Raw genomic sequence first — 72,089 nt, forward strand, 5'->3', positions numbered from 1 at the left:
AACTGTAAGCAAAAACAACCCCATTTTCCCTCAAAGCAAGGGTTTAATTTATCATCGTTATCTCCATCTTTTATATTAAAAATTACTTAAAAAGAAGCAGTTGCTCAGGTGCCTAAGTGAAACAGAACATGCAAATGAGATAATAGGACATGGCGAGAAAAAGCTGGTTAATAGAGAAAAACAAAACAAGGTAGAGAAAAGTAAAGGGGGAATTCAACAGCCGTTGAACTTGGAGAATAAGTGGAATCAGTAGTCTCTGAGAGCCTTGCAGTCAGACCTGTAGCTAGGTGATCTTGCACCCCTGACAGAACCGTCCAGATTGCCCCCCCCTCCCAGCCACAGACAAATTAGTTCTTCTTTCTGCCTCTCCTCCACCCCCACCCTCCAATTCAATTCATCCTCTATTTTAAACCATTTCTTATGAGGCAACAATCAATATTTATATTTATAGACTTGTTTTTTAGCAGATTTTGGGACCCCCAAATGCCTGCGCCTCTGGCGGGGGCCCACCACCCCCTAGCTACAGCCCTGCTTGCAGTATTCCAGTAAAGGTGTCAGGGATATCCTGCAAATAAGTGCCTCCCTGCTCCCTGCAAAGACGCAGCATATAGCTAACTTGAGGCTCTACTAAGGTGAGGAACATGAGACTTCTTGAGAGCCAGTGTGGTGTAGTGGTTAAGAGCGGTAGCCTCGTAATCTGGGGAACCGGGTTCGCGTCTCCGCTCCTCCACATGCAGCTGCTGGGTGACCTTGGGCTAGTCACACTTCTCTGAAGTCTCTCAGCCCCACTCATCTCACAGAGTGTTTGTTGTGGGGGATGAAGAGAAAGGAGAATGTTAGCCGCTTTGAGACTCCTTCGGGTAGTGATAAAGCGGGATATCAAATCCAAACTCTTCTTCTTCTTCTTCTATGGCTGCCAAAGCAGCTCTGAATCCATATGACATATTTAGGGAATGGCCAAGGAACTGATTTGACTATTCCAGAGTTTAAAGTACTGGTTCAGTAGAGAAGTCAAGATGAATCCTAGCTCCCACGTCTCACCCAAATCATCTTATTGTGCATCATCCCCAAAATATCACGGGCCAAATTGGCATTGGGTTCACAGCAGTGTCAACAGGTGGTCTTGCTTCCAAGACTGAATAATCCAGGCTTCCAAACCTTATAGTAAACTTAGAAATGGACAAAAATGCAGTGCCTGAGCAAATTAATACTGAACGAAGAACACAATGGTTATAAATTAAACCTGCACTTTACACCTTTCCTGTCTTACCTGAGCAAGGTGGCTTACAAAGATACCAACGTAACACAACAATTCACGGTGAAGACTGGCTAACTGCTTTAAACAGCAGCAGAATACATTAGAAAAATCACTTGAGCCAATGTAGTAGAATGTCTGACTTAGACCAGGAAGAGCCAGATGTAAATCCAAGTTTAGCCATGATGCACACTGGGTGAACTTGGGCCAACCCTCCTGTGAGGATAGACATGGGTGGCAGAACCTTATGTGCACTCCTTGGAGAAACAGAATGTAATTAGTAAAAAAAATTCAATAAGAATAAAATGTATCAACAGCAGGAATGTATCTTGGACAAGCTTGATTGAAAGGGGAAAAAAATAATCCATAGAGCAAGAACAACAAGCAGCGTACGAAACACTATTGTGGGCTGCACTATAGTTGGCGGAGCATACCTAGAAAACAGATGACGTCATGCGTGCCTGGAAGTGTTAATGACTTGTTTCTGTCAAGCATCCTTTTTTTGCTCTGCTTGCTTAGAAATCACCCGCATTTTTCTTTGCATAGGATGCACCAGACATACAACCTTGAAGCTTCCAGTCAAGAAGCCTGATCTAACACTTTTTGCAGCCCTAAAGAAAGAATACAATATATAGCAAAACAAGTCTTGCATTGTGATCTGTAGGAAGGGTTGCATCAGGAAGAGTTTAGTGCACCATGGGATATTTTCAGGATGGTTCATGAGAGATTTCCCTGAGAAAACGCACCGGAAAAGGAAGGCCGGTACTCCAGAGTGCTCCCTTGTAACACAGGTCAATGGTCCAGCCCTCGGGGGGGAAAGGACATTACCATTTATTCCTGTTTCTTCAAGAATAAGTGGGTTCTTGCTGCCCAGTTACCAACAGCCGAAAAGAGAAATACTCCAAAGCAACATGCTTTCTACAACTTTTTAATAAAAACATAATCATTTCGTAATCAAGTGATTCCAATGAAGATAAAAAATAAGGTAGTAAAAAGGCCAGGCTACAATAGAGAAGGTAAAAAAGTTGACATAGCATACAGTTTACAGTAAGAATCTATACAGTAACAGTTTAGGCAAGAGTTGGTTTGTCATTACACATTTCCAAAGTGAAGACAATGCTATAATTCACAGTTCAAAATCACCCAAACCTGTTTCACGAAGCATATGCTGTTAGAAAAGTTTGCGCCTAGCCTACATTTTAAAGCTCCATTATAAATAATTTCTCAAAACCGCTGAGTGTCTTCCCATCTTCACAGTGGGCCATTCTTCAAAGCGTTTCCTGTATGGAATGCAGGTGATTTATACAGGAGCTGAGATCCAAAGAACAGCACCCTTCTGTGTGCCCATTCACCATTAAGCTTATCCAAACAGTGGCTCTCCATGTCATGTGGGAAACCACTTCCAAAACTAAGGGGACTTTCTGACTTCTGGGAGAATGGGGATCTGCTGTACGAAACAGGGAAAGTTAAAAAAAAAATCCCACCGAGTGTGGGATTTGCCACAAGTAGTTGTTTCGATCTTGGACTGTGCCCCTTCTACTCAAGGACACTGCAGACACAATGGGTTGGATCCAAACAGTCAGCCTTCCTTTAGGCAAGGGGCAGCTGACATTTTTGGGGGGCTGACGGCTGCATTGAGCCAAGATTAATTAAATGTTTTGGAGGGGTCTAGAGGCCACAAAAAAACCTTTTGATGTCATGGCGTTATAGAGGTGGGTCCATAAAGGTAAAGGTACCCCTGCCCGTACGGGCCAGTCTTGCCAGATTCTGGGGTTGTGCGCCCATCTCACTCTAGAGGCCGGGGGCCAGCGCTGTCCGGAGACACTTCCGGGTCACGTGGCCAGCGTGAAAACGCTGCTCTGGCGAGCCAGAGCCGCACACGGAAACGCCGTTTACCTTCCCGCTAGAAAGCGGTCCCTATTTATCTACTTGCACCCGGGGGTGCTTTTGAACTGCTAGGTTGGCAGGCGCTGGGACCGAGCAACGGGAGCGCACCCCGCCGTGGGGATTTGAACCGCCGACCTTTCGATCGGCAAGTCCTAGGCACTGAGGCTTTTACCCACAGCGCCACCGAGTCCCCCAATAGAGGTGGGTCCATAGGAGAAGTCAATTTTTAATTTTTTTTAAAAAAAATTAATTTAAAAGGGTTAATTTGGTGGATCCTAGGGGACCACAAAAGACAGCTTGGGAGGCTGGAAACAGCCCATGAGTTAGCTCCCCCTGATTTAGTCCTATGTAAATCTATGCAACAAGTTACTCACTACTTAACAAGTCATTTGATTTAAATGGGACTAAAGTGCGGCAAGCAGTCTGGATCAAACACAGTGTGTTCAAAGGCTTTGGGTCTTATGGCGCTGAACTATTGGTATAAAAAGGAGATCACTGAATGGGGGGAGTGATTGTTCTGAGCCACCAAGGAGTGTGTTTGTGTGCACATGCACATTAAGGACGGAAACTTAGAAGGCCGCATGATCAAAATCTGCATAAGATTTTGAAGCAGAAAGTGCAATAATAATAAAAAAAAAACCTGGCAATTCCAATTTAATCCCAAAACAGCTTTACGCACACTGGAAATAAGCTAGTGTATTTTCAGAGACACCACAGTAAGTTGCTTAGTGGTGCAACCTTGAACAGATTTACTTGAAATTAAGACCCACTGGATCCATTCACATGAGCAAGATTTCAGCAAGTCTAATATAGTATCTGGATTCTTTAAACAGCAACAAAATTAAGAATGATAAAACGTTCTAAACTTGGAATGAATATGATATGGGGGCAATGGTATGAAGGGAGGGGACGGGAACACAGAGGGGGTTTTTTTGGGGGGGGGAGAGCCCAGGTCTTTACCATTTGTGCTGAAGGAAGTAAGAACAGCCATGTAAATATCTCATTAGTTCACCTCTTAATAGTCCATCTGTCCACAGATATTTTAAAGTTCTAACACTCACAACTTGAAGCCAGGGGGGGATGACACTAGCTAGCTTCCTGTCTACAAGAGCTTTCCTGCCGGATCACTTTGAGGCTATCATTACTCTCCATGGAAAAGCAGGCAAGTGACTATTTCCAAACCTACATTGTTAAGCAATAACTGCTGTGTACCTTTTCTTCTATGCGAACTCAGCCTGAACAAGCAAGAGGCTCTAAGCTGTCGCATTTTCTGGCATTGCCCAGCTATGTGGAAAGATTACCAGTCTAGCTTGCTTGAGGTGGTGCCAATTAGGCCATCTCATATTTCACTGTTTTGCAGAAACTTCCTATGACAGCAAACAGAAATTTACAGCACAGCCCTATGCAAATTTACTCAGAGGCAGGCTCCACTGCATTCAGTAGGGTTTACTCCCAGGTAATTGGGTACAGAATTGCAGCCCTAGTTTCCCTTTATTTGCTTAGTAGAAACAAGCTGCCTCCTAACAGCTTTCACAATTCTTCCCCCCCAAAACCCATAGTTTGGGGCACCCGGGAACTATACAAAGGAAACGGCATAATTGCATCCCAGCCCCTCAAGATAACTCCCAACAACACAAACATCGGAAAGGGAATATTTGACAAATGAAGCTTGAGGTCAGTTGCCTGTAACTCTTTGCTCAAAGACAAATCCATGAGAGATTGTGCAGGAGAGAGCTATCAGTGGCTGACAGTTATATTCTCCCTCCACTGTCAGAGGCATTAGGCATCGTTATACCAGTTGCTGGAAACAGCAGAAGAAGAGAGAGCTGTTATTGTGGGCTTCTCATTGGTAAAAAGGTAAAGGAACCCTAGACAGTTAAGTCAAATGTGACTATGGGGTGCAGCGCTCATCTCGCTTTCAGGCCGAGGGAGCCGGCGTTTGTCCACAGACAGTTTTTTGGGTCATGTGGCCAACAGGACTAAGCCGTTACTAGCGCACAGAGGACCGTGACGAGTGCCAGAGTGCACAGAAACGCCATTCACCTTCCTGCCGCAGCCATACCTATTTATCTACTTGCACTGGCGTGCTTTCGAACTGCTAGGTTGGCAGGAGCTGGGACAGAGCAACGGGAGCTCGCTCCGTCATGGGGATTCGAACTGCCGACCTTCCGACTGGCAAGCCCAAGAGGCTCAGTGGTTTAGACCACAGGGCCACTTGTATCTAGCTGCTACTGTGAGAACAGGATGCTGGACTAGATGGGTTACTGGTCTGATCCAGAAGGTGGTTCTTATATGTTCCTATTTCACTCTACAACCCAAATACTCTTCCTTTAAAAACAAGAAGTCCTATTCTATCCAAAAATACCACAAATATGTCACAACGGCATCCCTTTTCTACTTTCAAGGCTACATCAATGTGCAAAACATGCAGGCTCTGTCCCGGCAGAGTAGGTTGTGTGGGGGTGGGGAGAGGAGTTGTATTAGCATTTCACACCGGGAAGATGTGGAAACCTCACGAGAGGTTACAGTCATACCTTGGAAGTCAAACGGAATCCGTTCCGGAAGTCCGTTAGACTTCCAAAACATTTGAAAACCAAAGCGTGGCTTCTGATTGGCTGCAGGAAGCTCCTGCAGCCAGTCAGAAGCTGCGGAAGCCCCGTTGGAAGTTCGGCTTCCAAAAGAAAGTTTGAAAACCAGAACAGTCACTTCCAGCTTTTGATCGTTTGGGAGCCAAAACGTTCGAGAACTAGGCTATTCGACTTCCAAGGTACGGCTGCATTGCCTCACTAGCTGTCACATGTAGGCTGATTGTTATTATTATTATTACTTGCAAAACAAACAAAAGCCAGGACGCCTCAGAACATTTCACTGCATTCTTATCGCTATATGGGCATTATGCGTGGCCTGCTCGGCGACTCCCCAAATGAAGTTACATTTCTGGGCTTTGATCATCATGCACCACCTTGACTATGAGTCCTTCTACACATCAGTGAAACTCTTGGGAGTCAATGTGGGCTGCAACACCTTGAGCAGCAGCTATTGGTTAACTTCCTGTCACCAACAGCACACCCACCCCTGCCCTAAAGTCTTCCGCGGTCTGCAATATTTCATTCATAAACAGGAGAAGCTGCACATGCAATTGACTACACAAAATAAATAGCCCGAAAGCATCACACTATTAAATGTTTTATGAGTAAGATTGGAGGCGGCAAGTGTTGCTCTTTATACTTCCTCAACACATGAACCAAGCCCTTTTTATATGAATACAATCTCCTTTTAAAATTTCAGGCAGCTTGTTACAGTTTTAAAGTTGTTTCCTCTTGGCTGACTGCTTCTTTGTGTCTACTTAAAATTGTAACAGCTCTTTCAGAGTCCTGAACATACAGCGAATGCATATGCCTACATACTGCATTGTACATAATTTAAACCTGGACTTAAGAGACACACAAACACACAGAAATAAAATAAGCTGTATGTACTGCTATGTTACAAAATGGTATAAGACCATATGGACAGTATCGATTATTACTAGCATGAAAAATCATATACATCAATAGCAACATGAATTAGGCAGTCAGAGAAAAAAAACCACCCACACATGCCAGGGAATCCCAAGATTTTCACATGTATAAAAAAAATATTTAGAAGGGAAAAAACCTTCAGTAGAGAATGCCACTCCCCAATGGGGTCAGAGTGCTGATTAACTATTGGGGTGGGAATCAAATCAAACAACTGTGATCCTGAATAGAGGACACTCTATGCTGCAACACTATGTTGGAGGCCCCTGGCTACATTATAAAAACCTTATTCTCAAAATGCCAGCAGTAAAAAGCCAAAGTTTATGGGCAGGGAGATGAACATGATTTTAAGAGGGGAAAACAATGACCCCCTAGGTAAAGAACTGGGACCACATCCTGGTGTGTGTGTGTGTGTGTGTATAAGAGAGAAAGAGAGAGCCTACTGATTTTCACACGAGGATACTCCATAGGCCACACAATATCTAATTTCCTGTCTTTGTTTTTATTTCTCAATTTCCTAGTTTTTCCTATATAAAAACATGAAATGTATCCCTTCTGTAATTAATATGGGCAGAAACCTCCCACTGTCCCTTTCTCTTCAGCTATTATCCCATCCCCTTCATTACTGGGGCCTTTTCCGTACCAAACTAATTTTATTCTGAACTTGAACCATTTTTCACCTGTCGAAAATTTTCTTCTGGAAGAAGCAAAACCCGATTATTTCACGATCCTATCGCAAGTTTCCCTTGCCTACTGGTGATGTACAGTCACCTACAAATGAGTGTGCAATTGCACAAAACCGAGTGCTTACTGGAGTGTGTGTGGAGAAAAGAAGCCCACAATTCTTGAACTATTTATGTGTGGGAACTGTGCAAAGACGCAGCTCTAGGACGGCGAGTTGAAAACTGAAACGAAATTTAACTATCTGGGCCATTCTTTAAAAGGCAGAATCATTCCAGCTTCACTCGGCATCTGATAATAACAATAAGGGACGGTTTAGACCTCAGACTTGCTAGTTATTCAGTGGCTGATTCTCTGTTGGATTCAGTGTATTGGCTGGGTTCTCTGTCTTTCTCTCTTCTTTCGCCTTACGTCTCTTCAGATACATCAGAACAGCGTCCACAGAAAACGTTATCGTTGCGAGAAAGCCAAATACCTGTTAAAGTGTGAGAAGAGTCTATATAAATAAACTTCAACTGAGATTCAAAAGTATACAAGAATAGTCTGATTATCTCCAGGTACATTTTCCTGTTGGTCTCTATAAAAAGGGGTGGGATTCTGGCCCTGATGACTCTTCCCCTACTCAGCCACACCCCTCCCTGGCCCTCCTTTGCACCCTCCTTAAGTGCTTTTGCCTGGCTGGACTGTGCCCTTCAACTCTGATAACGCTTGCCTAGATGAAGGATAGAGAGGGATGTGTGAGTTTCTACCAGTCTCCTGTGCAAAACATAAAAGCATTCATTGCTCCATCCACTTTGCCTCTGGCTCCACCCACCACGGATACATGGGCCACCAAAACGTCACCCAGAAAAGGATATAGCCCTTTCCCCATCCCTGCTATAAAACTTGCCAATGACGAATGCTGAAAGGCACTTTGCGGCTTTTGAAAAACGGAAGTGTTTGGAACTACTGCCAATAGGCAGTGCAAACTAAGAGAATGAGATGAGAGTAGGAGGCCCGGTAAGACATCCAGGAACAAAACGAGAGGAAACCGGCTGGTCCACTCCCTAATAAAAGGATCATAGATGTAGCTGGTGCCATTTTAATGGGATTTTTTTTTTTTTTTTTTTTTTACAAGACCACCTGCAATGAAGGTAGATCTCCCACACAGTGAGCCCCAAGTACAGTACAGGTTTTTCCCCTTAGATTCAGAGACTACATGCTTGCCCCATCTCACTGAAATTTATTAGGCCTACTAAGTCACAGTTTTGTGGCAGCCCCAGCTTTGGCAATCCCTACACAGCCATGTGTTGCACCATCTGATGAAGTGTGAGCTGCAGAAAAGTGTGTGGCTCTACTCTGCTGTAAAGATGTTGTGCGATTTGGAAGCTCTTTATCAAATGCAAACACTAGAAAGGTAAAGGGACCCCTGACCATTAGGTCCAGTCGTGACCGACGGGGGTTGCTGCGCTCATCTCGCTTTATTGGCCGAGGGAGCCGGCGTACAGCTTCCGGGTCATGTGGCCAGCATGACTAAACCGCTCCTGCTGAACCAGAGCAACACACGGAAACGCCGTTTACCTTCCCGCCGGAGCGGTACCTATTTATCTACTTGCACTTTGACGTGATTTCGAACTGCTAGGTTAGCAGGAGCAGGGACTGAGCAACGGGAGCTCACTCCGTCACGAGGATTTGAACTGCTGACCTTCTGATCGGCAAGCCCTAGGCTCTGTGGTTTAACCCACAGCGCCACCCGTGTCCCTAATGCAAACACTACTAACTTCCTAAAGCAGGGTACCAACCCTCCAACTCACCAGCACAGTGCATCTGCCGTATGTTGAGCTAGTCTGAAAACATTTGGGTTTGGGGTTTTTTGCTACTGCAGTGCTGCATTTCCACTTGTATTTATTTCCTCAAGTGCATTCTGTGCTTCTGCCAGTGTACCTCCCTTCAACACATTGTTTCATTTGGTTTATTTCCTGGCTTTTCACAGTGCAGCACCTGTGAAAAGTTTCGTGCATCCTGTCTGCATTATCATCTTCTCATGAATACTTGGCTATGATAATGATATGCACTTTGGGGGCAAGCTTAGACTTAAAAGCGTGGTGCAGCAGTCTGGCACCCAGCCAGATGGGTGTGCACCGGTTGTGGGCTGTGGGAAATTATTAAGAAGAAGAAAGGGGAGGAACCATTAAAAGGAAAGTGCATAAGAACATCAAGGCTAAACATTTTATTTAAATGGCAAGAGGAACTAGGAGGGAATGACCTAGTAGAAAATTTATAACTAGCACAACCTTTGTTCAAATGGGAACCATCAGTAGCACTGAAGGGAAATCATGGCAAATGTAATAACTATTCTCAGAGGTCCTCGTTTTAGCACAAGAAAACAACTGGGATCAGACATGATGTTGTGGTGCAGGCTGTACAAAACAACTAGTGGTATTCATCATTTCACACACAAAACAAGAAGGGGTGAATTTTTCTCTAGCATCAACAAGCCCCAATCTAGACTGTAGGATTTCTGAAGAAATCCCTGCCCAAATCTTAAGTTGTCAGCCCTGGATAACATAACTCATAAAATGACCTGAGGCACTGATATTTTCCTTTTGTTACTAGATCCCCTGTAGAAAGAAAGGGTGCAGAGAGCAATAATAACTGGTCTTTATCAAAAGGCAAGTATGCAGTGAACACCAAATTTAAAAATAACACCAAGACTACCCAGATGGACAAGATGCACAAGAGTTTTTCTTCCCAAATGGGCCAATAATCAGAGGCTTCGGGCAGAGGGGAAGCCACATGCGAGGAAGGAAGCAATTTTCAATTGACTCTTAAAGTTATTCCACAGCAACTTTTTCACTAGATCTTAACAGCCCCAGTTGCAGCAGCATCCTACTGCGTTCTTTTTGCATCGCCTGTGCCACATCTTCCTGTACATACAGAAGGGAAGGCCTGAAAATGCAAAACTGATTCCACACATGAGATATTGAACACAAATAACGAGGAGAAAAGTACTTACAATAGCAGCGGTTTCAGGGGGTGTGTTATCGTTGGTTGCAGCAAACACAATTGAAGCTAGCAGGAAAAAGACCGCCACTATTGAAACAATCAAGAAATCCTACAAAAGAAAAAAAAGTGAAAGGTAGCTTCAGCATTATTATTCTTTGTTTTTTTGCTCCTCTTTCCTAGCACACAATAAAAATTATAATGCATATAAATATTTCTATAGTACTACTGCACTTCTGATGCACGAAATGCCTCATCCTTTACCTTGCTGTCCCTCAAAGAAACCTGCCAAGGGAGATCACTAATATTCCCATTTTACAGATGGAAAGTGAAGTCAGGAGCTAATGACTTGCTCCGGGCAACTCAGTACATTTGTGGCTGAGTGCAATTTGAAACTGCATTCACCCAGCTCAAAGTGTGCCACTGGTATCAGTTCACCATACTTGCTTTCAAAGTAAAGCCCCTCTTGCCCTCCAACTATTTTAACTATAAATGCTCAACAGAATCTCTTCCACCAACTGCAAAGATAAGTACTATATAGACACCAAAACCAAGCTGAGAAAATTAGGAAGCAAAAACTTCAGTGCTGATGGTATTCATTGGAAAAATGTCAAAAGGAAGCTAGGATGTGAAAAATGTGTACTAATGATGCATGGTAGTAAAGCATACTACTAAAGCATACTAAGATGCTTTAAATGCATCTTGAACTGGTAACTTCTGGAGATATAAAAGGCTTTTGTAAACCCATGCAAACAAAGGAACATGACACATGCTTGGCTTGTAAAGCAGAGAGTGGAGAACCTTAGGTACGGGTCATGAAATGAAACACCTGCTTCCCAGACCATACCCCCCACCCTCTCTAGTTTTCCTGCCCGCCTTTGGGGATTTAGCCTGGTTGGAATGTGTCTTTGAACTGTAACAATAATGCTTCTTGCTTGCAGGAATGAAGGGTGGCGGTGTGTGCATTTAGAAGCCCCTGGAATGTCGCCAACTGTGCAAAGGCCACATTGGTTGCTCCACCCACAGTTGTCTCTAGCCACGCCATCCGCTAATATGTAACCCCTGGAAGATTAACCAAGAAAGCGAACTGGTCCTTGATTTGAAAAAGGAACCCCACCCTTAATATAGGCACTGCTACACAACTTGCCTGGGACGCGGGTGGCGCTGTGGTCTAAACAACTGAGCCTAGGGCTTGCCAATCAGAAGGTTGGCAGTTCAAATCCCCGTGATGGGGTGAGCTCCCGTTGCTCAGTCCCAGCTCCTGCCAACCTAGCAGTTCGAAAGCACACCAATAAGTGCAAGTAGATAAATAGGTACCGCCCCGGCTGGAAAGTAAATGGGGTTTCTGTGCACTGCTCTGGTTTCGCCAGAAGTGGCGTAGTCATGCTAGCCACATGACCCGGAAAAACTGTCTGCGGACAAATGTCGGCTCCCTCGGCCAGTAAAGTGAGATGAGCGCTGCAACCCCAGAGTCGTTCTTGACTGGACTTAATTGTCAGGGGTCCTTTACCTTTACCTATCTCGCCTAGTCGTGGGACGTCATTGTTCCACAGGCAACCCCCTGGGGTGGTGGCAATAGACCCTGTAAACATAAGCTGCCATCACTGTTCCTTGCCGGACAGGTTCTATGCCCTGCCCACCAGCTGACATTCTCAGTAAATTAGCATGACATGTTTAAGTTGCCAATACAAGTTTGGATTTTCCTAACTGCAACTTTTCCAGGCTCCTCCAAGCGCTGAAGCAAGGCCCTGTTGACTAATCCTGAGCATGCCTATGGCTGTTAAAAATGATGATATTCATAACATATATAAAAAGCGGCTCCCTTTACCACAGTTGCTACTTTCTCCTTCCCTGTCCTCTCGTACAAAGAAGTGCAATATGTAACCAGGATCGGGATATTCAAGAGGAAGGCACTGCAGCTGACAAATTCAAAGAAGTAAAGGCCACCGCAACTGCTGCAATGTTGCACGATTTCTTCACACAAGAAGGCTAGGAAGGACAGGACCTGTTGGAGGAGAAGAAGAAGAAAACCACTGGCTGTTAGAACATCCCTTCGGCAGGAGAACAGTTAGCAGATTGCACGGTGTTACCACAACTCAAGCACTATGTTTATGAAAGCACTTTTAAGATCTAGAATGCTTTACAATCTTATCTCCTGCAACCTTGTGAGAAATGTTCTTTAAAAGTTCCCATTTCACAGGACTTAAGCTGAACCAGAGACATTTGAGCCACACACGCTAGCATGCTTCTCGTTTGCATTAAACCGTCCATTTCCCCGGCAACTGTAGGGGCAAACTGCAAAGTACCTCAAAGGTGCAGAAAACTAACTATGATGGCATGCGATTGCCAGCCAGTTTTGCAATGCGTGTTCTTGGGAATAAGAAGCTCCACTGCAGGCAATTCTTGATCTGAAGACTATTTTGACAATATTTATAAGTCACGGGAGAATTTCTAAAATTCCCTGCTTTATCTGAAAACAAAGCAAAATGATGTTCATGTGTCTTTCCAAGAACACTTGGGTAAAGCCACACTGCTCCAGATTCTCATCATTTCCAGAAGTCAGCTGCATATGAAGTCTTCCACTTATTGTCTATCTCACTGCAGTCCATTTCCTGACTGCCTCTTGCCTTCGTCTCTCGATTGCTAAGGGAACAGGGGACAATATGACTCCTGCTTTGTTTTCAGTTTCAGTTTTTGCACTCTTTGTTTAAATACCAGCAATCACTGCTGCACAACAACAAAAAGAAGCACGTATAAATTGTCCAACAGCTCTGCCTCAAAACAGATTTACTGTAGGTGATTAAATCCAAGCCTACACAGAAATAACATCAATTGGTCTTGCACAATAAATGTGCAAAGTAATCTGGAATCTGGTGAAATTCTAGAATGGATCAATTCCTTCTACTTGACATGTATTTCAATGGCACAGAAGAGGGCATGAAAATGTCCATATCCAATTACTACTAAGCATCAAGCTTGTAGTATCAAAGTAAGATACTCCAGCATAGAACTGAAATTTTCCCAGCCTTGATTAGTGATGCTACGACTGAAGCAACAGCAGATATTCTCAAGAAATCCATGCACATGGATGATTGCTCTCAACTGTTCTTCCTAGAATGCAAGCTTCCAATTTCTTGCTCGTTAATGTGGCTTAAAATTAGCAGCAGCAGTGACATAATTAATACACCTTTGTCCATGTAGATAGAAATGGAACTGATGAAGAAGTCTTGTGCACACGACCAATTTTATTGGTTCCAACTCTTGACAAGTTATCAGAGCTCTCTGAGTATGCATCAGTACAGATCCTTCCTCCAGCAGTATACTTGGAGGCTGCCAAAACTACCTGCCAACTGTAAGCTCAATTAAGCTTGTGAAAGGCACAGATGCTCACTACTAGGCTTTTCCAGCTAAAAACTCAGCTGTCATGTGTATTATCCACCTACCAGCTGAGCACTGCCTCACAAAGAGCCAGGGCTCGGTTGCAAAGTACAAGCTTGAAATGCAAAAGGTCAAAGCTTCAATTCCTGGTATGCCCATGTAGGGCTGGGAGAGATGCTGGTCGTACCCTGGTGAGCTGTTGTCAGTGCATGTGAACGATACGATGCAAGATAGACCAGTGGCTTGACCTCATATGGCACAGCTTCCTATATTCCTCTCCAGTGTGCCAAGCCCATGCTTGATGTACAGTTCTCTGTAGTCAAGTTTTGGCTTTGGAAGGGCTAGAGAAGTACAATACCTACCAATTCCTGCTAGGAAGCACTGATACGGTCACACATGTGTATGGTGCAGTAAATTTACTTCCTGGTGATATGCAAACAGTATTGGTTACGGGAAATGCATTTGCATGTACCACGGCTATGCTGTGTGCAAAACCAGTAACACTTTCATACCACCAGATAAGAAGTGATTACACCATATACAGTGTCAATGGCTTTTCCTTCCTGGTAGTATTCAATCTTGCAATTTAGAACAGAATTTCTGCTTGTAAAAGCAAAGCAGAAACCCAAGAAGTCATCAACAACCGAAGATTGTTGAGAGACAGTCCTGTTGACAGGTAGTGTCACCCAATGTAGAGTCAATATAGAATCACAGAATTGTAGAGTTGGAAAGGACCCCGAGGGTCGTCTTGTCCAGCCCCCTGCAATGCAGGAATCTCAGCTAAAGCATCCATGGCTTAAAAACCTCGAAGCAGCATCCATACTTAGGAAGTTTGCACCTAGGAGCCTTGAGTGACAAACTGTCCAGTGTAACTAATTGGCCAAGTTGCTGCTAGTTAGGAAGGTGTTCTTAACACCTTTAGGAGTCAGGAGATTAGGCTGGTTAGGTGTTAATTTTTAAAAAATTGCTTGGTCTATTACTGCTAGCTGGAGTTTGGTCTGCTCAGAGCATTGTGAACTGTGGGGCAGTTCTGTAGTTTGGCTGCTTGGAAGTAAGGGCAACCAGAGAGGCTGTAAGTTTTAAAGGGACATACCCTGGAAGGTGGGGACGCGGGTGGCGCTGTGGGTTAAACCACAAAGCCTAGGACTTGCTGATCAGAAGGTAGGGGCAACCTAGCAGTTTGAAAGCACGTCAAAGTGAAAGTAGATAAATAGGTATTGCTCCGGCGGGAAGGTAAATGGCGTTTCCGTGTGCTGCTCTGGTTCGCCAGAAGCGACTTAGTCATGCTGGCCACATGACCCGGAAGCTGTACGCCGGCTCCCTCGGTCAATAAAACGAGATGAGCACCGCAACCCCAGAGTTGGCCACGACTGGACCTAATGGTCAGGGGTCCCTTTACCTTTACCATGGAAGGTAGACATTTCAAAAGAAATGTCACTGCTTTATACAGTGTATATGTCATGGAAAACAAAGAAGATTTTTCCTTACAGTCTTTGTCCAAAGGTAGCAAATACTTTGCATTTTATGGTGAAATGACCGTGGCTTTCCTTCTAGCACTAAATAAAAAAATCAAAGTGAACACAAAGTTTAAATCTGAAACCATCACAGTATTGTGGGATTATTGGTTTCTTAAGTCATTTTGATTCTGGTATCTTACTGTAATGGGAAATATTCCATTCTCTCAAATGTGATTTAAAAAACACACAAAATCTAACAGGTGGGTTTCCCCTTTCAAAGTGGACTGTTGGCTTTCATTTATTTACCTTGTAAGTCCTCACACTTGGGAAATGACCACCATCTACCAATTTCCTCAAAAAGGCAGCTATATTGAGACCATGCAAGCTTATTTAATATTGAAGTCACAGAAAGAGGGACATGCAGAAACACCACGGCTGTGTGGCGCCAAATGCACTAAGCAAGACCAGGAAGCAGGGGTGTGGGGTGGGAGGAAAAAGAGATGCATTGTGTAAGCCGATTAGTTAGAAAACACCAGAATGAGCTGGTCTCTTAAATTGCCTAATAACCACATTGCAAAATGAACCACATGCCAACACTATTTATCTCCAAACAATTGCTGGTGGACAAAACAGGGCAGCAAAGAGTCACCAGCAACCAATTGTTCAGAAGCCAACAAACCAAATTCAAGTTATGAACGCTGCACAGAGCTGAAGAAGCAGTTCAGAATTTTAGGCACCAGGACCACATTTTTAGGAGGCAAGTAGGTCAGGCACTTAGCATATTTCTACACTGGGGGACAAGGGTGGGCTGCATTTGCCCTGTACATAAAAGGGTTTAAATTAATATATTTAGGGTGGGGAACCTCAACAGAAAAGGGTCATAGCTTTCGTCAGAGCTCCTGAAATGTTAACGTATGGTATTAAGTTGCTTCACACAGGTAAAACGACTAGCTTCTTCATCACAAAAGCGGAACAAGTCACTTGGAGGAATATTCCTGGAATATGTGGGGTTGGATTTGCCTTTTGATTTGCCTAGCTTTGGGATGCATGGGAGCTTGGTGTTTTGAAGTTTAAAAGAAGTGTCCTTGGAGACACACCTGAAATCCCCAGAGCTGGAAACTCTGTCATTTGTACCGCACTGTGTAGCCTAGTGCTTCATGACAACTGCGAATTTCCCAGATGATATCCAATCCCTACCCTCCCAGCTGTGGTCTCGAGGGTGGGGTCTTGCTGCACAGGAACATAATCATGTGGTAGAGTAATAGCCTTCCTATTATTTCCAATATTCACTTATGGAAGCCTTCTAATCTAGCCTGGTTTCAGAACTGGATCAGTCTTGGTTGACCTGCCAGATTACCCTTATTATAGAAGGCAACTGATGGGGAAGGGAGTGCAACACTTCTTTATCCTCCAGTGGCTTTTTATACCATTGACCCTGGTATCTTACTGAACCAGCTTCTAGATCAGACATAGGCAAACTCCAGAAGTTTGGGACTATAATTCCCATAATCCCTAACCACTGGTCCTGTTAGCTAGAGATGATGGGAGCTGTAGTCCCAAACATCTGGAGGGCCAGAGTTTGCCTATGCCTGTTCTAGATCTATCACTGTGACAAGAGGCCCAAGTGGCCATGATGACTAAAAGCGTCTTCCATCAGCTTCAGCTGGTGGGATAACCTGGCACCAGTGGCCCAAGCATTGGTTACCAGTTGTGATTGCTCAGTCAGCAGAGCATGCGTCTCTTAATCCTGCATTGCACAGGGTTGGACCAGATTACCCTTGTGGTCCCTTCCAACACTACAATTCTATGAAGACTAGATTACTGTAACATACTCTGTGTGGAGCTGCCCTTAAAAGTAGGTTTGGAAGCTGCAGGAACCGCAAAACGCAGTAGATGAGGAGGGCAATCTTAATGCAAACATGTGTTATCACTTCTGAAAGAACTGCACCAGCTGCCAATTTATCACCAAGCCAAAGTATGAAGTTCTTTTGTTTAAAGCCGTAAACAATTTGGGAGCTGGATATTTGAAAGAGCAACTTCTCCTATACAGACCTGTCCTTATTGAGTTATAAAACATACTTAACATATCACAATTTCGGGGTGGGGAGAATATTAGAGCAGTTCACAACAATTATATATACAATAAAAGCCACATAAAACTATTGTTACAGATTACCAGCTAGCTATTACATGATTATTATTTTTTCCTTAACTGATGGTGGTATTAAAAAGTTTTCATCAAATATTTAAAGATGAATACAGAAGACGTGTACTTAATCTCTCCTGGAACAGCATTCCACACAATTATGCTAAGATCTCTGCATGAGGCCCCCTTGGTTGTGCCTCAGTCTGCTGGCATTTGTATTGAAAACCCTAGGGAGGAGCTGTTCCATTTTGGTGCGCCCAGACTTTGTTGGATCACCTCCCCTCTAAAATAAAAGCATTTTGATGTGCTTTTGATGATTGCTAAAGACCCTTCTGTTCACCCACTTATTTGCAAGCTGTGTTAGTAATCAGTCTGTATAGTATCTGGGTGGTCTGCTGTAGATTGTAGTGGTTCAATTAAGGCTGGTATCGAAATGTTTTAAATTCGCAGAATCTTAGAACCTTCTAGCTGTTTCCTCACTGCAAGAAGCCAAGTTACAGGGAACCAGGCAGAAGGCCTTCTCAGTAGTGGCACCTGCCCTGTGGAACGCCCTCCCACAGATGTCAAAGAGAAAAACAGCTACCAGACTTTTAGAAGACATCTGAAGGCAGCCCTGTTTAGGGAAACTTTTAATGCTTGATGGACTATTGTATTTTAATATTTTGTTGGAAGCCACCCAGAGTGGCTGGGGAAACCCAGCCAGATGGGCGGGGAATGAATAAATAAATATTATTTATTATTATTTATTATTATTATTATTATTATTGAATTCGAGGGTCATCTAGTTCAATGTCCTGAAATGCAGTAATCTTTTGCCCAACATGGGGCTCGTAGCCATGACCCAGTGATTAATAGTCTCATGCTGTACTGACCAAGCTATATCTGTATAAAATACAGAAATTACTGTGCTGGCCTGGAGTTGAAGCAGAATGCATTTCCCCTGTGACAAAAGGTGTATCAAGTGATGAGGAAATCTGCTTTACTTGCAACAGAAGTGCTGCCTTGAAAAGAAACATCACTCCCAACTTAGATACTAATTTTAATAAAGACAAAAACTGTACTAAGTAGCAACTTCCAAAGGGTGTAGCCATATTAGTCAGTAGCCATGAAAACAATGTAGAGATTTGTGGCAATTTAAAGGCTAATGGATTCATTATAGAATAAAAGTCTGTGGAACAGAGAGGACTTCATTAGATACAAGAGGTGTTATCTTTAGTTGGCAGGTGTATTAGGCATGCTTGTGTGCACATATAATGTAATATAATATATATATAGGGGTGGGAACAATGTACAGTCGTACCTTGGTTGTCGAACGCCCCATAACTCATACATTTCAGTTCCCGAACGATCGAAAACCGGAAGTGAGTGTTTTGAACGATTTTTGGAAGCCGAACGTCTGGCGTGGCTTCCCATTGGCTGCAGGATGCTCCTGCAGTCAATGGGAAGCCGTGTCTTGGTTTTCAAACAGCTCCGGAAGTTGAACGGACTCCCAAAATGCATTCTATTCGAGAACCAAGGTACAACTGTATATAATTAATAATAATAATAATAATAATTTTTATTTATACCCCGCCCTCCCCAGCCAAGGCCGGGCTCAGGGCGGCTAACAAGCAATAATAAAAACAAGTTGAATGAATACAACTTAAAAACAAAATTAAAATACAACATTAAAATATTGAAACATTAAAATATTAAAATGTAGCCTCATCGCAGGAGGAGAAAGGAAAAGAAAAAAGAAAGAGGGGGAGGGAATCAATTTGGCTTCAAGCCAAAGGCCAGGCGGAACAACTCTGTCTTACAGGCCCTGCGGAAAGAAATCAGATCCTGCAGGGCCCTGGTCTCATGAGACAGAGCAATCCACCAGGCCGGAGCCAGTGTTGAGAAGGCCCTGGCTCTGGTTGAGGCTAATCTAACTTCTTTAGGGCCCGGGACCTCTAGGGTGTTGCTATTTATGGACCTTGAGGCTCTCCGTGGGGCATACCGGGAGAGGTGGTCCCGTAGGTACGAGGGTATGTGTGTGTTATACCTGCCATCTGATGAAAACAGTTCCTGCATCTGATGAAGTGGATGGACTCACTCTAGTCCACAGAAGCTTATGCTATCATAAATGAGCCTTCAAGGTGCGACAAGGCTATGCTGCACATAGGAAGAGTAGCAATTAAGAAGCCAAGCACTACAGCAGAAACAAATAATTGTTTTATTGTGGCTTTCATACAAACCATGCTACATGTCTACCAGACATTTCAGGTGGGAAAATGCATGCTAGTGGGGAGGGCTGTAAAGATCTCCCAGGTTTCCACACTGTGCTTTGAACAGCATACCACTCTCTGAGATTCAGCTAGGGACGGAGCAAGCAATCCTAAGCAGGCAAATATGTCAAGGGGCTGCTTTGCCCCCGTATCTCCTGTGTAAATAACCGTATTTTTCGCTCTATAACACGCACCCGACCATAACACGCACATAGTTTTTAGAGGAGGAAAATCCGTAGGCATGCCACCCGTAGGCATTTCCTCCATAACACGCACAGAAATTTCCCCTTACTTTCTAGGAGGAAAAAAGTGAGTGTTATGGTGCAAAAAATACGGTAAGCTGCAGCCTAAGTGCTTCTGGGGAGGGTGTATTCATTGGGGAGGGGGCAGTGTAAACCTTCATTTCCTGCCCTTCCACTGACTCCTATGGGGCGAATATAGTTATACCTGCATTCCTGAGCTCTGTCTGTAATGGGTTAGGATACAGCGGAACTTTGCTTATCCCTCTCCCTGCTCACAATATGCCAATTCCCTGGCTCTTGATATACACCTTATTGCTCTCTACACACAACATAACTTCCACTGGTTTAACTTCCATCAGGAGGGTTTCCTCTCACCCAGTGTAAGAAGATACACCATGGTAAGTCATTTATTATTGAGGTCAGCTCGGCCAGGGCAGGGGGGAACGGACGGGCACCATATCCTAACCTCTCCAGCCACCATATATGGTGGTTACAATTCCTCTGCAAGGCTGCAGCCCCGCATAAGCTTATGTAAGAGTACAGGTGAAACTCGGAAAATTAGAATATTGTGGAAAAGGTCATTTATTTCAGTAATTCAACTTAAAAGGTGAAACTAATATATGAGATAGACTCATGACATGCAAAACGAGATATGTCAAGCCTTTATTTGTTATCATTGTGATGATCATGGCGTACAGCTGCTGAAAACCCCAAATTAACAATCTCAGAAAATTAGAATATTAAATGAAATCAGCAAAACAAGGACTGCAAATAGAGCAATATTGGACCTCTGAGAAGTAGAAGCATGCATATGTACTCAATACTTGGTTTGGGCCCCTTTTGCATCAATTACTGCCTCAATGCGGCGTGGCATGGATGCTATCAGCCTGTGGCACTGCTGAGGTATTACGGAAGACATGGCTCCCCAAATCTCATATGTTAGTTTCACCTTTTAAGTTGAATTACTGAAATAAATGAACTTTTCCACGATATTCTAATTTTCCGAGTTTCACCTCTAAGTCCCATTCAGCTCAACGGGACCTACCTCTGGTTAGCCAATTAGAGTTGTGCTCTGTAATACTATTGTTTGATATGTAAGCCAGGCATAGGCAAACTCCGGCCCTCCAGATGTTTGGGATTACAATTCCCATCATACCTAGCTAACAAGACCAGTGGTTAGGGATGATGGGAATTGTAGTCCCAAACACTTGGAGGGCCGGAGTTTGCCTATGCCTGATGTAAGCTATTTCTAGAATCACTTTATTATAGAAGTACCATGAAAAATGTAAAAGACACACACAATGGACATAATACTCCCATATTTGGGGGAGTTTTTTTTTGCTGTGATCCTACTGTATGTGCATTCAGTTACAAATGCAGTGCAAACAAAGGGAATTTAAGTCAAAATGCAATTTTGAATCCACCTGCCTAGAAGGATATAAGCCTCAGTTCCCACACATTTTAAACTGTGTTATAGATATTCACACTTGCACACCAACGAGCATGAGAACTAAGGGTTTCTGGTAAGGAAAGAACACACTGTATGTTAGAAGACCTGCTTTGCGTGCAGAAAGACCCCAGGTTCAGTCCCTGGTATTTCCATGTGGGGCTAGACAAAACACTTCTTCTGAATCCCTTCAGAGCCACTATCGATCAGTAAAGAACAATGAGAGACATACCAAGCAATGGGTCCAAGGCAGTTTCTTCTGCTCTTAAAAAGCCCCAAATTAAGCCACCTGCGTTTAGATGACAAATATAACATCTGCTCATACGGCCGTGTTTCCCTCATTATCAAATCAACAACACACGTACAAGGGAACCCTATATGAAAGGTGCCCCGGCTAACTCAGTTGGTTAGACTGCATGGTGCTGATAAAGCCAAGGTTGCAGGTTTGATTCCTGTATGGAACAGCTGCATATTCCTGCATTGCAGGCAGTTGGACTAGATGATCCGCAGGGTTCCTTCCAACCCTACAATTCTATGACTCTGTGATTCTACTGCTGCTGAAGTTGGTAGAGCATGAGACTCTTAACCTAACAGATGCGAGTTCAAGCCCCACGTTGGGCAAAGGATTCCTGCATTGAAGGGGGTTGGGTTAGATAGCCCTTGGCGATTCTATGACCCTATAGATGTGTGTTTGTATGAAAGGTGCCACACTCTTCCCCGGGCATAGTCGGGGGGCAGCTGCCCTCCCCAAATCAATAAATAAAAATACTTAACTGACCAATCACATCACAGCTCTGTTCTGTTCCCCCTAACATAAATCCAGGCTGTGCCCATGCATCCCATTCCCCAGCCCCGTGCCCCAATAGGAGAGTTTGCCCAGTGTTTCTCAAACCTGGGTGTTGTTGGACTACAATTCCCATCATCCCTAGCTAGCAGGTCCAGCAGCCCGATGTGATGTGAGTTGTAGTCCAACGATGCTGGGAGGACACCCCCCCCCCAGTTTGAAAAACACTAGGCAAACTTGTTGTTGGACTACAACTCCCATCATCCCTAGCTAGCGGGCCCAGCGGCCAGGGATGATGGGAGTTTTAGTCCTACGACAGCGGGAGGACTCCCCCTTTAAGAAACACCGGGCAAACATGTTGCACTACAACTCCCATCATCCCTAGCTAGCAGGTCCAGCGTTAAGGGATGATGGGAGTTGTAGTCCAACAACGACAGAAGACCCCCCCCTTTGAGAAACCCTTCTTGTTGCACTACAACGCCCATCATCCCTAGCTAGCGGGCCCAGCGGCCGGGGATGATGGGAGTTGTAGTCCAACGACAGCCAGCGCCCCGAGCTGAGCAACAATGGCCTGAGCGTTTGCTGGTTCCCCTTCCAAGCACGCCCCGAGGACCCTAAAACTCCGGAAGCGAGCGAGCCGAGGACGCCAAGCGCCAGGGCCGCTCTCCCTTCCTCGTCCGAGGCGAAGAAAGCGGCACCTGCTGCTGCTGCAGCGCCGCCATGAGGCCAGGCGGACTCTCCTCTCGGCTCCGCCGCAAGACCCGAGCTTAGGAGGCGGGCTGAGAGGCCGGCTAGTAGTCCCGAAGCCCCTCACGGAGGCTGCTGTGGGCCTGGCCGTGCTCGGCTCCCTCCCTTTCCCCAGCGTGTTGTGTGTGTTTAATCCCCGCCCTCCGTCCCTCAGCCTCGGCTAGGCGGGAAAGAAGCCCTGGCTGAGGGGAAAGGGAAGAGGAGGGCCGCCATCCCGCCCTCCCTCCCTCCGACTCACCAGCTGCGAGGCCTTCAGCGCCAGCCGCCGCGCTCCCAAGTTGTCGGCGGTGCAGCCGGTGCAGCGGGGGCCCTTCCCCGGCGGCTGCTCGGCGGGGACGGTGGTGTCGGCGTAGACCGGCGCCCCGTTCTCCATGGCCGCGAAGGGAGTAGGCCCTGCGAGGAAAACGAAAGGGAAAGGCGGCCTCCGCTTCAGCTTCAGGGGGAGTTGTCCCCAGACAGGGCCGGGCGCCAAGGCCTCGAGGAAGGAGGAGGGCCGTCGAAGTTTCCCCGCCTTTTTTCTTCTCCTCCCGCGGAAGGAGGTGAATCGGTTGCCTATCAGGAGAAACGGGGCCTTTGCCTCAAGACCCGGCGGCCAAATTCACCTCACGCCGTTTCACCTTGTTCATTTATTGCCCAGAAGCATTGAGGAACAGGCTCCAAGCGCCGCCCTCTTGCCGTTGGCAAGCCCTCCCTGCATGCCGAATAAATAGGCTTCCCCCCAACCCCTAAGAAACGAACCCGCCAAATAAGTTGAATTATTAACATAAAACTGCAAAGCCCAGCTGCAACATAATAGGGAGCACGGGTTGTTTTTGTAGTTCCTCTGAACTCTTCATCAGGCTGGATGTTAAGCAAAGGGGGGGGGGGAGAGAGAGAGAAAGGCTGGATTTTGGTATTGAGGCCATTATAGCTGTTTTGGTCAAAAAATCATTTTTGTTGCTTAGTCTTAGAAGGGGTGTGGCTTGTGTTCAAGAAGCCCCACACTTAAGAATTCTCCCACTACATTTATTGCTTGTAATTCACAGTTTCCAGCCCACACTGACCCCCAGAGCAAAGGTATTTTTAAAATGGATAGAGCAGGTTATGTAAGTAATGACAAAGTGTGTTTCATGCACCGCTAAAAAAACAGGGTGCTATTAATAATAATAATAATTTATACCCCGCCCATCTGGCTGGGTTTCCCCAGCCACTCTGGGTGGCTCCCAGCCGAAAATTAAAAGCACAGTAAAAGGTCGAACATTAAAAACGTCTGAAGAGGTTTGAGCCCCTGCATTTGGCAAAATTGAGCTCTATCCCCACAGTACCCACACACAAAAAGTTAAGCAGCAAATGTCTCCAATGAAACTGCAACAATTCTATATTTCTAGCCTCTATCATAACTTATGCCTGATACTGACATTGCAGTTTAACATGACTCTTCCTCTTTCCATTTCATAGAAACGTTGAATCTGAAGGGATCCCGAGGGCCATCTAGTCCAACCCCCCTGCAGTGCAGGAATCTTTATGCCCAATGTGTGGCTCGAACCCAAGACCCTGAGATTAGGAGTCTCTTTAAGGGACCCCCTCAGCAATGGCTATTTCTGCCAGTATAGCTAAGCCTCAAGCACAGAAAACCTGGGTGGGAAGCCTGGGCTCTCCATATGTTGTGATCTCCAACTCCCATAATCATCCTGGAACATTGACCATGCTAGTTGAGGCTGACAGGGTGAGAAAGTCCAATAACCAGAGTTTCCCCCTCCTTTAAGAGGTGGCACAGATGTTAAAGAGGGTAAGGGCTCCAAATGGCCTGTTTATTGTGTGTACTTCTGTGCAATAGAGTGTTGAATTCTTGGAGCTGGCAGACTCGGATTTTAGTTTTACTGGTTCACCTTGGGCAAAGTGCTCTTGCACTTACTCAAACCAAAAGCCTCATTAATTTTAATGTGATTAACTTCCAGGTAAATATGTGCAGAACTGTAGCACTAGAAGATTAGTGTCATGCATCACAAAGCTATGGGGATCAATGCATCCTTCCAACTCTCACAATCATGTTTGAATCCTGAAAACATGTTACAGGAAACCTAATCTACATTATTTGACCTTTACTATTTTTTTCTTTAAGCCTACTCAAAAGTGTGCTACCTCCCCCTTGTGGACATCCATATGAAGTACCAACACATTTTCTTTCCATATTTTAATGGATGGGACGCGGGTGGTGCTGTGGGTAAAACCTCAGTGCCTAGGACTTGCCGATCGTATGGTTGACGGTTCGAATCCCCGTGGCGGGGTGAGCTCCCGCCGTTCGGTCCCAGCTCCTGCCCGCCTAGCAGTTCGAAAGCACCCTTAAGTGCAAGTAGATAAATAGGGACCGCTTTATAGCGGGAAGGTAAACAGCATTTCCGTGTGCTGTGCTGGTGCTGGCTCGTCAGAGCAGCTTCGTCACGCTGGCCACGTGACCCGGAAGTGTCTTTGGACAGCGCTGGCTCCTGGCCTCTTAAGTGAGATGAGCACGCAACCCCAGAGTCGGTCACGACTGGCTCGTACTGGCAGGGGTACCTTTACCTTTACCTTTATGTCAATTGATACCCTAGGGCAGGGGTTGTCAACCTGGTCCCTACCACCCGCTAGTGGGTGTTTCAGGATTCTAGGTGGGCGGTAGGGGGTTCTACGGCACAAGCTGAATCCTTCCATCAAGCACTGGTGGGTGGTAAGGAAATTTTACCATCAAGAAAAATGCATTAGTGGGCAGTAGCTATAAAAAGGTTGAGTACCCCTGCCCTAAGGGGTATGGGGCACCAGGCCAAAATGTACAAGCGAAGACTGAACTTGTACATAAAGACAGTAAAGCAAGTGGTAACACCTTCCTCATAGTTATCTCTCATACTATCTGACCAGCTCATTTTTGTGTGGAAGTTGTTGCAACATTGGGTCAAAATGGAAATCTGCAGGATGTTTAAGAAATAAATGCAGAAACTTGCTGCAAACAGAGGAAACGTTTGTTTACCTCCCCCCCATGAGTGGGGGATGTGTGTGCATGAGTTTTCTCCAGCCTCAATACTAGGTGAGAAACTCTTGTTTAGCATTATTTTAAATTTACATTTAAATAATAAAGCTTCCCTTTCTTGATAGGGTGTAGTGTAAACAAGGAGATGACAAGTGTGTGAGAGAAGAATAAAATATTAAGTCATTATATCTGCCAGAGAGCTCAAATTAATTTTAGAATCATTACATGATTTAGGAATATACATGACTAAGGCTGTAATCTTATAGCTTAGCAGTGGGCCTCCAGCCCATGGGTCTAATTAAGTCTGCCAGCCCATTTCCACCAAACCACACTAGCTGCCTTACATTTAATGCTATATATGATGAAAGCAATGAGACAGGGAAAGATGCAGCTGGACCAAAATTTCAGGCACAGATGATCCGCAGTGGCTACAAAGCCCTGTGCAAAGCATATTGTCAGGTCTTGTGGAGCTCCATGCACAGTGCTTTGTGAGACTCAACAATTTGCAGGCTGTACCTTTGCCTGCATGGCTTGGTTTCAAACCATGAACAGTAATTGGGCACTGCAGGTAATTCTAAGAAAACATCATTCTGAGTACAGGAATATGCTTTGGGGAAATTCCAGTAGTTAAAGAAATACTAATTTAGATGTTATTTGTCAAGTGCATTTTCTGTTACTAAGTAGTATGTCACACTGTTTCTGAATTTATGTATATATTTATGCAAAAACTATGGTTTAATGCAAATTATTAGTGTGCCAGTTCATGGTGCTCAGTAACTCCCAGGGTAATATTCCCCACTCCTCCTCCTGCTGTGCTATAGACAAAACAAGCCAAGTCTGGCTCATCATGTCATCCAAACCCAGGCTAGTTTGTTTTCCCCAAATAAATCATGAGCAGCAAGCTAATAACAAACCTTGTTTACTTCTCATGACTTCTTGGGGAGAAACAGAACTCAAGCCCAAGATCAGACAAGTCAGACACCTGCTTGTTTCGTCCACAGTGCAGCAGGAGAAAAGGACGAGTTGTGGGAATTTCTGAGCAGTGTGGACGTTAAGCTATGGTTTAATGTTATGTACAAAAACTTGGAAGGGAGTTTCGTGTCAGTCCATCAATCGGGGTGGGGGGCACTTGTCTGTTTTTCACCTTGTAAAATATGGACCTAAATTTTCCTGTACTTTTTCTACAATGCAAGACGCTAATGATAACGAGTAAAAAAACACTGAATGCAACAGTTAGACTCCAGCCTACCTGAAAAGATGCTTCTGCCATTATATCTCACTGTGATCTTTGATTCTGAACTATTTGACACAAACCATGTGCAAAATTCAAATGAAGAGGGAATGGATAATGACATTTTCAGTGATGGTTCCACAATTATATTTTCCCCTGGTAACTCCACAATCATCTCTTCCCCTGGTAGCTCCACAATCATCTCTTTCTCTGGAAGGCAGATAGAGCACATTCTAAAACTATGCTAGGCTTGACCAGCACTTACTGTAGACAATTAAGCTTAATATATTTTACATTTGTATGCTACCCATTCTTTTACTCATTTCATGATGTTGCTATCTGCGTCATGCTCCCTCATATTTCCTCCCCTCCAGCTTCTTGTGTAGGATTGGTAGCTGACAAAGTAAAAGTGCTTCTGGCACCTTTTTGTCCTTTCAAAGCTTTTATTGCTATTAAAAAGCACTTTACACCAGCAGAGAGAAATTTATCTGCCTATACTTTTGTTTGCAAGAGGGATACTTTCTTATGAACTCCACAGTGTGTAATATATATCTTAAATCATTTGTTTAGTGTCTTTAGATAAGCCATTTCATATATTATTATGTGAACAGTAAATATACCTTCTACAACGCGTAAGAATTACAAATATATTAAACAAACAATTCAACTCTAGGATACAAAGTAACTGAAATGAAAATACGTTACTTACCGCATCAGTAGTATATACTCATGCACATCTTAAATACACTCAAATACAGTGGTACCTCGCAAGACGAATGCCTCGCAAGACGAATGCCTCGCAAGACGAAAGGGTTTTTGGTTTTTTGAGTTGCTTCGCAAGACGAATTTCCCTATGGGCTTGCTTCGCAAGACGAAAACATCTTGCAAGTTTGTTTCCTTTTTCTTAAAACCGTTAATACAGTTGCGACTTGACTTCGAGGAGCAACTCATAGCACGCGGTGTGGTAGCCTTTTTTGAGGTTTTTGAAGACTTTGGTGATTTTTGAAGCTTTTCCAAAACTTTTCCGAAACCGTGTTTCGCAAGACGAAAAAATCGCAAGATGAAAAAACTCACGGAACGAATTAATTTCGTCTTGTGAGGCACCACTGTAGTTCGCTGTGTTACATAGTAGTAATCTGTTCAAAAGTACAATTTGTGCCCACATGCATGTGATTGGAAATGAAAAGCTTTGTAGAGTTGCTCCTTTCATACAGTTGCTCCTCGTCATGTTAAGCATTCAGTCAAGAAAGTTAGATCTAAATGATGTAAAATACTACAACCATCAAGTAGTTGTGGAATTCCTTAAGGTCTCTCAGAAAGGAACTTTTTTTGAGGGGGGCAGAATTTCAACCCAGAGAGCTTTACATTGATAAAACTATTCTTTAAAAAGATAACAATAATATGGGAAATGCAAAGAAGAATGCCCCAAAGTAGACTACTATCTTTTCAAGCAACGTTGGCCCAAGAATGTAGACGTTCTACACTAGAGAAGTTTCCTATTTTCTGGAAGTTTTAAAAGCAGCACTTTCAAGTTTGCTATACTGTTCACATATTCATGTTTATTTTCTTCCATGTTTATTTTCTGTTCAAAGAAACAAGCTCAAAGTATTCATAAACACATGGATCTACTTACAGGTCATTGCCAGTCTATGTGCAAGAGTGTTTTGGACTTGTTTCTTTGTTCAGCATCCTTACATGCTACATGGCTTTTGAAAGTGAGGGGCATTGCAAAAGCTGTTGAATATGCCATCATGGCTGAGAGTTTGAAGGAGGGTGTGGAATCTACTGAGGACACACAAGACTGTGGACAATTCTAAAGTAGCTGTATGGCTCCCAACCCGTGTATATCTTAATGAAAACTACCAGTTAACTTCTCGTTGTCATAAAGTGTAGGGTCTGGTGGCAAAGGTTCTGCTCTGAAAGCAAACAGAATCTAACCTTTACGAATTACAGCATTTCATTTGCAATTACATCTATGCATTTGACAGGCGTTTGTTAGAAATTCTGGTTTGGAGTCCAGTGAATGGCCTGGAAGCGTCAAAGGCTACAGAATCATTAAGGATAAGCAGGTACTAACCTAATCAGTTTCTTGGTGTGAGACAATTGGGAGTCCTATAAGAGAACAGTTTTGTTTTGTTAAAGGAAGAAATATTACTTTGAGCAAGAAACAGTGAATACAACACTGTCTTCCAGAAGTAGTAACACTTATTTAACAGATCCGGAAGTCAGCTTATTTAAGAGGTATGTGTGAAACAGATGTAGGCTTTATCAAAGGCAAAAATCAGCATACAGTGGTGCCCCGCAAGACGGAAAACCCGCTAGACGAAAGGGTTTTCCGTTTTGGAGGCGCTTCGCAAAACGAATTTCCCTATGGGGTTGCTTCGCAAGACGAAAAAATCTTGCGCGTCCCCGCGGGTTTTTTTCGCTCCCCCCCCCCTTTTCCTAAGCCGCCTATCAGCTGTTCCGCTGATAACCCGCTTAACAGCTGATCACGAAAAGCCGCTAGACCGCTGTAGCGCTAATCCGCTAAGCTGTCAATGGGCTTGCTTCGCAAGACGAAAAAACCGCTAGACGAAGAGAATCACGGAACGGATTCTTTTCGTCTTGCGAGGCACCACTGTAGTCTTTTGTTAAATGTATTGAGAAACAACTTAGATCTTTGTAACCCACTTTGAGGGTTGGTTTTTTTACAATCAAGTGGTGTATAAATTTTATGAAATAAATAAAAATATATGTTGAGAAGAAATTGCTTGATTATGGATAACTAATATACCCTTAAAAATGAAAAGTATGGTAGGTCTATTGTACATATATATCTGCAGGTGATTATACTGTTTAATTTGAGAGCAACCTTTGCTATTTTCAACATACATCCATGCTCCAAAGTTTTCCAGCAAATTTAGTTTTAGGACCTTCTCCAGTTAGACTGGAAACATTTATTATTAAATTCCAAAATTTATTCAGCTTTAAGCCTAGTAATATACAGACCACACTGAGCTTGGTAGGAAATCCTCAATAGAACAATATGTTCTTGTTTAAGAGTTCAAGTTTGTTCAATACAGTTTAGATTTCAAATGAGACCAGCACAGTCTGAAGTCATATTCCAAATGAAGTGTTAAATTTTATTTGAGTTAGTTTATTGATGATGCACAAAAGAACAACAGTTGATCCATCTCTTTCCAACAAAAACTAGTAAATCCTCTCGAGGTTAATTTGCAAAATTGCATTAAACTAAAAAGTTTGGGTGATCAATATAAATTAAGTGCCCATGTTGAGTATCACCATTCCAACTCTTCAAGCAGCCTTTTGCATTACAAATGATTAAGTGGACACTTTCAATTTTACAGAATTACACTGACTTTTAAACAAAATTCAGAATTCGATATTTCTGAATGCCACATTGTACTGTGAACAGCAGTCTTACATTGTGTGATAATTTTCCATCTGTACAGTTCCCTTTTACAAAGTTGGGCAACACAAAAGACATCAACTGCTTGTCCTTCTCTGAACGTGTTCAGCTCCCTAGTCCCAGTCACAGAAGGAAGAGGCAGAGGCAAGTTTAAATTATCCCAGAAAATCGAATAAATGGCTATATTTGGTGTCTTCAAGATGTTTCACCTTCTGTGGGGGATGTAGGTGTTGTTGGAGAGGCCAGGTCTGGTTTTCGTGACATTCTGTCCAGTTCAGCTTGAACATCTGTTAAGACAGGCTTCTGGCCTATACATAAAGGAGGGCACATAACACAAGATTTTAAGCTAAATGTTTTTCACAAGTAGCACACACAAAGGCAGGCTAAAACTAAGGTGAAACACAACACACAACAGGTTCAGTCCCACTGCAGGAGATCATGTAATTCCAACATTAATGACTACAGTACTCTGCATTCAAGGCTCTTACTACCATTAGCTAAATTGTCTTAGGGTAAGTTTGATAGGAAAGTATATTTGCTTACAAGTCTGCAAAAAGAGTGTCACAATCAAATGGATCTACACCAACACATGGGAAAAGAGCGGTTCTGGGGAGTATAACCCCCCACATTTAGCCACCATGTATGCAGACACAGTGTACCTACAATATATGTGAACAGCCATATGTTCTCTGTGTATGTTGTCTGCTCATACAGGTAGAATGCCATGAATGCAGGCCAGAATCTGAGCTGAACAATGATGTGACATCCATGGCTTTCACCTCTGGATCTGCTTCAACTTCCTTACTTAAAGGTCCCTAGCTTGTTCCTCATAGCATACAGAAAGGACAGTAAGGAAGACCAATATATCCCATATACAGTGGTACCTCGGGTTAAGTACTTGATTCGTTCCGGAGGTCCGTACTTAACCTGAAACTGTTCTTAACCTGAAGCACCACTTTAGCTAATGGGACCTCCTGCTGCCGCCGGAGCCCGATTTCTGTTCTCATCCTGAAGCAAAGTTCTTAACCTGAAGCACTATTTCTGGGTTAGCGGAGTCTGTAACCTGAAGCGCTTGTAACCTGAAGTATATGTAACCCGAGGTACCACTGTATATGATATGCAAGTAAAACTTTAGAGTTTGTGAAAGGTCCAGGTTTTTACACTGGTAAACCTAATGTTTTTCCTGGCTACCCATTATGTGCCTTGTGCATACCTCAGTGCCATAACTCTATCCGGGGGTTACATGATGCTCAGGTTGTGTATTCCAAACCCTGATGCAATACGAGACAGTTTCACCCCAAGTTCTCTAGCAACCACAGAGGACTCAAGAAAGGTGCGGGTTCAGAGATTGCTAAGGCAAACATTTGTGAATGCTTTCCCTTAGGCATATAATCAACTTGCTCCTTGATCAAACAAGGGCTATCTGCACACAGATATCATTACAAAGGGGCCACACATGCAAAGGAAGGATAATGTATTTCGTACGAAGGACTGCTCACATAGTGATCCTTCTTTATCAGGTTCAGACACACACATCCAAAATGGTTTTGACAGGATCCATCATTTGTTTTGGGAAAATGACAAAACTCAATCCAGTCCTGTGCACCCACCCACTCCCCCATAGCTGAGTGAGACTGTCAAAGGGGAACAGCACCATCTATCTTGGGAATTCAGAGACAGTTAGTACACGGAATACCACACAATCCAATATGCACAGGAATGTATGGATCCTGGATCCTACCCAGCACCCAACATTATAAGGTGAGATCAGATAAATAACAGTAAGTAATATTTTAAATGATTTTTTTATGTCATACATTTGGCACTACTGTATAAAGACTCGCTTCAGCAAAAAACCGCATCTAGCTTGGAGTGTCCATTCTATGTAATACCAAAATGTTTTATATACTGTTTATACTGTTCTTACCTGACTTTTTTGCAGACGGTGGCAAGTTGCTGCCACCTCCACCTCCAGGACTCCCTACTCCTCCGGGACTACCAACACTACCAGGTCCACCAGGTGAGCCAGTTTTCTTACTCAGCAAACTGTTGAAAAAGTTAGCCAGCACTCCTTCGCTTGTGGCTCCAGCTGAAAAGAAGTTACACCCCAGATATTTTGATAATGCATATTAATTGTATTTGAGCTCTTAAAACATGAAATGGCAATACTAAACACACAGGGCTGGATTCAGATGTAAATCACCTTCTGTTCTTATTCTCTTACAGTTGTTTTAACTGCGTGTCTTTGTTGGTTTTTAGCTCTTATCTGTTTTAATTATTAGTTTTTTATCCATCCATTATCTGTGTTTAATCTTGTATTTTATTCAGATGTTTTATGTCTGTTTCCCTGTCCTCATTTGCCCTAACAATTATCGGTCAAAAAATCCTAACTGCTATTTTATCTATATGCTTTTTTTTAATCCTGGTCTGTGACCGTAATAAAGTTCATTCACCTTCTGTTACATTGATTTCAGTGCGATCCAAAGAAGAAGAAGAAAAGTTTGGACTTCATAGTCCGCCTTTCACTCCCATTAAGGAGCTACCAATCTCCTTTCCCTTCCTCCCCCACAACAAACACTCTGTGAGGTGAGTGAGGCTGAGAGACTTCAGAGAAGTGTGACTAGCCCAAGGTCACCCATAAATAAAACTCTGACTATCTTGTCTCACGTTTTTAGGGGACTCCAGTTCAATTAACTTAGTCTGGATCTAACCCACTGACGAAACCAACCATATCAAAGTGATTACCTTGCATGCTGAACATAAATGTCAACACCCTGGAGTACATTAGAAACAGTGAGTCACTGCTTAACTACCAGAACAGTTTTTCTTCAACGGACCACATTTCTAAAGGTAAAGGTAAAGGTACCCCTGCCCGTACGGGCCAGTCTTGCCAGACTCTAGGGTTGTGCGCTCATCTCACTCTAGAGGCCAGGAGCCAGCGCTGTCCGCAGACACTTCCGGGTCACGTGGCCAGCGTGACAAGCTGCATCTGGCGAGCCAGCGCAGCACACAGAACGCCGTTTACCTTCCCGCTGGTAAGCGGTCCCTATTTATCTACTTGCACCCGGGGGTGCTTTCGAACTGCTAGGTTGACAGGCGCTGGGACCGAGCGACAGGAGCGCACCCCGCCGTGGGGATTCGAACCGCCGACCATGCGATCGGCAAGTCCTAGGTGCTGAGGTTTTACCCACAGCACCACCCGCTACCACATTTCTAGTGTTTACTTAATAGATCAAGCTATTTCTTGCAAAGTCTTAAATAGGGGAAATACGCAATGAACTAGAACTTCTATTTCATTCAATTCACAAGAACACTTCCTATTTTTAAAAAGAAATCCTCATCTCAAAATTTCAGCAAATTTAATCCGATTAAAGTATAAGTAATTGCCTCCCTTAGTTTGAAGCTTAAAAGTTATCAATACTCCATAGAGTAAAATTGTTTTAGAAAGGGGGAAGTATGCAACATTTTGCTATTAGGATGTCAATGTTTAGAATAATTAGGTTGCAAAACTATTATTATGTCTTACCTTTCATACTAGGGTCTATTTTTTTGGATCCAGCAGGGATGGTTGTAACACTGGAAACATTGGAAGTAACCGACCTGTTTGGTGTCCTAGGGGATCCTCCAGGGACTCTTGGTGAGGTATCCTACATAGAATTAGAAAATACAATGAAGTACTTCGACTGAAATGCTGAGCTGTCAGTTCCATTTTGAGAGGGACATTTCTAAGTTATGAGATATTCATAGCAAAAAAAAAAAATTAATTAATTAGCTTTAGATTAAGAAGTATCTGGTAAAAAGAAAGCAGTTATAGACTACTTAGTCTATAAAAGCAACTACAAAAATACTTATTTAAAAGATTATGGAAAAATGCGATGCCACTGCCCCAAACACCCCAGTTTTATCAGATGAAGGGCATTACAGAAAAGTCAGGCACAGCCTATGGCAGGCTTTTAAGAAATATTTTCTAGGCTAGGAAAATATGTAATCATTTCTATTGGGAAAGAAACAATCCCCAAATTTACTTCATGGCATTCACATTTAGAAATTGGCAAAGTTTTGAAATGCACACTTAACAAACAAAACAATGTTGACTAGCACTGTATTCCATGTCCCCAGAGAGTAACTTGAAAAATCTGCACATTATAATATATGTTTTGGGAATTTTTTCTGCAAAACACTCTTAATACAAAAAGCTGATAAAGGCACTGAACTGTACCCGACAAAGTTGTGCAAACAGGATGACTTCGTTGGATACAACCCATTATCAGCCCAACCTTGTAGATATCTGAGAATAAGTCCCATTTTGTTCAGTGGGGCTTGTTGCCAGGTAAGTAGGTACAGGACCAAAGCCTAATAGCAGCAAGCAAGCTTTCAGCTACAGATATCAAAGTTACCAGAGTATTAAATACTTCACCAAAATGAGCACCAAAATTGGATCCAAATAAATGTACTGCTAAGTTATTAGTATTTAAGTATTTACTACTAACCACTGGTCTTCCAGCTGCAGTAGGTGGCTGTTTTGCTAACAGAGACTGAAAAACAAAATGAAAGAGAAATTTTGGAACAAAAAGTTGTTGGCAAATTCCAACACAAATTTAATCTTAGTTTAAATGAAATGTAGATTAAATGAGTATGTACCTGTTGCTTCATAAGAAATACTTGGTCATCTTCTGCTACTATCTCTTTCTCATGTACAAACTGCAATAAAGGGGGGAAAGCCATTAAGAGATGTCCAACTATTTTTTTTTCTCAAAATAACACAATCACATTTACTGGAACAAGTGGATGAAAAGCTCATGAAGATGGCTCAAATGTTGCAGCTAGTGCACAATGAAGCAGCCCATTCATTTGGCTACAAAGAACACATTAGTTGGCTCACCTGGGCTGGCTGCCTATGCGCTACCAATCCCAGTTTCCAGGTATTGATTATGACCTTCAAAGCTTTGTACAGCTTGGACCCAGTCTATCTCTGGAAGTGTCTCTACCCACCTGAGTAATACAATTTTCTTGAGATGTGCTAGGGAAGCCTTGCTCTTATCCTTTATTGGGACATTAAAATATGCTGTGGAGTCAGGATACGTCTCCACCTCACAATGGTGATTTACAGCTTTGTTAGAGCTGTTGAGATGCTTATCAAGCTCTGCCATTCGGCTTGATTACTAAAGAGATCTCCTATGTTCAAGATATTACGTCTGAATATGCAACACCACCACAAATAGGGTTCACGGGGCATATGCACTGTCCCTGCCTCCAATATTGCTGCCCCATATTGAGTGGGAGGTCTGAAGGGGATTTCAAAACACATTCAGCAGAATGCACTTAGAGACCTCTATGATCAAGAAACCTGTGTTTTCATGATTCCTGATCACAGGGAGGCTTTTAAGCATGTTCAACAAAATGCACTTAGAAGCTCCTTTCAGACCTCCTTATTCAAGGCAGTAAAGTCAGGGATTGGTCAGGTGGAGCTGGCACATGCAGCCTCACACACCCCTACTTGTTTTATTTTCAAACACAATGTCTGAATGTGGACAGTAACACTGAATACCAGCTGCTGGAGACAAATGAGGGTGAACTATTGCTTTTATTCCTGCTGAGCTTCCCTGGAAAATGGCTGGCTATTGTATAAAAAAAGATGGAACACCTGGACTGCTGATCTGATCAGCAGGACTGTTCTTATGTCTGTAATTCAAGATCGTTGCACTGAGGCTCATTATAATATATTATTAGGCAATGGCATTTTGCCTGCTTTATTGTGTGCAGATTTTTTTTTAGCTGGCACAGCTCCTTAAAAACTGCATCTTTGTTGTCATGTAGTATGAAGGCACATAATAAACGACACTAATTTATTTGACAAACCTTATTACACATTTAGATCAGCTATGTAGACTAAATTAATATAGAGATGGCCAGTTTATAGTTAGTAGTTACGATGCTGTTATCAGTGATAAGCTTCCTTGAGTTGTTGTCACTGCACTGAGCAATCAGTGTTACAAATTCCCGCCACCCCACCGATCACTAACAAGGCAATGTGTTAAATTAAAGGCATTTCTTCTAAACACAGGAAACAGTTACCTTTCTGACCGGAGGCTTTGTTATTATATCCTCAAAATTGTCACCCACTTTTAAAGTCTGAAAGTTCTCATGTAATATTCCTATCTTCTTTTCATTGTCCCATCCTGCAGGACTGAAAGCAAATACAGTGTCACATCTTGAATTTCAGTTGTTCAAGGTTTGGTTCACCTTCTGTCCAATCCCATCCTATACAAAGAACCCTGTTTCTTAAGGCAGAGCAGGAATTTTATTTTTCAATTTAAGTCCAAGATGGATGCTCACCATGAGCTTAAAAAAATCCCCCCTGAAACATGGGAAGAGGTTTCGTTTCTTTTTGCAACCCCCACCCAAAATATAATAATAAAGCACTTTAGTTTGGAATTGAAAGTCCTTAGCACTAAATATAGCACAGAAGGGAGGAAAAAGATAAAACAGTAGTCATTTTTCCTCTTCCACCTCCTGAAATTTTACCATACCATTGAACTACAAACATTGTTACAATACTCTTATTTCAGACAGGCTTGGTTCCTGAACAAGAGCACTCTTATTAGGGGTTAGGGATACAATGAAACACTTATATTTTTTATAATGCAAGACACCCAATAACTAAGTAACTTACATAAATACTGCATCTTTTTCCACAACAGAAGCAGATGTATTGAAGGGGAATCCATATAATTTCTGGACAATAAATTTATACACGTAATCAATATTCTTATTTTCCTTTACTGAAGTGTAAATAAGTGCTGCACCATCTGAGTTATTTGTTAAAGAAAACGCGGATGTATTTTTCTGCTCGGCAGTGGCAAGAAACTATTCGTGATACTTTAATACTTCTGTAACATTCATCCAGCGGCAAAGTGTTATAACATTAAGTGTGTGATGACTTACTTAAAAATATCTGTGTATATTACCTCCTCTTGTAAAGCATGCACCAGAGTATAGAAGCCAAACATTGACACATAAACTGTTAGGGGAAAGCAGGTTTGCCCAAACTCTCAAGCGGAAGAGCAATTTCATTTCATCAACAATTTCTGTTAAAAGACAAATTGGGTGTCTTCCTAACTTCTGCACTGTTTTCCTACACTAGCCACACTTCCATGTAGGTATGAAGGCTTCACACCTACACAACAACTACTTTGTTGACATCACTGGTTTTGTGATGTTCTGATACTTAAGAGTCTTCTTCCCCGCCCTGTAGCTCCATGTTGATTTTTCTCCTTGGGAGGAGCAAAGGACAAGGAAAGCCAGTTCTCTTAAGGGTTTTCAGGTGGTTCTTAACAGACTTTTGGGATGGAGGGGAGGGCAGAATTGGTTGTTTGCATTTATTTGCGTCTGATAGCTCTACCTACCTAAATGCAAGGGGTTAGTCATAAGCTGAAAAATGTTCAATCACCCCTGTGATGGACAAACTTGCTGCTATCTACACGGGATATAGCTTTTCCTTCACTGAAATGATATCCTTTGCATAAAGCACCCATCTTAACTTTCAAATAAGTAGGTGCTATCCAGCTTCCCATCTCGACTTATAAGGCACATGCCTAGCTGTGTTTATTTCCCTGAGAGTCTTGGAAGCAGAACAGGATACCAGTAATTATTGCTGTGCTTAATACTGTAATCACCATGTTTCAGTTCTGGTGTGAATGCCAATTACTGAAGAACAGCATTTATATGTGCTTTGTCAAAACTAACTTTGAACAATATAATTGCTATGAAACGGTAGTAACAGGGTCAGACGCCAAAGAACAACAAAGCTTATTCTGCATGCCCAGGGGAATGCTTTTGCATTGTATTCCTCAAACAGCAGCTCTTCATCCCACACAGATAACCACTTTGGAAATAGATTATTTAAAATGCAGTTTCTGATATAGATTACCATTTGAAGTAAAAAAAAATTCCCCTAGGCATGGCCAGGTCCTTAGGCATCCCTGAAATAATTCTGGGCCATGGCACATAAGTGCACCACCAAATATGCTTTGCTTATCAACTCTCACAGAGCCATTGGTTCAGACAACATTATATCCAGGCTTTGTGAGCTGAGATAGGAAGCTTTTGCCTGTATATTAAACTCCTACACTACTCTAACAAACAAACAAACAAACAAACAAACAAACAAACAAACAAACCAGGAAGCCTTTAACTAACCAGTTTGCAAAATGGGATATTATGGTTTCAAGAACAAACCAAGCTATTAAACCAATTCAAACTATACTTTAACCTAGTTTCCTGGTTTGGATGAAATTGGAAACTATGGTTGATTATAGATGTTTATGTTGTATTTGCAGAGTCTTGTACACAGCAGAAGGATGAGCAGTACGTGCCACATGCTTAACTTTACTTTATTTTCACTTCAATGCTGAGAGATTACAAACATGCATCTTGCCTCTGCGAGAGCAGAGAAGCAACAAGCCTTCTCCTCGGAGCACCGAGAGAAACGGAGAGAAACAGGAAACCAGTGTACATCACATCCAGTCTCCCATTCCCGTGGGAAACCCAACAGTACTCTGACTGTGGAATGCAAAACATTGTCCCGTGACAAGCACTTCGCTGCACAGTGAAGAGAGCAGAAACCAACAGTTTATTGGTACAATTACAGAGGGTCTGTAAAGGCCGTTCATATCTTAGCTTAGTAAACAGAGGGATGATCATCTAAACTCAGCACTTATCACTATCATTCAGATTACATGAGAGTCCAAGGCTTGCAGTGACTTGATAAAAGATGAACCAGCAAATCATGGGGCTTCTCAGATTATCTTAATCCAGTTGTAATTTTAATAATAAATCTGCATTTTAAAGGATACATTGTAAACAAAACCGTCGGATGTGCGACTGAATGAAGTCAAAGTGCTCATCTCTGTAATCGTGCTCTTTTTCCAGCAGGCTAATGGCATCACACTGTGGAGCAATAATAATAGTAATAATAATGCAATTTCAATCATGATTGCACCTGTAACTTACCATCATTGCAATTATAGAAATTCCCACTGTTCATATTAGCTATGAAATATATAATCCTTGCATTTTACTACATCCAATGTGAAAAGCTTCTATAGAGATATCTTAATATTTCTCTTTTTCTGGAATCTATTCCTGAAGGCCAGGATCCAAAGAGCTACTTCAGCACATTCCAGGGCTACAATGCACTCAGCAGCATTTTTCATTCTTTCTTTTTAATGGCAATCTCTCACACACTGTTGCCTTGATGCTACATTAGAAACTGAAAGTCTCCTCAGGATGGCTTTAGGAATTCAGGCTTCTTGGGGCATGTGGAACTAATTTATGGTTCTTGGGAACTTAGCCCATTAAGATTTAGAACATAAAAATTTGAAATACAAGAGATATAAATAAAAACCTGAACCAATATTTGGCATTTGGTAAAACTTGTTAAAATATTTATAGGATAAAATATATTCCAAAGAATTTGTCTAGTATGCATTTTCTTACTGCATGGGAAGATTGATCACCCTTCTCTGATATAGAGAAGACAGGTGATAAAATATAGAGAATAAACAACAGAATATTTAGGGAATATAGAGAAAATATAGAGAATAAACAACAGAATATTCCTCCCGAAAAATTCCAATGACGTTTTTAGTTTAAATAATAACTTAGCTGCACTCCTTGACCCACTTACTAGAGACTAATGGTTCTTCCAGACAACTTTACTCAAACCTCTATCACAGCTTAAAACTGCCATTTTCCTCCCAGTGCCTCTCCATAACTGCTTTACTTCAACCTCTGGCACTGTTTAAAATTATAGCTAATTTTAACTTTTCAATGTCCCTCCCTCCTTGCAGAACTCAAACTTCTCCCTCCTTCGTTCTTCAGCTGCCTCATGTGAGGGGGATAAATGATGTGGAGCCCTCAAGTATTCCAGTTTACTCAAACCTCCACCGTTTGCCTCAGTTCCTTCTATCCCTGCTTCACTCAAACTTCTGCCATTATCTTAAACCGTGAGTTTTCCCCTCTCAATGGTCCTCCCTTCTCACTTCCATGCCATGGCCCTACTATTGTGCAACCTGCCTTCACTTTTGTTCCCCTACCCCACCCTGACTGCATGAAAATCCAGGATTATGATGTGGTACTACAACTCCTCCAATGGGTGCTACGCAATGACATTGTTATATTTTTGTTATACGGCAAAAAATGGTTAAAATAACTTTCTAATTTTTTATATCAAGGCTGCCATCCATTATACAGTCTTGTGGAATTCAGGCTATTAATTAAAATCTATACCGGCAGTACAAAGCATCTTTGTTCAGTTGCTCAATGTGTTAAATATTACACTTGAGAAAGTGAAGAATACTTAAGCTGGTGGAAAACCAATGTGCAGTATTGAAAATGGTTTTATTTAATAGAAGTATTCCCACCCCATTTGAAAAATGGAAGCTCTGTTTTCCTTGTATAGATATGTCTTGTTATTTGAAATTAAAAATCATTTTAAAAAATTCTGATGTACAAACATAATCTGAAACATGAAACAAACCTTTGTACAAACTACTACTACAGGAATGCCTAAGTTGCATGTTAGTGTATCGGCACCCAGCGGTAAAATGACACTGTCATCTTTGTCCTCCTGTAATGAAGTATTTCTCCTCTGTGGAGAAGCTGGAAAGTCTTCCCCTGGTTCTGTGTATTCCTGAAAATCTCTTACAACTGAAAATAAGAAAGAAAAAAATGAATCAAGCAAGTACTTTGTTCCTGGGAGTCTGTTTTTGTACCAAATACTTTTTATTCTACTTAGCTTTGCCAGTTTTAAAATGTCAATTTATGTTTTCCTAAGTACTCAAAGAAGTATTATTATTATCATCATCATCATCATCATCTGTATACCACCCTCCATCCAAAGACGACATGGCGGTTCACAACATAAAAATACAAAATGAGTACACAAAATACATAATAAAATCAAAAACAAACCAATAACCCCCTCCCACAAGCACAATTAAAAGGACATAGGGATAGATAGACAGACAAGCAAACAAACAATCAGGGATCTAAGGAAGCTGCAAAATTTAAACACCAGTCTTTCAAAAGAACAATGTTAATTCAATTAATAGTTCTAAACATTTTGAAATATACTCTACTTGTAACTAAGTTCTTCGTCACAAGTTTATACTGCACAATAGACAGCAAAAGTTAATAACCAAGGCAAGCTAGTTAATAGATAAAACATATATAAGTAGATATAAAGTGACAAACCCAAACATTTTAGGGTTTTGTTTTGTTTTTTAACCATGAGGGCAGCAGTAGTTATTTTATTTAACCCAAATTCTGTAAGGTTTATGTCAAATACAGGATGTAATAGGTTATCGAATTTACATTCTAAATGTTTCAGTGAAGACTGGTAAATCTAGAGTCTGGCATTTTAAAAAGATGCTAAGTTACCCGAAAAACAAAACTTTCAACAATACTGGAATTAACTTACTTCTGGACCCCAAACTCAAGATACATACAGCAAAAAAATCCTCCTATGCAGATCTTTTAGGCACCTTAAACTCCCTAAATGCCAGCTTTATTACTAATTTGTTTGGCTTTAAGCCAATATTATTTTGTGCTAGAAATTCCAGAATTTAGATTGTATCCAAGAAAGAAGTGACGAAAGCTGTTGTTTTGTTGTTGCTGATTTGTACCCCCTTTGTCAACAACACCTATTAGTTTCAGTGGATGGTATATTGATTGGTAAGTGAAAAGTAGATGGTAAAAAGACAATAAAAGCATAAGGCAGGGAAGACAATGGGAGCATTTTGCAGCAAAGATGCAATGCTTATAAGACTTCTTAGAAGGCCTCTTTTGTAGGATGGAGAAGACAATCAGATTCCACTATCATACCACCACAATCTTCTTTTGGGATTAATCTAAGAAGGATTTGTTTGTTTTTTAACTTTAGAGAGCCAACTTCTTCTCAGCAGCTGGAATCTTAAAAATATTTGTATTACAGTTTCATACAAAATATCAAAACAGTTTGCAACAATTAAAATACAGGAAGAACACAAAAATTAAAAGAGATCATATTTATGAAATGTGTACAGATAGTACGGCCATATAGTAGAGCCCATATAGTAATTACAAGGAACTGACATTAAGAGGTTCAGTACATGTTATGGGCCAAAGGTACATGTCAAAGCACAAACATTATTTTATGAACCACTTCAGAAAGGTGTGATTTGGGAAAAGGAGCTGGTAGGGGACAAAGCACCTCTTCCTTCCTAGTATTTATCCAAGTCTGAGTAATCTTCTTTTGGAGCTGCTTTGCTTTAAAATTAAAACAGAGGGGTGAAAAGACAAGAAACTCTGTTTTGGTGCTCTTATATGCATATTTGTATGTAACATTTATTTAAACCCCATATTTATTTCAAAGATCACTCCTTTCACTAGCTTGCAATGAGGGTTTTGCTAATGCAATGTGTACTTCAGATAAAAGGTAAAGGTAAAGGTACCCCTGCCCGTACGGGCCAGTCTTGCCAGACTCTAGGGTTGTGCGCTCATCTCACTCTATAGGCCGGGAGCCAGCGCTGTCCGCAGACACTTCCGGGTCACGTGTACTTCAGATACCTGCTACATAATGCAGAATATGTACAGCAGGGGCAAGGAACCTGCTGTATTCAGCTGGCCCTCTAAATATCCTCCTAACCATCAGCTGTTAGGTAGGGAAGTAAAGGGGCTGTGTTGTGATGGTGTGTAAAGCATACAAACAGCTCCTTCCTCTACAAGAACATCAGCTGCAGAAGGGAAAACGTATTGAGAGAGAGAGTGGTATGCTTCCTGCAAATATACAAAAGGTGCCCAAGTAATTTGCAATTGGATGCAATTTTTGTGATGCAAGAGCATATTGAAGTTGGTGACTCTGAACAGTTCACAGTTCAACTGCACTTTGATGTTATTTTAATTCTTGTGTTGCGACTGTGCCTTAGGTAAAGTCGGAACAGAAAAAAGCTTGCCAACACACTTTAGCAAATGTTATAAAAACAAAAGTCTATGGAGAACATTGAAAATGAAACCCGAGTAAATACTAAAAATTAAATATATACTTCCATCTCCAAAAAGAAAGACTTTTGTGTGTTAATGTTATGGTGTGTTAACAATGTGTAGGTCTCATTAAAAACACTATTGAGGCTGGAATGCAGTTCCTGTCAGCTTTCCACTAGAGTAATGTGGTCCTTGGCCTGAATTTAGTTCTTCACCCCTGCGTGTACAGGGTACACTGAATTTAGAAGGCAAAGCATTTCTATTTTCTTTTATACAGGAAATTTCTATCCTAGGAAACTGCTTAGAAGAGTATGAAAAAGGTATAAAAGCAGAACCTTCCGAAAAGTCAAAGCAAAGGTGACAGTGGTAAGACCTCTGCTAAATAAAACTGCTCTTCTTACTAATGCACAGAACTTGCTCTTCTCCTTCACCATTTTCTACAAAAATAAACAAATACCCTGAACTATATGAGAAATAACTATATGAGAAATAAAAATATTGCACTCAAAATGATTAAATTGAGTTACTATAAAATTTGTTGAGCACAGGTTTTGATCTTCTGGGTGAAGAATTTGCATTCCACAGAACAGAGAACACCCCCCCCCCCAATGCATCCCTTCCAAGCCCGCTAAACTTAAGCATTACATCTTCACTGTTCATTTTTCCAGCTGTTGTTTATCATTTTAAGAATTGTTTATCAATTTAAGATTTGTTGTTAAACACAATTGACGTGCATTGCACTTTATATCTCCGGGTATAGGGCAGTGTATATGTGTGTATGTATGTATGTATGTATGTATGTATGTATAAATAAATAAATAAATAATAATAATAATACACAATATGGCAGGGCCCTGTCTCAAGGAGCTTACAATCTAAAGGTTGGCACAGGAGACTAGACTACAAAAGAAGAAAGAAAAAAATGGGATCAATTTCCATAGATATAGCAAGCCAATGTTCATGATTCTGCGTGAGTAAGGACTTCTCTTTTATTTGCATATCAAAAACTATATAGAGAAGCTCTCAGCAGCTCCATGCATGCACAAAATGAGCTGCTGTAGCAGAACAGATTTTAGTAATATTTGCTTTCAGAAGTTTTGAGCCTACTGAATCACCCTTTCCACATGACTAACATTTTAGTGCACCCAAGTCCAGATAACATTTCAGCCTTATTAAAGCTAAAAGCTAAAAATTAGCAGAATTAAAAAGATGTAACTAACTTTTTTGCTCTGGCGCTGAATTTCATATAACAAAGTTTTACAACGGATTTAAATGTTGACAACAAATATTCAACTGAATCTGTTATCATGTGCTAAACCATGACATTCCCAAGACGGGTTGCAAAGATAATGCTACATACATTAGATACTATATATTATAATGAGAATTCGCATGGTCAAGAGAAACCCCTTATAAAACTGTTATAAAGCATAAGAGTGAATATAGTTAAATCAGCTGACAAACATGTTGGCATTGCATTTCCTGTAATAGACAAACATATCACAAAAGCGTACATTTACACAAAGATGAATTCAATAAATATTTTTCTAGCATCTATAAAGTGTATGTACTCACTTTTTTGCTCCATTTCTTTCATTTCTTCAGGAGGGATTTTTAGCTTGTCAATATGCTCCCTTACAACACTTGCCCATTTTTGTAAAGAGTCTAAAGCAGCCCATGGCTTAGACATGTCCACCACCAACATAATCAAAGTGTCCTTTAGAGAGATAGATTCCAATGCAAATTTAAGTAGACCTTTATGATAGAGGTCACCATCCAGTATCCATACATTACATCGTGTCTGATCTGTAAAAAAGCATAAATAAGGTGTTCTTAACATGTACCATAGTTTATTATCAGTGGACAATATCCAAATGAGTTATTTTCACTCATTAAAAACAATGAACTGATTTAAATGGCTCTTTCTGAAATATGACTACCATTGGTACTCACTGCTAGTATTTATAAATATACTATTAGAATGATAATGGTTAAAGGTTAAAACTCTTGGATGAATTTGGATAGCAGATAGTTCTCAAGCACGGTTTTTAAATCTTTTGACTAGCAATATGCCTGGTGAGACAATCTTGATGTTGATCAGGTTTCTAAAGCTTGCAGTATTCTAAGCTACACAATATGGATTCTTATGTGTATTTCAGAGCACACAAAAAGAAATTTTAGAGAGTGGAGAAAGGAGGGAGAGGAGGAGAAATATAAAAGGAAAAGGCAGGAAGACTAAAGGAAAAATAGGTTGGGAAGATTTAGGATAAAAGGGGAGAAGGGAAACGGGAAGTAGAAGGTGAGAGACCAGAGGCAAAATTAAGGAAATATTACAAATTGAGGGCTTTTTTAATTTAGAAAAGGCAAGTAAGGAAAGGATATACAGTGGTACCTTGGGTTACATACACTTCAGGTTACATTCGCTTCAGGTTACAGACTCCGCTAACCCAGAAATACTACCTCGGGTTAAGAACTTTGCTTCAGGATGAGAACAGAAATCGTGCTCCGGCGGCGCGGCGGCAGCAGGAGGCCCCATTAGCTAAAGTGGTGCTTCAGGTTAAGAACAGTTTCAGGTTACTAATGGACCTCCGGAACGAATTAAGTACTTAACCCGAGGTACCACTGTAATAGAAGTGTACAAGTGTGGAGAAAGTCAAGAGACAGTTTTCCTTCCCTATCTCATAGCACTAGAGCTAGGGATCATCAAATTAAATTGAAGAACTTCACACAATGTGTAGTTAAACGATGGAATTCGCTCCTAGAAGATGCTCTGATGGACCGCTTTAAGGGAAGGTTATACAAATTCATGGCTATCTAGTCCTGATGACTATGCTACTTCCTATATCAAAAGCAACATGCCTCCAAGTGATAGTTGCTGGGTTTCACAAGCAGGTGAATGTTATGCTGTTTGTGATCTTACCACAGACATCTGGCTGGCCACTGTGAGAACAGAATGATGGACTAGGTAGGCTTTTGGTCTGATCTAGCAGGGTCCTCTTTCAGTTCTTATTCCACTCTGGTATTGTTAACATCACTCACCACCACCACGCAAAAAAACCCCACTCATTCTCCCTGAAGTCACCCTCCCCATACCGTTCATCCTCCTTTGCCTGCAAACTCCCTTCCCTGAACAGAAAACAAGGAAATGCAGTGATAATAAGTTGGAGATAGAATCTGGAAGTTGCTAACTTGTGAAAATGCCATACATTTTTAAAATCTGGAATATTCCCAAGCAATGAATACTTACTCACTGTTGTTGTTATCAGAACTGGTACTTACCATCTCTGTCTTCATCATGTACATTTAAGTACAAATATTCCATTCCTCTTCCTTTCTTGTATTCAGCAATTCCCTGAAGTTTTCCAATTAAACTTGTTTTACCTGCACCATCTTCCCCTAGAAAAAAAGTTTAAAAGTGGACTTTATTAATAACATATATGAAATATATTTCTTGTAATATTTCCATTTCAATCTGTGAAACTTACCGGTATTTTGCTTTAGGACACTTGGCCCAAATAGTAGTCTGTAGCAAACATTGCCATGTAGACATGACTTCTGTCATGTGTACTGCATTATTAGCAAGAAAAGCACATGAACAAGTCCTGCTGCTGCTATCTTATTTGTACAGTGGTACCTTGGGTTACATACGCTTCAGGTTACAGACTCCACTAACCCAGAAATAGTGCTTCAGGTTAAGAACTTTGCTTCAGGATGAGAACAGAAATCGTGCTCCGGCAGTGCGGCAGCAGTAGGAGGCCCCATTAGCTAAAGTGGTGCTTCAGGTTAAGAACAGTTTCAGGTTAAGTAAGTACGGACCTCCGGAACGAATTAAGTACTTAACCCAAGGTACCACTGTAGTTTTAATAATTCATATGGGGAGGTATAGTGGGCCCCTCTGCCGCCATGGGGAGGTACAGCAAGGCCCTCTGCTGCTTCGGGGAAGTGCAGTGCACCCTCCACCACCACGGGGAGGTATGGCAGGACCCCCTGCGGCTTCAGGAAGGCATGTCAAAGCCCGCTGCTGCTACAGGGAAGCGCAGCGCACTGTCACTGTGGGGATGCACGGCGGGACCCTCTGCTGCCATGGGGAGGCATGGCACACCCTCCACCGCTGCAGGGAGGTATGGCTAAACCCTCTGCCCCCGCAGGTAGGCCCAGCAAGGCCTTCCGCCCCCGCAGATATATATCATGATATATTGAGATATTGTGATATTTTGGTGGTAATATGTCTAAGAATTGTGGGTTTTTGGCAGGCAAGTAGTCAGTTTCTGAGTGGTCAGAGAAGTCTGGCAAAGTTCCCAGAAGCTTCACTGTCATCCCCACATTTCAGATCTTTTACACATTATATATGCAAATCTTCCGTTTTCTAGGTGCTTTTCTGCATATATTTTCTATAACATTAGTAGGAACATACAACCCTTAGAAGACACTGACTTTAACCTTTCCCTACCCCCAAAAAAATCTCTATCAAGTTAGTCTGTATTGCCCAATTGGAGGTGTCACTAACCTAGAAGCAGAGCAACAGACACTTTTGAATATATTTTATAAAGTATTCTACACAAAATAGGCAATTCCTAGTGTTTTTAAAACAAATTTGCACTAGTAAATTTCAGATAATAAAGTTTTAGTATCACAAATATTGATACAATGTTTTGGATACATAACATTTAAATAAAAACAGCTACAAAGAATCATTTTTAAAGTTAGCTGCAAGGCATATCTGCTCAGCTGAGATGTAAGAAATTTAGGCTGCTAAACCACCATTTATTGGCCCAAGAACACATACATTCCTGCATGTTCCCTTCTAACCCCTTGCCTTACCATGTTAGGAAGCAGGGAATAAAATCACAGTTTCTCAGTTAAGATGTAATGGGAAACAGTGGCTTAAATAAACCAAAATGTCAGCACTGAATCTTGGAACACAAAGAACATGCAGCCATATAATTAATTCTTGGGCAGATAAAACCATGGTTGATCAGTTTGAGATTGTTACATCTGTGCTAGCCATGAACAGATAAGTTTATTTCCAGTCTGTGCCAATTTTGCATGTGTTTATTTATGAGTCTGATCTGTCCCATATCATCTTTGACCTGCATTTTTTAAAGTCTGTGCAAAAGATTGTATTTAAATTGTACTTAAATACATAATTTATCTCAATGTACATATTTCATGCTAAAATATGCATTTAGGTACTTTTCTGAGCTGAGAACTAGAGAAAAGCAAACTCTGAAGGATAACTATGGTCTAATCTATTTATTAGGGAAGCAGATGGCGCTGTGGGTAAAACCACAGTGCCTAGGACTTGCCGATCGTATGGTCGGTGGTTCGAATCCCCGCGGCGGGGTGAGCTCCTGTCTTCGGTCCCAGCTCCTGCCTACCTAGCAGTTTGAAAGCACCCTTAAAAGTGCAAGTAGATAAATAGGTACCGCTTTATAGCGGGAAGGTAAACAGTGTTCCGTGTGCTGCGCTGGTGCAGGCTCGCTAGAGCAGCGATGTCATGCTGGCCACGTGACCCGGAAGTATCTGCGGACGGTGCCAGCTCCCGGCCTCTAGAGTGAGATGAGCGCACAACCCTAGAGTCTGTCAAGACTGGCCCGTACGGGCAGGGGTACCTTTACCTTTAATCTATTTATTAATCCAGGATGTGTGAATTGGGTCAATTCATTTAAAAATGCAAACCCAATGAAAATCTCCTCCATCCCTACTCTGCCCTAGGCCTTAGTGTGTAAAAGAAACTTAAATATAAATGGCTATCAATGGCTACTAGCTGTGCTCTGCCTCCACAGTTGGAGGCAGCATTTTTCTGAATATCAGTTGCTGGACATCAAAGGGGGGAGAGTGCTCTTGTGCTCAGCTCCCACCTGTGGGTTTCCGACAGGCATCTGTATAAACACTGGGAGAACAGGATGTTGGACTAGGTGGATCATTGGCCCAATTCAGCAGGCTCTTCTTATGTTTTTATGTCATAAGAGTAGCAGAAGATATGCCTGCTGGTATTATGTAGTGCTTATAACAACCTAACCTATCCTCGTGTAAATAAAAATTTCAGTATAATCAGATGCAATGGGGGGAAAGAAGTCAAGATAAAATGCCTTTTAACAAAACAGGTTCAATTCTGAGGCACATACACTTCAAAAATAAACTTTGTGCTCTCCTATAATACATCATCTTATTAAAAAAAACCCCCAATACTATTTGATGAGCATGAATCAAAAGAAAGAACAATCATAAGCGCCAGTATAGACATGCTTTTCAACTTCATAAGCACAGTTAAGTGGTTGGGAATGAGCCATGAAATTGCATACTCCACTACCAGATTCCTCTCTATCACTTCATTCCACTTCTCTTTATTATGGTGAAGCTTTGCGCAGGCACCAAAACTAAGCACAAGGATAGCTAGAGTTCCCTGTTAATTAATACAACTAGGGTAAAGTGGGAGCCCTGACAAGCCCCGCAAAGTGGCTTGCTTGGTGGGGTGGCGGTGCAGCAATAGCCTCCTGTGTCAGCAGAGTTGCTGCCCCTTACCAGGCCAGAGAAGGGAAGGGGCAAGATGGCAGCAGGGTTGGACCACACTGGCCAACCTTATCCAGTACTGCCTCCAGTGCATCCACACAGCCCGAACAACACCTTTCCTTCTGGTAACGGCAGTGACATCGCTGCTGGGAGGCTACTGCTCTGGTTGCAACTGACAAGCTCCATAGTTATTATTGGTGCCAATAAAATTCTTAACTGAGGGGTATGGATAGAGAAAGAAATTTCTCCCGATACAAGAGGAGCCTTGGCTGACCAGTTTTTAAGCATGCTTGCAATAGTGAACATTTTGACTACACCAGACCTTGGTTAACTAAAACAGGCAATGCTGCCATCACACTGCATTTTACAACTTCACTGGCAATCCCATAGTCATGCATATCTAACAGGGATCTATAATGATAAAAATAATTAGTACCTTTCTCATAGAAAAGATCTTAATTTAAAATTTAAGACAACATAATGGTCAAGTAAATGGTTTAATAAAGTTAAAGGTAAGGTAAAGGTAAAGGACCCCTGGATAGTTAAGTCCAGTCAAAGGCAACTATGGGGTACGGCGCTCATCTTGCTTTTCAGGCTGAGGGAGCTGGTGTTTGTCCACAGACAGCTTTCTGGCTCATGTGTTCAGCATGACTAAACTGCTTCTGGTGCAACGGGACACCGTGACGAGTACCAGAGTGCATGGAAATGTTATTTACCTTACTGCCACAGCGGTACCTATTTATCTACTCGCGGTGGTATGCTTTCAAACTGCTACGTTGGCAGTAGCTGGGGCAGAGCAACAGAAACTCATCACCATCATGTGGATTCAAACTGCTGACCTTATAATCGGCAAGCCCAAGAGACTCAGTGGTTTAGACCACAGCGCCACCCACCTCGCATAAGTTATAAATAAACATTAAATGGCTTAATAAAGTTATAAATTACTGAGAGTATAAATATAAAACTTAGGATGCTCAGAACTAAATTTCCAATGAACTGACAACCCTGCTTGACCAGACCTATTTAGTCCAGCTTCCTGTTTCTCATAGTGGTCAATCACATGCCTTTAAGAAGCCCACAGGCAAGACACGAGTGTGATAGCACTCTACTGCTATTGTTTATCAGTGACGTATTCAGCGGCATATTGCCCCTGGTAGCTATATACCATCTCCTCAATCAAACCAGTACCCATTGATAGTCTTATCCCCAATGAATTTGTTTAATCCCCTTTTAAATTATGCAAGCTGGTGGACATCACTACATCTTGTGGTAGCAAATTCCATAGTCAACCACGCTCACTTTTTTCCTAGGCTAAAAAGTCCCAAATGCTGTCAGCTTTCCTCATAGGAGAGTTGCTCCAACACCTTGATACTTTTGGTTGCCCTTTTCTGCTCTTCAATATCCTTTCTGAGGCGCAGTGACTAGACTATTCTAAGTGTGGCTGTGCCACATATTTATATAAAGGCATTATAAGATACAGTAATTAGATTCCTTTACCTAATGGATAATTTGCCCTTTTCACAATGGGTAAAGGCGAGCTACTTACCATGACGCCCCAAATCCCTTTCCTGGTAAATCATTGCCTGCCTCCCCATCAGTGTATGTGACATTATAGTTTTTTGCTCCAATGTGCATCACTATACACTGAACTGCATTTTCCATTTTAATGCCCATTCACCTGCTGGAGATGTCCTCATGGAGCTCTTTGCTATCCGTTTTTGCTTTTACAGAATAATTCTGTGACATCAGCAAACCTGGTGACCTCACTGCTCACCCCTAATATATCATGTATTAACTTACTAAAAAGCACTGGCCCCAATACAGATGCTTGTGGGGCTCCACTTCTTATATCCTTCCATTGGAGCACTATCCATTTATTTCTGTTCTCTGCTTCCTATTCTTTAATCAGTTACCAGCCCATAAGATATAGCTGTGGGGTGACATCATATCTTATCCCATGGTTGCTTATGCATAATTAACTCATTGAATTCATTGCCATGGTAAAAAAAATAGCACAAAAAACAGTATTTTTAAAAAGTTAAGTTTATGGGAACATCAGTCTATCAATGGTTACAACAAGGCATGATAGTTAAAAGTGCAATATCAATATCCATCCACTGTATTATCATGCTTTTCCACTATGTTCTTTTTACAAGTTTCCCAGAAGCACCTGATCAGCCAGTGTTGAATACAAACAAGTAGAATGTTTGGATCTTTGATCTAACTCTAAAAAAAAGAGTTCATACTATGTTTTTTATGAATGAAATAATGTAAATAATCCATGCTAAATATCTGTCATTTTGATTTTTAAAAATCTTTCTGCCACAAAAAACTTGTAGTGCAAAGTAAGAGGGCTATAGCATGTTATTATGACTATGAAACATTATGTATTTTTAGCTCTCTCTATGGTCTTGTCTACAGTCCTTTCACATTCTATACTCCATGTTTTGCAGAACTATGTGTTTCTCTCAGTTTTAAACTTTATTATTTACCTTCATAAATTGCCCCCCTTTTGTCACATAGAACCTCAGGGCAGTAAAGACACATAATGAAACTAAGAAACAATTAATTTAAACTTCAATAAGCCAATGAAGTGCTCTGCAGCAGCATAAAAAAGTTATGCCCACTCAGCAGATTTTCCTGAAATGCCTGTGCGAAAGTATGTGTTTCAAGCGGTTATATAAAAACTATTCTTGCGGGTAACAGCTTTTTCTCAATAAGAGAGTTCCACAACAAGGGTTTGCCACAGAGAAGATCCTACCTCTGTATCACCTCTCCTTCCTAAGCTTTTCTAGTAAACTAAGAGGTAAATTCCTCCTTGTCTTTGTACTCTGCTGTTCTGTAATATTTAGTAGTACAGTAGTGTGTTTATTTACAACCAGGACTGCAAGTACGTAGAATTTCAAGTGTTACAGTATTCTCATCAATGTCACCCCCAAAGTGTGAAAACTAAGCCAGGAGTTGCTTGAAAAAGCCAGCTGGAAGGATTACCCACATGTGGGTCTACTCATAAACACTTTAAGATTACTGTTTCAAGCAACAAGCTTATTGAGAGCACCATGTTGCAGGGGAAGCTAGTAAGAGAACTAACTTCTCCAACGACAAAACCCAGAACCTATTCAGGGACACCAGTCAGTACTAGATGCAGATAGCACAAGACATCCCATCAAAGAAACAAAAATAAAACAGCTGATACAGCAGATGTACCCTAACACACCCAATTTTCAGTTTCTCCCAAGCACCCCAAGGAAAGCAACACCTCTAAGTGCCAAGAAAGAAAAAACAGAAGGAGGTGCTAACCATATCAAATGGGTGGAGCCATGAGGGTATAAGGCAAGCCAGCAACAGAGAGGCAGGCTGATGCTGACACATAATGTGACAACAATGCCTTTGGCAGGCCTTATGCATATGGGCAGAGCTCACTCCCCTAGCCTGCCAGCCAACAAACAGTAGAGGCCTCTATGGATTTTGGAAGTCAGGCTTGAAGTACCACACAGCATGCAGCTGTAACCAGAAACAATAAGCAGAAAAGGGATTTAAGCCCTGTGCCGATAGTGCATTTCCAGTTCTGTGGAAGGGAAACTGCCAGTTTCTGCACAAGGCTGGGGGTGGGTGGGAAGGCAACAGTGCGATCAATGAACCACTGCGGATGCCCCTCCCTCCTGCACAGCTTACAAACACAACGAGGTCCATGGCCAGCAATTCGGCGCGCACACCCTCCGCCCTCATTAACAACAAGTGAAAACGATCGCAAACGGGAAACGAGACGTGCAGGCAAAAAAACAAACAAACAGAGCAGAAACAAGGCGAGGAGAAGAAAGGGCCGCTTACCCAGCAGCACGACGTTTTTCCCCGGCGGCAATTTAGACCTGGAACGAGTCGACACCTCGCTGAGGATGCAGGACCTGCAGGGGCAAACGAGAAACGAGGAAGGCAGTGAGGAGGCAGGAGGGAAGGTCCAGCAGGAGAGAAACAAGCTCCTGTCAAGCGGAGGCGAGGAGAAGCAGCGGGAGAAGAGGATGGGGGAGAAATGGAGGAAATGGGGAGAATTAGGGGGAGATGGGAATAGGGGGAGAGATGTGGGGGGTGTTGGGGGAAGATGGGGTAGAAATGGAGGAAATGGGAGGGAGAGATGGAGTAGTTGAGGTGGGGAAAAGGGAGTGGGGGGTTGAGATGGGGATGGGGTGTAGGAGGAAGATGGGGAGAGACGAAGGAAATGGGGGAGAATTAGGGGGAGATGTGGGGAATAGGGGGAGAGATGTGGGGGGATGGGGTGTAGGGGGAAGATAGGGGAGAAATGGGGGTGCGGGAGAGATGGAGGAGATGGGGAGGCGAGGGAAATAGGGGGAAAGAGGGTGAGAGATGTGGGGGGTGGGGGTGAGAGAGGGAGGAAATGGGGAGGGGGGGAGGATGAAGAGACAAACCTCCCCCGCCCACCTCAGGGAGGGAGGACCAGCAACATGGCGGAGGGGGCATTACAAGGGTTTTTTTCCCCCTTCCCCGTTCACGGGACGCCCCACTTAGAAACAAACAAAAGGCGGGGTGTGAAGGGAAGGGATTCGGGAATCCGCCAGGTGCGGGAAGGAGGGCGAGGAAAGCACCTTTGCCCGCAAGGACTGGAGTGCAGGTGGGGGGGTAAGAGGAATGGGGAGGAGCTACCAGGTAGTAACGGTCCCTCTCTGAGGAGGCGAGGCGACCGGGTGAGGGGGGGGGCGTCCTCAATTACCAGAGATTCTGCCCGTCGTCCTCGTCGCCACCCGCTCGCGAGTCCGCGCCGCCGCCGCCGCTACTCGTGGCGTTGAAAGCGGCCGAAGCCCCGTAGCCTGAGCCCAGCCCCGGCGAGGAAGAGGAACCGTAGGAGCCGGCTCGCCCTCCTATCGCCGCCGCCATCTTCGCTGTACACACGCGCGCGCACACACACAGAGTCGCAAGAGCGCGCAGAGGGCAGGCGCGCGCCCCTCCCGAGGAAAGCGCGGCGCTGACGCCGCCCGACGCCTCCTTCCCTTTCTCTTCAATGAGGGAGAAAGAGGAGCGGGGCCGGGCGGCCGACACCCGGCGTTGCCGAGGGACCCGGATGTAGGCGGGCCTGCGAGGCGCGAGGGAGAAGCGGCGGCGGCCGCCACCACCACCCCACTCCGGCTGCCTCTGCGCAGCCCACCCCCCCTGACTGGGACGTTGTTGTTTGTTGTTGTTGACGTTGACTTGGCGCGTGACGAACCCCCCCCCCCCCCAAAAAAAAAAAATAAACCGGAAAAGGCGCGCATGGCACGTTGGGCGGAGCTCACAGTCGCCTCAGCGACCTGCCACACACACCTTTTCAGGTGTCTTCGAGCGGCTTTGCTTTCCGGCCAGGTGAGGGCTAACGCCGCTTTCAAAGCATCCCCTGAAGTAGCTGCGACGGCGGGAAGCGAAGGTATCAATTCCGGCGCCTGAAAACGGCCTTGAGAAGGGTTGGGCTGGATGACCCCGGGGGTCCCTTCCCTACTGTGATTCTGAGAGAGGCGCCACCAATAACCAAGCCCTGCCCTCTATGGAAACCCGCCGCCTCTGGCCTGAAAACACAGGAGTCTTGGAAGCAGTGCTTTTTTCTTAAAAAAACCAAAAACGTTTAGGGGTACTCTCATTTTCCTATTCATCTTGAAATACTGCCCCTCAATGAGGCCAAACTTCGGTTCACAAAGTGTTTAGGGGTATGCATACCCCCAGAAAAAAGCACTGCTTGGAAGTACCTCCCATCCTAACTGTTTCCAGAGGGGAAGCTGTGCCAAGTCTCGTTTGCAGCAAAAGCAAGGAAGAGTCTTTTTGGCTCCTTTCATGACCTGACGGATTCATTACCGCATGATCTTTTGTGGAACAGATTCCAATTCATCAGATGCATGAGTTTGAGATTACACTCCCTGGTCCGCAGACACTTATGTCCGTAATGAAATTTGCGAGTCTTTAGTGTGCAGAGGGACTCTTTGTTTTCATGATACCTTAAGCTCAGCAGGTTGCTTTTGGCACATTTCAACCAACACACTAAATATTTGCATGGGTGAAATGGGCTTTAGCGTATGCTACAATAAATCTGTTTGTCTTTAAGGTGCCATCCACAAGACTCTTCCTTAAATATTTGCTGTAACAACAAAATATTTGCTGCTGCCCAACTGGAATTTATAATCATCCAAACCTGAAAGTCTGCCTCTCTTCTAATATGTGAACCTTGCCATTAGCCTGAACCTGAAACACGTTGATGTCTGAGGTGAAAAACCCAAATGGACCAAACTAATAATTCTCAAGGGTCCCATGCGCTAGCACAACTCATGTTTAATAGATCCACTTTCCCACCCTTAATGACAGCGAAAAACTGCTATGTAAGAATGCTGTCTCACCTTGCCTCATGGAAGTACTGCTGCTCTGACAAACTAGATTTGGTTATTCAAGAACAGTTACACGTGTACTGTATCTTGATTACCAAATTGACTGTGGAATTGACTACTGATTTAGACTCATAGAATTGCAGAGTTGGAATGGTCATTTAGTCCAACGCCTCTGTGATGCGGAAATCTTTTGTTCAGGGCATGCACACATGTGAGTGCAGTTCTGGTGCTTTTTTCACAGTTGGAACACTGGCATTATCTGCTGGAGCGGTGTTTGCCAGTGGCATAAATTTGGAGGGTGAAGGAAGTTCAGGTCCAGCGCATGATCTTTTTGTTAGGCTAAGACAGTGGCTGGTTCAGGCTGATCAGCAATATGAACCCAGGTCTCCTCAGCCAAAGTCCAACAAACTAACCAATACCCCACACTTTGCCAGTTCACTATTCTACTGTCAGCTGATACTAAAGCAGGAGTGAGTCAACACAACTGTCTCCATTCTTGCACTGTGCTTGGGGGCATAACTATAGACTATGGTGGTGTGACTATGGGGCTGTCATGATGAGCTCCTGCACTTTAAAATGCACCACTATGCCACTGGAGATGTATATAAATTAAAATATCTATTGCCACAGAGAGAATCTTCCTGTCATGGTAAACACAGTACCATCGCACATATATAAGTTATGCCGCACTGTAAGTTTTAAACTATTCATTTATTAAAATTGTATGTATTTGTTTAATTCAATTTATATCCCACCTTCCTCCCAAAGGACCCTAGAGTAGCAATCTCAAATGGCAACCTCATGTTACTGCTTTCAGCAGATAAAATGACATGGAGAGATGCACAATTAGTTTGATCCTCACTGCTCAGGATTGGGCGAAGCAACTCTGTCCAACTTCATGCATAGAATAATAATAATAATAATAAATAATAATAATAATAATAAATAATAATAATTAATAATAAATTTTATTTATATCCCGCCCTCCCCAGCCGAAGCCAGGCTCAGGGCAGCTAACAACAATAAAACAGTATAAAAGTACAGCATAAACAACACTCTAAAATCATTCATTATAAAATTAATTAATTCAAGCCACTGGCAACCATTGGGCCAGAGCTCCGCGAAGATTGCCGAGGGAGGGAGTCAGGCTGTGCCCTGGCCAAAGGCCTGGTGGAACAGCTCTGTCTTGCAGGCCCTGCGGAAAGATGTCAAGTCCCGCAGGGCCCTGGTCTCTTGTGACAGAGTGTTCCACCAGATCGGAGCCACACCCGAAAAAGCCCTGGCTCTAGTTGAGGCCAGCCTAACTTCTCTGTGGCCTGGGACCTTCAAGATGTTTTTATTTGAAGACCATAAGTTTCTCTGTGGGGCATACCAGGAGAGGCGGTCCCGTAGGTACGAGGGTCCTAGGCCGTCTAGGGCTTTAAAGGTTAAAACCAGCACCTTAAACCTGATCCTGTACTCCATCGGGAGCCAGTGCAGCACCGGGTGAATGTGATCTCGCAGCGAAGACCTCGTAAGGAGTCTCGCTGCAGCATTCTGCACCCGCTGGAGTTTCTGGGTCAGTCTCAAGGGCAGCCCCACGTAGAGCGAGTTACAATAATCCAGTCTGGAGGTGACCGTCGCGTGGATCACAGTGGCTAGGTCAGGGCGAGAGAGGTAAGGAGCCAACTGCTTAGCTTGGCGGAGATGGAAAAATGTCGCCTTTGTTATAGCTGCAATCTGCGCCTCCATGGAAAGGGAGGTGTCGAAGATTACACCCAAAGAAAAAGTATTGGAGGGTGAAAGCTGAAAATAATTGTGGATTTGAGAGCAGGGATCCTATTCTGACAAATTTTGAAATATGCTGTGATTGTGCATGCTTCAGTATGCTGACTCAGGATTGTCAAGAGATTTTTTTGGACACATTCCAAAATATGCCAACACGTTAAGAAATTTATAGACTCAGCAGCCACTCTGTCCTTCATTATGGAATTGCAACATTGCTAATCCATATTGTAAGATGCTCTTTATATGGTCTTCCCTAAATGAATGTGCATCACAGAAGCAATGTTATACATTATTGTAGAGTTTTATAGTTAAAAGCCTCTAAACTGCATGTTATTTCATATACCGGGTGGTGGGTGAAAAAATTATGCTGAGGGCCAGGATTCTGTGTCAAGATGCTCAGTTTAAATAGAATCAGTAGCATTATTAAATTAAATGTGATTAATTTTAATTTGTGTTGGTCTGCCGTAGTCAAAATAAATTAAAACAATTCTTTAAAAAGATAGTTAAAAAGACTCTTCTTTAAAACCTAAAAACTCCCTTAAAAGATTCAAGTCTTCAAAAGAGTTATACGATCTAGGAAAGTTTAAAAGAATCCTTCCTTTTGGGTTTTTTTTTAAGTCCTTTTTAAAGACTTTCTTAGATCATATAACTTTTTTGAAGACTTGATTCTTTTAAGATTGGCCACGGTCAATATTTATTTGCACCTGTAGTGTTTATTATGAGTTTGACCAAACTGCGGGAGGCAGTGGAAGACAGGAGTGCCTGGCGTGCTCTGGTCCATGGGGTCACAAAGAGTCGGACACGACTAAACAACAACAAGTGTTTATTATTTGTGGCATATGGGTTAGATCCCCCATCCATGTTGCCCTTTTGGGAACCTCATAAAAATGAAAAATTTATCTGGTGAGGCCACTATAAGAAGCAACTTTAAAAATAAATGAATAGCTAAATCAGGGTGGAGGAAAAGTGTGATGGATGTAGAAACCTTTGGCTGCCTGAAGTACCGTAAACACATATAAATATGCCTGGAACAGCACATGATGATAATAAAAGAATCACTGGAGGAAAGAGCTGTGCAGAGAAATGCTGTTTCTAGACTCTTGTATCCTTACAGGCCATTATTCCTTCCTGAAAATATATAGCTAGTGACAGACCTGCCAGATTTCATTCGTTTTGCTAGAGGCATCATCCCTTTTCTCGCCTTTCCTTCTGCATCTATTTATGCTATATTTTAAAAGTTATTTTTAATTGCTTGGCCTTTTTGCAATGGAGGATTTTGCTGCGGTTATCACAGATTCCTCTTGGCTATTTATATATCCTGTCACACTGTTGTTCAGATGGTCATAGCCTTGAAATGTCACTGTTTGCCATTAATGCTTCGGCTTCCCACACACAATCTACTCCCAGCAGAAGCCGAAAAGGGAAAAGGTTTGGTCATTTGTGCTGATTTAAGAACCAGCGCACAGGCTCAGAATCAGCAGAAAGCAGTAGAGGAAAGCAGTGCCTTTGCACATACATTTGTGTCAGAGAGAGAAATGATAACAGTACTCATAATGTTCCTTCTGTGTGGTACAGAAGTGCTATACTAAAAAAGCAATAGTGGAGGAGGGCAGCCACACTTGGGAAAAAGGCAGGCAACTACATACAGTTTAATCCTTACCTTACCCATATTCAGCATGTCTACATTTAAGAGAGACTTAGTAACCAAGCAATTCCATATGCACTTTCCTAAGAGTAACCCCAATGAATACAAGGGGATTTATTTTGAATAAGAATACATAGGATTTTTTGGTTAACAGCACCATCATATACATGCCTACCCAAAATTATATAATTGATCAGGATTATAGCCTAATAGTCATTGCATCTCTCTAGAGACTTTTGGAAACTATAGTTATGTGAGGAGAGGGGTACCTTTTTATTATTTTAAGGATCTCTAAAAGAATATATATATATATATATATATATATATATATATATATATATCTCACAACCCCACAATCTTTATATGTGCAAGGCTCTGTGTTCAGTCCTTGAACACTCCCAATTGAATCAGGGATTGATGGATTGAGTTTACTTATATGCCACTTTTCCACAAAAGGCTGTGCCCAAAGCGGCTTAAAGCAAATGTTCAAAATTTTGAAAAACAGAGCATTGGAAATACAAATAGACAAAATACAGAATATGTCGGTAAATTCAGAAATGACAAAAACCAACAATTTGGCAACACAAAATTCAATATTACAAAAAAATTATTATCTAGGCTTAACTACATAAATACAAAGCAAAACAAGTGTTAACTTGCAACATTTTTGGATGGAGAGCCGCAGGCCCAACCAGGCCTCCCAATTTGGCTTGCAAAGCCATTTTGTCCAATCCACACCCACCTGCCGCACACCTGATATGACATCAGATGTGGGGCAGGTAAAGACCTGGCTCAGCCAATCAGTGGCTCCCGCAAAACCCTGTACAAAGTGTTTTGCAAAGACCAGTGATCAGCTGATTGTTCGGTCTTGCAATGCCCCTTGCAACTCCTGTGTTTGGTTCCTGTTCATACTAGGGGGCTGGAGGATCACTAGACATCATTGTGACATCAGGTGATAGACAGGTGGCAGCCCAACCCACCTGTCAAATTAGGCTGGTCAGATCTAGTTCTCCATCCCTCAATTAGATCCTGGGTAAGTGTGATGGAAAATAAGTTACTACCCAATACCTTGAAGCGCCGTTTCTAGCCAGGAGGAGTCAATATGCTGCTCTTCAGTTGCTGTTGGACTCTGGTTCTGATGATCTGATCAGCCCCAGGCAGCATGGTTAATGAGTAGGAATTATGGGAGTTGGAGTCCAGCAATATTTGGAGGCACCATGTTGGCTGCTCTTCTGCTAGACTATACTGGGCTAGGTAGGACCATCTGAAACTGCAAGTGGTTGCTTGCCACCAATTTAATTTAACCAAGAAATATTTATTTTACGGTTTAGTATTGTTTTTATTTAGAGTTACATATGTTGGGGGCGCAACACCACACTATTTTCAGTGCTTAGGGCGTCTAAAGGTCTTAAGATGGCTTTGGGCTAAACAACTACCAATGGACCAGCCTAGCATATTTGTGCCTATCAGCTGCAGTCTTCTAATACAGAATATGTGGAACTGTTTCAGAGACAGCACTATATGAGCGCATATAGTGAGCTGCTGTTTCTTGAATCTCTTAATCCACCCTACCCCTCTCAAGCTTAATCAGAGAATCATAGAGAAGCTTATTTACTGAACACTGTTTAAAGTGCCCTGTACATAGAGAAGTAAGAGCACAACTCATGTTTCAGAATCCTAAATAAAAGCAAACATTTTAGAAAATTGAATTGTAAATGTGTGTGGCTGACAGCCTAATACAGAATTTACCCAGGTGATCAATGCATTCTGCAGTCACATTTTACTAGTAGTGCAATATTTCCCAATATCTTCTATAACAGTAGTGGGCAAATTTTGACCCCGGGGCTGCCACTGCCCAGTTAATGTGGCCCATTGCCTAATTTCATATGACTACAAGGAGGGGGGGGCAGGACAAGAAAAAGTAAGGTGGCAGAAAGAAAACGAGTGAGAGAGATTTTATTTGAGATATATAGCCCACTGTGAAACAAAAATATTTAGGTGTTTTGTTAAAATTAAAATAATCAAATTTAAACAACACAACACAGAACAACATAGCAAAGTCAGCAACAGTCAACATGTTTTGACAAAATTAGAATTAATAAATTACAATCAATAAATCAATAAAATCAAGGAAGTCATTGAAACAATTATTGAGTTTTAAATGAGAAACTAATACTATTCCAAGCAAATAATATTCTACTAAAAACCTAAAATAATAGGTGGACATTGTCTGGTGCCTAAAATATAGTAGCAGCGGCATCAGGGGCATACTGCGGAGGGCGTTCTAGAATTTGGGTGTCACCACTGAAAAGACCCTTTCTCTGGTTGCCAGAAAATGGCTGTACTCAGGAGGTGGATGTACCTCAATAAGTTAATGATCTGTGAGATATAAAATGATGTGTATGCTTGCATTGATCAGTCCTAACAGTCCAGTGATTTATTTGAATAGATGAAGAGGTAAATTAACTACTAGACACTTAATACAAACACTCAACTTATAAACATAAAGAGATAAATCAAAGACAACACATTGAATTTGCACTCTGACTAGTCTGAATAACTGGTTGTCAATTACCTCTTTAGAACTTTATATGGTTGTATGCCAGCGCAATTAGTCCTCTGTGTTGAGAGCTTTGCTATGTTACACCAATAAGCTCATTCACACACCTTATCCTTAACCTCTCTTATACAAAGCAAGTTCCTAGCCAAAATCAATGACCGAAAAAGAGTTCTATCAGTGTCAGGACACCTGAGGCATATTCTCAGTGTGTTGTTGTTGTATATAGCATTATGTGCAATGTGCTTGTGTAACACACGCTCAATACACACAGCATTGATGAGGAACAGCTTTCCTGACTGCATCGGGATTTTAAAAAGGAAGTGTGAATGAGGGTAGCTAAAAGTTGGTGTATAAAGAAGGAAGTAACTGAGAAATCAAACAACAGAAACCAAGAGGTTTGTGGGTGTGAGCTCTTCCTTTCTCTTGCTCTTCCTCATCCCATTTTCTCCTTTAGTTAGACTAAGGTATTTGAAGCTGAACACTATTACAATAAATTGGCCCAAAGTACTGAAATATCATCCCCACCAACTAGGCACCAGCCCAACGTGTTGCGCAAAACATAGACAATTATTTTCTGCTTCAGTCAGCTTTTCTTCCATGACCTCACCTTTTAAAATCCTGACTCCACCCTTGAAAAAAAGAGCACTTCTCATTCTATAACTGTGTTCCTGCCTGTTACTATTTAATTGGCTGGAAGTACAAAACTGTTTGCAGATCCCAGCTCTTGCTCTTAGGCATTTTCTCTCTCTTTTCATTCTCTTCTGCATGAACCACATTTGTACAGGACACACATACACAAAATGAGAGGTGGTTCAAATGTGCTTCGAAGTGCCACGTATGAAAGTAGCTTTGGAGACTAGAGTTCTCTGAGGAGCTCAGAATCCAGGGCCAGCCCACCCATGAGGCTGGGTGAGGCAGTCGCCTCAGGCGGCAGGCTGGGGACAGCTGGGAGAGGTGGCAGATCTGGGGTCCCCAGGACAACACCACTCCCTGCCTCCTGAACTTGTCTCTACCTGCTGCAGCCATTGTGAAAACGGGGTGCTGGACTAAATGGGCCATTTTCCTGATGCAGCAGGCTCTTCTTATGTTCTTAAATTATTCAGACCAGAACAAATGCTTTGTTGTATATTTTTGCATTAATTAGATTATTTTCACTCCACTTGTCATTTTACCTACCACTAAAGCATGGCATGTCTTTATTAGCCCAGCCGGTTCCGTTTTAGTCAGGGGCAACTTAACAATTGGTGGCGCTGGCTGCCCATGTGCATCCCTGTTTGTGTCAAACGATATAGTCAAACATCAGCTTGGATGAGCATCGCAGTGCAAAACGGATGCTTGTGGAGAAGGGTGTCTGCCTTCACAGCACACGTTGGAGGCTAATGACGCACGCAGATTTCTCTGGGTCACTAGGTGTCTGCTGCCAAGAGGACAAAAAAAGGCTGAGATGGTTTCAATGGTGTTTGCTCCTGAAGCATGTTTCTTGGAAATGTGAAGAAGATGCAAGTGGAATTGCCTGCTCAAAAAAATAAAAAACATCAAGTGTGTTCCTGTTTTTTTAAAATATGTAGAGCAGGCTTCTTTTAAAAGTGTGTCAGTAGAATCAGTCTCCAGCTATTTTTAACAGCCTCTGAAAGCTTATCAGGCAGATACAGTTAATCCATTAAAGGATTTCCAGGTATTCATAGCTTAATAAGTGAGCATGATGGAATTTAACCAATAGAAGATTGCTTTTACTTTGTATACACTATAGCTAAAATCTCCATATTTTAATGACTTCTGACAATCAGGTTCATGTCATGGGTGACAACTTAATATTAAAGTGTTATGATTAAATAGGTTTACTATACTTAAGATGTGTTTTTAATTGAAAACATTGTCTTCAGTACTAAAATACATTTTCTTCCCTCCCCCCTCCAACTACTTTCCATTCTCCCAAGATGCTAAATGGGGTTTAACTAACAGGAGGAAAAGAAGATTGTAAATAAGTTGAATGGATTCTTTGCATCTGTCTTCATTCACTATGGAAGAGGTAGGGCAGATACCTTTTCCTGAACAAACTCCCTCAGGAAGGGAACCTGACGAATGGAAGCAGACAGTGGTGACAAGAAGTCTTTAATGTTTGCTGTTTTATCATGTTTTCTATATTCTATTGGGAGCCGCCCAGAGTGGCTGGGGAAACCCAGCCAGATGGGCGGGGTATAAATAATAAATTATTATTAGTATATTATTACAAAATTCTAGGCCTCACTGACAAATTTAAAACTAACAGATTGCTGGGTCCTGATGGCATCCCTCCCAAGGGTTGTTAAAGAACTGAGTTGTAAAATTGCTGGACTTCTAACAAACTATGTAACTTATCCCTAAGATCAGCCTCCATACCTGAGGACTGGAGAGCCCAGAAGGTAATGTAGCCATTGGTCTGAAAAAGGTTCCCAAACCCAGCTCTACAATGCCACCTTTTCCAGGCCACCTGTGCTGTGTTGTTCAGCTATGACTTTAACAGTTTAAAGCCTTGAACAATTTCTCCTGGTTAACTAAATCATCATGGGTTCAGATGGAGTGTACTGTTGGACGATAAGTAGATTTGAACAAAACCAAACGAATATGATTTTGTTATTATGACATTTCTATACTGCCCTTCATCCAGGGATTAGAGGGTGGTTTACAACATAAAAACACATACCATAATAACAAACAAAAACAATAATCCCCACGTCACACACAGTTTAAAAGGCCATACGTTTAATTAGCCAAAGGTGTGGGGAAAGAGGAATGTTTTCGCCTATCACCTAAAGATATGCAACGAAGGCACCAGGTGAGTCTCCCGGGGGGAGAGCATTCCATAAACACGGAGCCACTACAGAAAAGGCCCATTCTTGTGTTCCCACCCTCTGAACCCATCGTCTCAGATGATGATTGCTGGGTCCATATTGGTTCATATGGGGAGAGGTGGTCCTTGAGGTATTGCGGTCCTGAGGTGTTTAACGCTTTATAGGTCAAAACCAGCACTTTGAATTGGCCTCAGAAACTAATTGGCAGCCAGTGCAGTTGGCTCAAAAAACCGCCTTGCCTCTGGTGAACAATCTGGCTGCTGAGCTCTGCACTACCTGAAGTTTCCAAACTGTCATCAAGGACAGCTCCACATATAATATTCTGTAGTAATCTAGTGTAGAGGTTGCCAGAGCATAGATGACAGAAGTTAGCTGAAGCTGGTGGAAGGCACTCTGCGCCACTGAGGCCAGCTGATCCTCAAGCAACGGCAATGGATCACTGCAGGCCCAGTTCCCTGCACGTAGGAAACATTTGCAGTTGAATCCTTTGTGATGTGATAGTGAGTTCTGATTAGTAGTCCTATTTCACGTGGAGATATTCTTTCCTTTTTTTTTTAATGCATTTTTATTGAAGTTATACACAAAAACAGACATATAAGAAAATACAAAGAGAAAATTACAAAGAAAAGAGAAAAAAGAAAAAGAAAAAACACTCATCCGAAAAAAGAAAAACACACAATCTGAACTTCCTTCCATCCTTTTGATAAGTATCAAATATCTCCTTCCATTACGTATTTGATTTTCAATCTATAGTCTTAAATTCACTCGCTGGTCGTATTGTTCTAACCCCGTCAGTTCACTTTAAACATTCATTCCAATATATTTCCAAAATTTGCTCCAATTTTTCAGAAATTCCTGTTCATCCTGATCTCTTATTCTACCTGTTAATTTGTCAAGCTCAGCATAGTTTACCATTCTAATCTGCCAGTCCTTTATGTTGGGGATAGTTTCCACTTTCCAATATTGTGCCAACATAATTCTCGCTGCTGTGGTGGCGTAGAGGAATATCGTCCTATCTTCCTTTTTAATTTCTTTATCCATCATTCCCAACAAGAAGGCTTCAGGCCTCTTGGGAAAGGTATACTTAAATATTTTTTTAAGTTCATTATAAATTGATTCCCAAAAGCCTTTCACCTTTTTACATGTCCACCATAAATGATATAGGTCACCCTCCACCTCGCCACATTTCCAGCATCTCTTGTCCTTTAATCTATACATTTTGGCCAATTTCACAGGGGTGTGGTACCATCTATATAGCATCTTCCAGATATTTTCTCTCAGTGCCATACATGCTGTGAACTTTATGTTACAATTCCAAACTTCTATCCACCTTTCGAAATCAATATTATAACCAAAGTCAATTGCCCATTTAATCATTGCCTCCTTCACCTCCTCGTCCTTTGTGTACCACTCTAATAGTATATCATAAATTCTGGACAGGGTTTTGTTTTTGCCTTCTATTACTTCTATATTAAATTTTGATTTTTTATCATCAAAACCCACCTTCCTCTTATCCTCTTTTAACAAATCATTCACCTGGTGGTATTGCAGCCAACCAGTGAATAAATTTTTTATTTCTTCATAAGGTCTAAGTTTGGGCCCTTGGTCTGTTTTTCTTAACATTTCTTCATAGGTGGCGTTTATCTCCTCCATATTTATTTTCTTGACCGTTAAAGCCTCTATTGGTGAAATCCACCATGGGGTCTTTCTTTCAAGGAGGTTTTTGTTCCTTTCCCATGCTTGATATAATGGTCCCCTAAAAATATGGTCTAAGAAACTCTTGTGGACTTTCACTTTCCCATACCAAAGGTACGAATGCCATCCGTACCGATTATTAAAGCCTTCCAGGTCCAGTAGCTCTCTATTCTCCAGTTTTATCCAATCTTTTAACCAAAGTATACAAGCCGCTTCATAGTATAAACTTAGGTCCGGGAGAGAAAAACCCCCTCTTTCTTTTTTATCTATCAAAATTTTCATTTTTATCCGTGGCCTTTTCTCCTGCCAAATATACTTTGCTAAGGCTCTCTGCCACTCTTTACATTGTTTTAGGCCTTTAAGTATGGGGATGGTTTGGAATAAAAATAACATTCTGGGCAGAATGTTCATTTTAACAACAGCTATCCTCCCCAAAAAGGAGAGTTTCATCCTCCCCCAAATTTCCATGTCTTTCTTTATAATCCTCCAGGTGGCATCGTAATTATCCTTGTATAAATTTATGTTCTTAGCTGTAACCCAGATCCCAAGATATTTCACTTTCTTAGCTACCGCAATTTCTGTCCTTCCTTCTAGATCTATCATTTCTTCCTTTGTTAAATTTTTAACTAACATTTTGGTTTTATTTTTATTTACCTTAAGTCCTGCCACGGCTCCAAATTCGTCAATTTTTTGTAAAGCTTCTTTTACGCTATTTTTTGGGTCTTCTAAGGTTAATACGATGTCATCTGCAAAGGCCTTGATTTTGTATTCCCTCTTTCCTACCTTGACTCCTGTGACTTCTGTTGCCCCCCTCAGTCTCAGATATTCTTTCCTTGTTGCATATGCAGCAGCAAAATATATTGATGAGCCTCAACACTGTGGAGATCATGCTTAGGGGGAGGATAAAGGAACAACTATTTCAGGGCTCCAGATCCTAAGCTGGATGCCATTTTTATGTTATTCTTAAACTCGTGATACAGTAATTGCTGTTTTATATAACAGTCATGCCACTTAGCACGACAGCCCTAAAACGTTATAAAAGTAGTGTTGTTGAGAGAGGAGAAGCCTTGTTTATTTTTAGCCTAAGGATAAAATACCACCATTTGGTAAAATTTATGTTTTGTTTGATGACATATGTGCAATGCAACAAGGAATTAAAAACTTTACTATCTGAATATCTTTGGATTCTTAACTAGGGTAGGGCACGGGGAGAAATCTCTGGCTGGGCACTCGTGGTCGTAGCTGATGCCCAACAGGTTCTCCCCTTGTGACTAGAGCTTCTATTAAAAGTTGTTGACTCCTCCGGCCAGAAGTTACCAGCTTAGTCATAACGATTGTGTTCCATAATTTGATTAACCATTATTGAGAAAGAGGTATTTGTTATTTCTTATGGCATGAAAAAGGGACACGGGTGGCGCTGTGGGTTAAACCACAGAGCCTAGGACTTGCCGATCAGAAGGTCGGCGGTTCGAATCCCTGCAACGGGGTGAGCTGTTGCTCGGTCCCTGCTCCTGCCAACCTAGCAGTTGGAAAGCACGTCAAAGTGCAAGTAGATAAATAGGTACCGCTCTGGCGGGAAGGTACACAGTGTTTTCGTGCACTGCTCTGGCTCGCCAGAAGCAGCTTAGTCATGCTGACCACATGACCCGGAAGCTGTACGCCGCTCCCTCGGCCAATAAAGCGAGATGAGCGCCGCAACCCCAGAGTCGGCCACGACTGGACCTAATGGTCAGGGGTCCCTTTACCTTTACCTATGGCATGAAAATACAACTGAGGAAGCCAATTTGATATTTATGTTGTAAATTTGTGGGTAGCTCTACAATCCCATACTCAGATCACACTGGCTGATGAGCTATAGGATTTGCATCAGCAGGTACACCCTCACTATAATGACATATAGGGAGCAAGTTCAGGATTTTCCAAATGGTGGGTTTCTTCTCCCATCCTGGGCTGAGGGAGCATAGGATATGACAGCCATTCTGCTGGCGTAGAGGTATTATGACTCCCTACCTGCTCCCAGTGTAACTGGTGTTCTGGGTTGTTCGGTAACCCTTTTATTAGAATAAGTGGAACACAGGCATGCTTAATGGGGTGGGATTGTGCTGTTTGTGTTTTTTATATACGTTAGCAAGTTTATTTTAGAGCCATATAAAATTTTACACTTGTATAAATATAGTTTTATAGGGTTACATTTATTATTATGGGCTGGAGCAGAACAACTTTAGGCTTTTATATCCAGGTTTTTCATTACATTTCTGTCCAGTGTTATTCGGGCAATAAACAGCCTGTTTTGTAGGCTTTCAAATAAGGTGAGCAGAAGGGTACACACACACACACACGTTCCCCAATGCATTACTTCTCAATTTCTACATTTATTTACTTGCCTCTTCAGCAGGCCCACAAGTACTGAATAAAGTTGCATATTTTCCTACAACATTTCCAGTATTTATCGCTGACATTTCCAGAAGAGTGTTGAAAGCCGATACCCGTATTATACCATTGGACAACCTTTTTGCAGCAACGAAGCTACAGCTCAGTGGCAGAGCACATATCTTAGATGAAGGTCTCAGATGAATTCCCTGGCATCTCCAGATAAGACTGGGATTGGGAAAGATCTTGTATAAAGCTGTAAAACTATACTGCCAGTCAGTATACTACAGTTAGATGGTTCAATATTCCCTGAGGGTATAGGGCAGTATATAAAATCAATCAATCGTCTGAATCTCTATATGGCTGCCTCCTTGTTTATCCAGAGGCTCCTCATTCAAAGCTGTTAACTAATTTAGTAAATTATACACGGGTTCTTGTTTCTGTTTAATAACTAGCACCATGCATTGAGCTCATTAAGTCATCCAAGGAGGACTTGGTTTTCAGCAGCCAGCTCTGGAATATGCTTTGTGTGGCGCCATTTAAGCCTGCATTTCTGAAGACTGACTATGCTGGTGGAGATTGATAGGAGCTGGACACCAACAGCATCAGGAGGCCCACAGGCTATTCTGTTGGTGATATAAATGTATGAGAGAATTCCTGGATGTCAAGATGCAGGGGCAAGCATTCTTCAGTGAGAAAGCCCTAGCAGAGATTTAAAGTCACAAAACGTGAAACAAAGAAAAGAATGGAAACGTAGTAATAATAATAAAATTTTATTTATATCCCGCCCTCCCTAGCCGAAGCCGGGCTCAGAGCGGCTAACAACAGTAAAATAATACAGCATTCTAAAAGCAGTACTAGGCCACTTTAGACCTTTAAAATATACCATTCCAAGTGAGCACCAAAATGTCCCCTTAAATAGTTTCTTTCCAAACTTTCCCTCTTATCCCAGCATAGGAAAATACCACGTTTGGTAAGTTAAAAAATGGTTTACTTACAAACTCTACAAACTCATGTGCTTCAGAATAGTTGCACAGGCAGTAAAACACAGCTTAGTTGCAAAGTGATGAAAATTTATAAATTATTGGTATAGGACAGTGGTTCCCAATTAGGGGTCTGGTGACCCCTGGCGGTTCGTGGAATGCACCCAAGAGGTCCACTGCCCCATTCCTTGCCTCCAACTAAATTTTTGTCATTTTTGCATGGTGATATCGCAAATTTTATAGTCTGTTTTAGCGCTGTGTGATTTTTCAATATATTGGCCAAAATTGGTTTTGAGATCACACCATGATAACGATTTAGACCTGGCAATACGCAGCAATATATCACTTCTCTTGTGAGGGAGAACATGGCAGCCGATTTCAATACACCGCTGATCTCAGCTGATAATGCTGCTCATCTGGGCTGCCTTCCCTCATGCTGAGGGAGACCAGGGTAGCTGAGCGCTCTCACTTAAAGGCACCGTACCTTCCCTTGGCACTGAGGCAGAACAGCTTTTCCTCTCCTCCTCCCACCTGTCTGATCTCTGCGGCTGCTTCTTCCCTCATCCCCACACCTGATCTTCATTAATTATTATTATAATTATTACTATTATTATATCAAATTATTATTTCAGACATTGTGATATATTGCAATATCGTGATGTTTAGCTGCTGATACATAACGATGTTGAAAGACAGATATCACTCAGCTCTAGTCTGTTTTTTAGTATACCTAAAATCCTTTGCTTATTAGGGGCTACCCCAAGTTTTGTTCAAAAAATTGTTTTGCAGAGGTAACTACCATAGAGATCAAAATTTTCAAAAGTAAGGGGTCCATGGCTTAGCTTTTGAAAAAGAGGGGGTCCTCAGTAATTAGCTGATTGGGAACCACTGGTGTAGGAACTTGAGAGGCTTGTGAGATCCATGCTGTTGAGCTGGAACAACCAGCTCAAACCTCTTCACACGCTGAGCTTCTCAGGTAAAAAGGAGAGAGGAAACAAATTAAGTAGAAATTGATTACTTAGTTCCATGGAGAGGGGAAGTGGACATAGCTAAGCCTGGCAGGACAGCTTACTCTATAGTATTAACCCCTTCATGTGTTATTTAAACTTAAGAATGTTGTTTATTTGCGGAGGGTTATTCCACATACTCCAGCTGAACAACTTTGAAAGTACCACTGAGCATGTGCAGAGAGACCTTTACTCACCACTGGTGATTATTTTGAGACCAAACACATCTGGGATTAAGAGATCACAGGGTTCCGCTGTCTGGAGCTTCAGTATGTCAAGCAAAAGCTCATGAGCAAAATTTAATTGTCCATTATACCAAAACCTAACCCACATTCTACTCTACTGGCATGCACTGACAATTTACCATGCAGAACGTTACCGTGAGGCTTTTTTTACTCACTCCTTGCCCCAGCTTGCAATACTTATAAAATATAACAAGGAATTTCATGATTCAGTTGCCTTGTTTCCATCAGTCCTGACATAAGACATCTTTGGGAAAAGGAAGATGCTTACTGGGAAAAGGGAAGCTTATTGGTTGTCTGGTTTTCTGAACACAGAGCCCAGGAGAATTGCTTCTTCAAGAGCTATTAGCTGAGCTTTGCTTAAAGCTGCCTTAAAGCTTTGCTTAGAGCTGTCTTGTGGTTACTGTTGACTACTACTCAAACGCTAATTGTGCTTTCTGGCTCATTTGCAACGTGAATGGGTATTTTGCCTTTTTTGTGTGATGGCTAGAATTACCTGCTACTTATGCTCTGAAACAGCACCTGAACTGGCAAACTGGTATCCCAGGCTTCATATAAAGGGAACCCTGATAAGGTACAGTAAACCAAACAATCTGGTGTCCCTCTCTCTTTGTTCAGGTGGTCTCCTGCCTTCTCTAGTGAAATTTGAAGCACAAAGCTGCTTTCAGGCAACGTGGCTCAGTAGCTCACTTGACTTT

At 42.2% G+C, this 72,089-nt stretch overlaps 2 protein-coding genes and 1 long non-coding RNA gene across 3 annotated transcripts; 1 reads left to right on the forward strand and 2 right to left on the reverse strand.

Annotated features, from left to right (window-relative positions):
* Nucleotides 1–1,478: 1,478 nt before the first annotated feature.
* LOC144324937 (uncharacterized) lies at nucleotides 1,479–4,694 on the forward strand. The gene is made up of 2 exons (XR_013390244.1): nucleotides 1,479–2,967; nucleotides 3,344–4,694. It is a non-coding gene; the product is annotated as an uncharacterized LOC144324937 (long non-coding RNA).
* Nucleotides 4,695–6,315: 1,621 nt separating this feature from the next.
* CMTM6 (CKLF like MARVEL transmembrane domain containing 6) lies at nucleotides 6,316–23,431 on the reverse strand. Its single transcript, XM_028749628.2, has 4 exons — nucleotides 23,012–23,431; nucleotides 12,152–12,328; nucleotides 10,337–10,435; nucleotides 6,316–7,816 (listed from the first exon to the last, which is right to left on the reverse strand). Exons 1-4 carry the CDS (start codon nucleotides 23,144–23,146, stop codon nucleotides 7,673–7,675), a joined length of 555 nt encoding a protein of 184 aa, XP_028605461.2. The 5' UTR covers nucleotides 23,147–23,431; the 3' UTR covers nucleotides 6,316–7,672.
* Nucleotides 23,432–30,083: 6,652 nt separating this feature from the next.
* On the reverse strand, nucleotides 30,084–54,999 carry DYNC1LI1 (dynein cytoplasmic 1 light intermediate chain 1). The gene is made up of 13 exons (XM_028749986.2): nucleotides 54,659–54,999; nucleotides 53,764–53,837; nucleotides 46,699–46,815; nucleotides 44,995–45,225; nucleotides 40,937–41,106; nucleotides 39,252–39,345; nucleotides 37,070–37,205; nucleotides 36,472–36,583; nucleotides 35,038–35,097; nucleotides 34,887–34,931; nucleotides 33,923–34,043; nucleotides 32,324–32,485; nucleotides 30,084–30,704 (listed from the first exon to the last, which is right to left on the reverse strand). Exons 1-13 carry the CDS (start codon nucleotides 54,820–54,822, stop codon nucleotides 30,592–30,594), a joined length of 1,599 nt encoding a protein of 532 aa, XP_028605819.2. The 5' UTR covers nucleotides 54,823–54,999; the 3' UTR covers nucleotides 30,084–30,591.
* Between the last annotated feature and the right edge of the window lie 17,090 nt (nucleotides 55,000–72,089).

The sequence above is a fragment of the Podarcis muralis genome, chromosome 12 (genome assembly GCF_964188315.1).
Source record: "Podarcis muralis chromosome 12, rPodMur119.hap1.1, whole genome shotgun sequence".
Lineage (NCBI taxonomy): Eukaryota > Metazoa > Chordata > Lepidosauria > Squamata > Lacertidae > Podarcis > Podarcis muralis.

What these genes read in the sequence shown, in the direction of transcription:
- CMTM6 (XM_028749628.2), bottom strand. Translation starts at nt 23,146, where the DNA reads ATGGAGAACGGGGCGCCGGTCTACGCCGACACCACCGTCCCCGCCGAG. An exon ending in AGGAGAAAGTAGCAACTGTG is followed by an intron (nt 10,436 to 12,151) that starts GTAAAGGGAGCC and finishes TTTCTTTTGTAG; the next exon opens with GATTTCTTGATTGTTTCAAT. An exon ending in CCCCTGAAACCGCTGCTATT is followed by an intron (nt 7,817 to 10,336) that starts GTAAGTACTTTT and finishes ACACTTTAACAG; the next exon opens with GTATTTGGCTTTCTCGCAAC.
- DYNC1LI1 (XM_028749986.2), bottom strand. Translation starts at nt 54,822, where the DNA reads ATGGCGGCGGCGATAGGAGGGCGAGCCGGCTCCTACGGTTCCTCTTCC. An exon ending in GAAAAAGATGCAGTATTTAT is followed by an intron (nt 36,584 to 37,069) that starts GTAAGTTACTTA and finishes ATTTGCTTTCAG; the next exon opens with TCCTGCAGGATGGGACAATG. An exon ending in CTGCAGCTGGAAGACCAGTG is followed by an intron (nt 34,044 to 34,886) that starts GTTAGTAGTAAA and finishes AATTCTATGTAG; the next exon opens with GATACCTCACCAAGAGTCCC.